Source organism: Mytilus edulis, chromosome 2 (assembly GCF_963676685.1).
Source record: "Mytilus edulis chromosome 2, xbMytEdul2.2, whole genome shotgun sequence".
Taxonomy (NCBI): domain Eukaryota; kingdom Metazoa; phylum Mollusca; class Bivalvia; order Mytilida; family Mytilidae; genus Mytilus; species Mytilus edulis.
This window is the reverse complement of record NC_092345.1, coordinates 77198839-77270927: the sequence shown is the minus strand read 5'-3', so window position 1 is coordinate 77270927 and position 72089 is coordinate 77198839. Positions and strand designations below refer to the sequence as shown.

The 72089-nt window shown below is 31.5% G+C and overlaps 1 protein-coding gene across 1 annotated transcript; it reads right to left on the bottom strand.

The window, feature by feature from the left end:
- Positions 1 to 28954: 28954 nt before the first annotated feature.
- Positions 28955 to 63708, bottom strand: LOC139513015 (MAM and LDL-receptor class A domain-containing protein 1-like). Its single transcript, XM_071301076.1, has 18 exons — positions 63588 to 63708; positions 62047 to 62105; positions 60240 to 60404; positions 57171 to 57245; positions 56698 to 56772; positions 54525 to 54606; positions 52293 to 52378; positions 49349 to 49478; positions 44514 to 44698; positions 42466 to 42562; positions 42076 to 42161; positions 39812 to 39941; positions 37853 to 38037; positions 35855 to 35951; positions 35465 to 35550; positions 33201 to 33330; positions 31244 to 31428; positions 28955 to 29335 (listed from the first exon to the last, which is right to left on the bottom strand). Exons 1-18 carry the CDS (start codon positions 63655 to 63657, stop codon positions 29246 to 29248), a joined length of 2013 nt encoding a protein of 670 aa, XP_071157177.1. The 5' UTR covers positions 63658 to 63708; the 3' UTR covers positions 28955 to 29245.
- Positions 63709 to 72089: the final 8381 nt, after the last annotated feature.

Here is a 72089-nt window from a genome sequence, read left to right as displayed (position 1 = left end):
GGTCATATATGAAACATGCAGACAGACATGTACACCATACACGAAATACCATAGCGCTATAGCATACAGGTATATATCCAAAAGGCTAGACAACATAAAACGAGCATTGTCGAATGATGCATGATAATGAGTTCGATGTTTTTTTAAACCTTGCAGAAGTCGAAAATGTACACCTCACACTCATAACAACAGACACAGTTATCATAAAGCTTAACGAATCCGCGATACGGACTTGACCACAAAAATGAATCTTCCTCCAATGAAATAAGGCAATGTCAGGGTCAGGTGAATCCTGTCTGACGAACATGTAGTTTATAGGATTCAATATACAAAATGTGGGTATCCTATAACTCGTGATAAGTGAGTACTTCCCATGACAATAAAAAGCTTCATCCTACAATCATCCAACTATTTTACATTTCATTTTCTGAAAATATTAATACTTTGAAAAGCTTAAATCTATTGAGGATGTTGACCTATATAGCTTTTCTCAATACCAATAACAAATATTAATTATGATATAATTGAAGAATAATTTGAACGTCTTCGTAGCATCAGATCTTTCACGATCCTTTTAACGATCTTCAAAAATGCGGTACGTGATCTTTCACGATCCGAAAAATCAATTTTTGTGTAAATAGTTCTTTATTTACCAAGTTTCAGATTATGTTTATACAAAATAACAATGAGAACCATTTGATTAATTCAAATAGAATGCCCTTATCGTATTAAAGTAGATTTTCTGGTCGAATTTGTGAAAAAAACCATGTTTGTTTACATTTTTTATGTCATTGAAATGTTGAAAAGCAATCTGCCTTTTGTTGTTTTGTAATAACTATGTACTTTTAAAACTGGATATTCTGACATACTGATCATTATGTTGAACCATTTTGACAGACAGTTTTATTTTGTCGTAAATTTGTCTGTTTAATTAATTAAATTAGAATATGTATTGACCTTTCATATGTCTTCTCGATTAAATGTCTTTCACGATCCGTTACCAGAACTTTCACGATCGTCTCTCAATACTTGACCGCCGTTAGATATTCTTTCACGATCATTTCTCTCGTGAAACCGAATGACACCCGTGATAAAGTTATTCCAAACAAAATTTATAAAGTTTTAAATTTGTTTTGTAATTTAGCTCCTTTGTATCTATGTAGTTTCACGGGGAAATAACTCTTAACTATAAACCTTTCGTACCGACGGTTACTTGCAACGGTTGCTTGAAAGCATAATCGAGTGCACACACTATTGTTTTCTACGAATACAAGAAGAAACCACATGAAATTAGTCCCAAATTACAGCTAAAAATTCTCTAAACAGTTCTGCATATGATTCCTAAAACATTTGTTGATATAAAGTGTATACATCAATAATTTTCAAAAGTTAAATGACGGCTCCCACTTCGTACTACGGATGGTACGGTAGCAAATCTGGAAACCTCTGATACCCTGTTACCTATTCGTTACCTATTCGTTACCTATTCACTTATAATACGTTTGTTGTACGTTGCACCTTTTAGAAAAGGATTTTCAATTGTGTTCATGTCTCTGGTGGTAACAATGTGTTCTTAGAGATGAAATGACACTATTAGCGCGCATGTACCCGTTCCACCGCTCGGTTAATACCCTGTTACCTATTCGTTACCTTTTCGTTATTTATTCGCTTTTAATACGTTTGTTGTACGTTGCACCTTTTAGAAAAGGATTTTCAATTAAGTCCATGTCTCTGGTGGTAACAATGTCTTCTTAGAGATGAAATGACTCTATTAGCGTGCATGTACCCGTTCCAGCGCTTGGTTAATACCCTGTTACCTATTCGTTACCTATTCACTTATAATACGTTTGTTGTACGTTGCACCTTTCAGAAAAGGATTTTCAATTGTTTTCATGTCTCTGCTGGTAATAATGTGTTCTTTTAAAGAGCAACGCATAACACACGTTTTATTTTTTAATTTAAATATATTTATTTATAGTGGATTGGGAAACAAGTTTTGCAACTTATATTTACCCCTTTCCACTTTTCGGGTGCGAGTGCCGCCTCTAATTACACATTGTTACCTCCAGAGACATGAACACAAGTGGAAATCCTTTTCTAAAAGGTGCAACGTACAACAAACGTATTATAAGTGAATAGGTAACGAATAGGTAACAGGGTATTAACCGAGCGCTGGAACGGGTACATGCACGCTAATAGTGTCATTTCATCTCTAATTACACATTGTTACCACCAGAGACATGAACACAAGTAAAAATCCTTTTCTTAAAAGTGCAACGTACAACAAACGTATATAAAGCGAATAAGTAACGAATAGGTAACGAATAGGTAACAGGGTATTAACCGAGCGCTGGAATGGGTACATATGCGCTAATAGGGTCATTTCATCTCTAAGAACACACTGTTACCACCAGAGACATGGACACAATTGAAAATCCTTTTCTAAAAGGTGCAACGTACAACAAACGTATTCTAAGTGAATAGGTAACGAATAGGTAACGAATAGGTAACAGGGTATTAACCGAGCGCTGGAACGGGTACATGCGCGCTAATAGTGTCATTTCATCTCTAATAACACATTGTTACCACCAGAGACATGGACACAATTCAAAATTCTTTTCTAAAAGGTGCAACGTACAACAAACGTATTATAAGTGAATAGGTAACGAATAGGTAACAGGGTAATAACAGAGCGCTGGAACGGGTACATGCACGCTAATAGGGTCATTTCATCTCTAATTACACATTGTTACCACCAGAGACATGAACACAAGTGAAAATCCTTTTCTAAAAGCTGCAACGTAAGTAGTTATAAACTGCCTGTTCCAGAACAAAAGAATTTTTTCAAGAACAAAAGAATCCACCCAAATCCACCCTATATTTAAACTGCCTGTTCCAGAACAAAAGAATTTTTTCCAGAACAAAAGAATCCACCCAAATCCACCCTTTTTCCCAGAACAAAAGAATCCATCATATTTTCCAGAACAAAATAATCCACCCTATTTTTCAAGAACAAAAAAAATCCACCCTAAATTTTCCAAAACAAAAGAATCCACCCTATATATTCCAAAAAAAATGGAACCTTTTAGACTTTCTGGTGAATATGATAACAATATTCTTCTAGACATTAGCCAGCTGCTCAATAACAAACCAAAAATCAAAGGAGTGACTCTAACAATGGACCAATGGAAATATTTACAATCTATAAGACAATATATCAATAGAGCCACTGAAGTAGCAATACCTCAATAGTTAAATTGTTGACACATTGCATTCATAGTTTGTGTAGGTAAATATATCATTGAGTTTTTGGTTTTTTTTTTATTATTATTATATGTTAAAAGTTATAAAAAAATGTAAGTAACATCCACTTTTCATAAGAAATATTACCTAACATTAAATGAATGCCAACAGACATTTATCTATCATCATTGCAGGTACTACTGTTACAACAACCTTTGTTCAAATTATATTCTTCTAAGAGATAATAGTATTTATTTGCCGACTATTATAATATTAATCTCCTTTGCCTTTTACTGGAAGCAATCACTCTTTTATTTATCAATAACTAACACTTTCAAATAGGATCAAAGTGTAAGGATTATAATAAACCAACACTAACCAACTACATTACTGAACAGGAAGCTCTCAAAACAATTTAACACCTTTATGCATTGTCAATAACAAACAACAAAAGTCAAATTTTTATTTTAACAACATAAAATCATATTTACATAACAACTTATTGTAGCACCATATATTACATCTTTTTAAAACACTTCATGCAAATATGAATAAAGTTAACATTTTCTTGTTGCACATTACAAAACAGTTGAAAAAAATCAACAGCAATGGGTTTTTCATAATTTTTAACATAAATATTCAACACCATGTTCTTCCTGCATATTGTTAGATTAAGAAAAAATTTCAACATTTGAGAAAGATAAATTTGTAAATAAAACTTTACTTGAATGTACTACATACATAACATATAATATGTTAAATAAAACATAAACTGGATTGAGACTGTAAAACATCTCGTCTAGTGACGAAACTATAGATTGAAGTAGTACTGTACTACAAGTCTGAGATGATATGATATTACTATAATATAAATGTATAAATGGAATGATTTGAAACATTATAACCTCATTTTATTTAAAGAAATGCACATATTAAAATTTATCACCTGAGATATATAGTTTTAACATAAAATTCAAACATTAAAAAGATAATTTAAACATAATGAAAAAAAGAAAAGAAATGAGAACATATGATAATAGAAAGAAAAAAAACATATAAACATAATATACATATTATTGAATCATCTTTAAAAAGTTTCTCTTACTTTCAGCTGTATGGAGTTTCTAATCATAGCCATAAATTTTAGTGTAAAAATACTATCATGTATTTTCTTCTTTGAAATTCATCAAAATCAGACCTAAATATTAACAGGTTTTTATCATCTTAAAAAATTCAAATACATGTTTATTGACATACCTATGGAAATAATTCATACTATCATTATCTAATACATTTTGGTTAAATTTAATCTTTAATGTTCTTCACTGTAATATATCCAACAACAAAAAATAATAATAATAACAATATCTTTAAACATTTATACAAAATTCTATAATTTATACTCTTTTTTTTCTCTCTCTCTCTCTAATTAAATAAAATTTCTAATTTAACTATGTAAATTAATTATGAGAAAAACGTTTATACTTGAAAAAAACCTGTTATTATCTTTCACACCTATTTTAATCTTTTAGCCTAGAGCTTGTTTTTTTAACCAGCCCTTTTTACACATTTAAATCTAAATAAACAAATCAAGATATGATTTTTACCATATAGAGAGCAACATTTCATGTATATACCCATTCACTTTAAAACAATATTTTACATGGAATTTACAGAGGCAATAAGAGAATCTGTGATTGGAGAGTTGAATCACTATCCATACTTATTAAATTTTGTTGTATGTCTTTTAGTAGATTTTCAAGTTTTTGAAGATACACTTCATAGGATTATGATGTGTGGGCAGTTCCAAATGTAGACTATTTGTAGGTTGTTGACGTTGCACTTTTATAAGTATACTTCTACGGATGAAATAAATCCCAAAATCAATAACAGAGCAAACTAAAGACACTGAAATCAAACAAATTGTTATTCCCCAATAATTTTATTTAAGAACTAATTTACCTCAGGGTTATACAATTTTTGTATTCTTATCCATTGAAAATAAATTAGAAAAAAAAATTAAAAATGGATAATGGACGTAATTCAAAATTAAAACTGATTTTTATTTATTCAATATATTTATTTCCTTATTATTTTCATTTTGAAACAAATGAAAACGAATAGTTGATGTAACAAAAAATTAAAACCATGATTTTTATTTATTTATTTATTTTTTCTTATATTTTTTAATTTATTTATTTTATTATTTTATTTATTTTTTATTTATTTTATTTATTTTATTTATTTTATTTATTTTATTTATTTTATTTATTTTATTTTATTTATTTTATTTATTCTAGTTATTTTAATAAATTATTTTTTATTAATTTATTTCATTTATTTTTTATTTTATTTTAGTTTTTTTTAATTTATTTTTATGTATCTATCTACTTTTATTTTTATTTTTATTTATTTATTTTATTTAAATATTTATTTTATTGTTTATTTATAAATTAATTTATTCTATTTATATTTATTTTTATTTTGTTTTTACTATTTTATTATTTATCGAATTATTAATTTATTAATTTTTATTTTTTTCTATCTTTATTTATTTGAATTTATTTATTTAATTTTATTTAATTTAATTTAATTTTGTTTTATTTTATTTATTTATTTTATTTCATCTATTTTATTTTATTTTATGTTTTTTCATTTTATTTTCATTTTATTTCTTTTATTTCTTTTTCTTTTATTTCTCTTATTTCTTTTCTTGTTATTTTCATTTTTAAGTATCATTTTACTACCCAAACTTTTTCAACATAAGATATTAGTATTCATTTTACCTTTCTGGGATAAGAAAATCCTTAGTTTTTCGAAAAATTCAAAGTTTTGAAACAGGAAATTTATAAAAATGACCATATATTTGATATTCAGTTCAACACCGAAGTGCTGTCACTGGGCTGGTGAAAGTTTAAACATATTTTGTTTACTTAAAGTAAAATGGATTGGACACAAGTAAGCCATACTTTTGAAGTTCGCTCCGAATGGCAATAATTTACAATACAATATTAATATGAGCATGCAATATCAAAATAAACAATATTTTACGAGTTAATCAATTGGTTATACCCTCGGGGACGAAACGTCCACCAGCAGTGGCATCGACCCATGGTACCAGGGAACGGTTTCACGAAGCTATCCTAAGACACGTCATAATATATATCTTAAAAATATGTCTTATGATCCTCTTATGACTATCCTAGGACATGGTTTATGATCCTCTTATGACTAATCTAGGACATATCTCAGACCTCGTCTCGAAGCTGTCTTAGGATGATCCTAGCAAAGACATCCTAAAACTATCGCTAGTTCTTTAAATTTCAAATATAACGTTGATTTACAGAAAAATCAAATAAATGTAGTATGACTTTACCACAAATTACTAAACATTTGCTAAACGTATTGACTAATCTAATGAAATAATTTGCAAAAATAATATAAAAAAGTAACTTATTTAGAAATTAGCTATAAATATAATACCCGAAAAATACATATATGAAATTTTCATAGAAAATGAAGAAAACAGGAATATAAAATGATGACCTTTTTCTGGTACAAGTGAGTTGAATTCAATTTCCACTGTATTGGTTATAAAATGATAAAGGATAAAATCGTGCATTCTTGATATCATTACATCGAATTTTCATTGTTGACAAATCATGATAATCTCCATCAATCTATGAAGATTACGTTATAAGCAGCAAAAAGAGAATAGATAATAAGTTAATAACAAGATAGATTGCAAAATTAATATAAAAATGAGTGTAATTTATATAAATAAAAGGTATGACTATCCTAAGACCATCATAAGACACCTCTCGTGTTGTCCTAACCTTATGACCAACTTTAAGAGACATCCTAATTTAGGACCACTTTGTGAAACCTTGTAGTCTCTTAGGACTAAGATATATCGTAAGACCATCCAAAGACATGTCTTAGTCCTAAGACAGCTTCATGGAATTGGGTCCAGGATTACGTCAGACTAAAAGATCATTAATTTTAGGGAAGAAATTTTTATCAAAAAAGAAAACTAGGAAAATAAGAAAGTTCCCGTATACGCAATTATTATCTTTTTGAGTAATATTACCAATATGTTTTTAATTTAAATATAAAAAGAAATACAAAAAAAGTTTTCTATGATGTATTTTTCTTTCTCTCTGTTTAAAATTCGTTTGTATGCAAAACAAAACCATAATCTCATTGATCCGATTGTTTCTGTTTTACATTGCAAGTATTGCAGAAGGTGCTCTATGTACATATACATATGTATATATATAAGTATGTCTGAACCAGTGACGACTCTACAATAGATTTTATCCATTGAATAAGTAGCAGTGATGGTGATATAAGGCTGAAAATACATTCTGTATGTATAATTCGTCTAAATAACAGCCCAATAAGGTTAGATCTGTAAATTTGCTTGCACTGTGCCCGACGCGCTAGACCACTCGACCAACTAAGTTGAAACACATTAACATGAAATCCAAATGTTTTTTTTTTACATTCCAAGTATTCAAGAAGGTGCTTTGTGGTGAATATACGTTTTTATATACATAAATATGTTTATGATAGGAATCAATCATACAAACAAAAGTAGTTCATATCAGAGAAGAAAGCAATACAATCAAAGCACAAATTGTTTTCACTGTTAAAAATACATTTTCGTCCAACAAAGCAAGATTTCATCTACGAGAAATAAAAATGTTTTGCTTAAATATACGATGCATGTATATACATTTTCTTTTATAAATAGTTTTGTTGAAATAAAGAATTATGGTAAAAACGATTTCTCACAAAATAGTTCATAAGTTCACGTGTATTCTTGTTTTTCTGTTTTGCTTATGTGATATGTCTTTATGCTTTTTTGTGCTTCTTTGTTACATATTTGTTTGTTTTTATAGTGATTAAGATTATAACACAATGTTGACAGCTGTACCCCTATTTTGACATTTTTACCTATAAGGTCTGTTTGTTTTGTTCATACATCATTGTCAATATAATGGAATTTTATGGGACTGTCATACAAGTGAGGGGTTTATCTAGCTATAAACCAGGTTGAATTGACCATTTTCTACATAAGAACATGCCCGTACCATGTCAAGAATATGACAGTTGTGATTCATTCGTTTGATATGTTTGCGCTTTTGATTTTACAGTCTGATTAGGAAATTTTAGTTTTGAATTTATTTCGAAGTTTAGTATTTTTGTGATTTTACTTTTTTGTATAAGTTTTTTTTTAGATTGAAGATGTGTGAACAACCTGGGTATTGCATTATCAGTTGTCAAATCAAATACCGTACTATGATACTAAAGGTGTTATTAGACATTTTTTTGCCAATAATTTTCTGTTTAAAAGTTTTCTTTTTTTCTAACTTTTATCTACCAATACCTCATTTCTTTTTATAATGGTTACTGTTTATTTTGATCTTTAAGCTTGCGTGACCATAATAGAAATTTTATGTGTCATTTGATATCTTGTGGAGAGTTGTCTCATTGGCAATTATATCACATCTTCTTTTTATATGGACACGTGAAATGTTGCTATAACTTATTGTTTGTTAAAGTGGTCATAAACTTTTTTCTAAATCATCTCTTCTAAATCCCCTGGTCAGATTCAATTTCTACTAAAGTTGGACTAAAATATCCTTAGAATATCTGAAGATTAGAAAAATATGTGAATTTTGTTATCCTGTCTATGAAAATAATAATAACTGAACATTTTATTTTGCTCAAATTTTATAGTAAACATTTTCTTCGATGATTTTGTTTTCTCTGTTAAACATTTATTTTCGTTCAACAAAGCCAGATCTCATTTACAAAAACATCTAAATGTTTTACATTTAACATCGAAGTATTTAAGAACGTTCTTTAATTTATGATGCATGTACGTATATATTTTTATAAATGTTTATGTTGAATTAAGAATTATGGTAAAAACATTCCTAAAAAATAGTTCATAAGTTAATATAAAAGAAATGAGAGGAATTTGAAGTGATTGGTATTTTATTTTTCGAGTAATGTTTTACTTTCCATTCCTTTGATCAGGGACTTTCCATTTTGAATTCATTTATGATTAAAGTATTTTGTGATGAATTTTTATTCACTATTAAATATTCATTGTCATGTAAGAATCTTGGAGGCTTTTTCAATCTTTTTAATATTACTGAGTTTAAGATATATATATTATACTTTATTTTATAAATGGTTTTCCTTGTAAAACAAAATAGCAGTCTTTATAATTTTTTGTTTAAAAGTTTTTTTTTTTCTTTCTTTAATCATCCAAAACTTCATTTCTTTTTATAATGGTCACTGTTAACTTTGATCTTTTAACTTGCCTACCCATACTAGACACGTGCGTTATTGTTAAACTTGTTATTTGTTAAAGTTGTCATACACGTTTTTAAATCATCTTTTCAAGATCCTTAGAATTTCAGAAGGATAAGAAAATGGGTTATTTATTTTTCTGTCTGTGAAAATAAACAATAACTGAACATTTTATTTTGCCTATATCTTGGGTAATATAGTTTAGAAACCAAGTAAAATATAATATCTTAAAGATTTCTAATTAAAAGAGTTGGAAGATATTGGCATTCTTAAATTATGCAGAAAAGATTTAGAGCTTGACATATTAAATAGATATCTAAAACATAACATACGAAATACAATTTATCCTAAGAAATGCTTAATTTCAAAATTCATTGGTTTTTAACACTGGTTCAAAATTGCAATCAAAAGAATGATTATTGTCCCTTTTTTAAATAATGGCGTTAACAATATTTATATTTACTCAACTATGAGTAAAGACATTTATTTCTTAGGTAAATAAGTTTTGAAATGTTCTAAACATAAGCTACCGTGCATTGACCACATACTCAATGTATCAATAGAAAACAGAGAGGAAAAGATAATCATTTGATGTGTATATATTCTTTTAAGTTATTCCCAATTCAATTAATCTAAATGAGATTTTATCAGGTAATGGAAAATACAAACAAAATAGATTAAATAAAAACAAAAAAACTGTACACATCGTAGGAAAAATACACAAATTAACAGATAAAATAATTAAAACACCCTATCTTGTGTGCATCTCCTGTCAAATCAGTATTTGTTGCATCTATGTATATATGGTAATTTTTGGAAGAAAAACACAAAGTTTTGTAAAAAAAAAAAACACCCCCAAAAATGTTAGACCATAACCCCAAGCACAATTCTAATCTTCCTTTTGAGTAATGAATTTTCTAGCACAATTTCATAGAGATCCATTCACTTAAAACTAAAGATATTGTCTGGAAACCAAATGTGTCTTCTTGAAAACATGCAACTACGACATAATTAAGCATTACTTGAAAGCAAATTTTTGACATGCTCGTATTTCCCATTTCCATTCTCAATTTTATTTTGCTGTCATATAATAAAAACTTGAACAGTAAGCTAACAAAAAAAATGTATGCAAGAAATGACATCAAACTGAGACTCTGAATTAGTGCATGAAATTGATGTAGAACCCATAAACTGAAGATGATCAGGAATACGAATGTTTTTTTTTTTTTTGTTCGAGTCAGATTTTTTTCACCGAAGCCCTTCAGCGTTATCAATCAGAATTATTTACTCAAAATGTAACACTAGTATTTAGGTTTATCATAACAAATTGGCAAATACGACTGTATTTTCACCTACAAAAAACTACTGTGTACAGACTTACCTGTGCGGTTTGGGAAGTTTTAAATGTTTTTTGTCCTCAGTCTCTGCTTGAACAGATTTTTTTTTCATCAATTTGGGGATTGATTTTTTTTTTATTAAAAAGAAAAATCTCATACCCCTTCCTGCCTTTTGTAGGTCACTGATCATTTCCTAAACATTTTCCGTCTATAACTTAGTATTTTATTTTAGACAATAGCTATTAGTTACTGTAGACTAGGACATTCGTCCTGAACATGCATGACATATTTGCCACTGGACGTTAAGCCACCAACAACCAATCAATATACAGGACATTGTCTTTGTATAAAGCTGGCATTTAAGGTAGCGCTTTCCTCATATTAATGTAATAGGGTTCTTGGACGAACAAAAGTTTTCGTCTAGATGTTAACGATAGTTATTTATACGACATGACACATAACCCTGCAAGTACACAAATAACAAAACATGAATACATGATAGACAGTACGGTGTACAAAGGGGTATAACTCTAATTCATATGACAGAAAGTACATGTATAAAATACGATAAACTAGCTCTTTTCTATAGGAATACAACCAATACTATTAAAGTGTATATATTATAAATATATGAATTCATTAGAACATACTCACCCCTTCTCGTCCAATGAAAAGTCAGTTTTTTGCCCTCTAATTTTCATAGTACATGGTTTTCCATGCACTATGAAAAGCTATACATGTACATGAATGACTTTTCATTGTCAGTTAATTATGAAAGTGAACTCTTAATAGCTGCACTAACGAAGTGTACAATCCCCTAAGGCATTTTCCGTGGGAAAATAGCCTACTGATTAAAGATAACAGAGCAAAGATTAAAATAAAAACATTTTGAATTTTGCAAAATTTCATGCATTTTCTTATGGTACACATATATAGAATACACACAAAAAAATTGGTAAGGATAAATAAAATGATATTTATTTAATTTATATACCTTACATTTGAAGGAATTATTTTCTTTTTTTTTCCTATCTTTATTCTCATAAAGAACATCAGAACAGAGATAAAAACAATAACTATTTACAATATATACAAAACAAGGAGAGAGGTTACAGAAGTCACTAGCCAGGAGGACAAACACAAGTATTAATATTTTTTATAAATAAACAAAGTTTCTTCAGGACTGGTTTTCGTGTACTCGACATAAGTTCCAAAAATTTAAATGTATTATGTCGTTGTACAACATAGGAGGATAAATACTCTGTACATTTTTGATCGAAAAAAGTACATTCCAATATATAGTGATATTCGTCACCAATTTGTCGATTTTTACATAGATGGCAAACACGGTTTTCTCTCAGTAAATTTTGCCACCTTCCTGTTTCAATCTGCAATTTGTGATTGGTCGTTCGAAATCGACAAAGAACAACGGCATCTTTAAAGTTCAAAATAATAAAATATTCCTCAAATTCCCAGTTTTTCTTAAAATTTTTGTAGTTAATAGCTTTTGACGAATTTTGAATTAGCGAATTTCAATTCTGAAGAAACTGGCCTAACAGTCTTTGCTTTATAACAGTTTTTAACCAATCTTTATCTATAAAATTTTGTGTTTCCCATATATATGAGAAACCACAATCTTGAAATATTTTTTTGACAAAAAGAATCCATTTAGTCTGCATGTTAAAATGAACATTCATATGGCGAGAAAGTTGATACAATATACAGGAAAATTAAACTTTGCTTGTTTGCCGGATATCAAATTTGACCAAAATAATACTGCTCGAATTTTTATATCTATGTCAACCGGATGGCGACCTAGTTCCCCGTAAACCATATAGTTTGGTGTTGAGGATTTCAGATTTAAAAGTAATTTACAGAATTTAAATGTATCTTTTCTAATACCTCATTATTACTAAAACCCCATACTTCAGACCCATACAACAATATGGGCTTGACAATTTTGTCAAAAAGATCTAGCTGACATTTTATGGAAAGCTGATACATCCTTCCCATTTTCAGGACTTCGTACATGGCTTTTAAGGCCTTATCGGATAAATGTTTTTTTGTCATATTAAAATTCCCCGTTTTAGTAAAAATAATTCCCAAATAGTTACACTGCTAATTTACTATCTCAATGTTAGTGTTATTGTAAGAAAATCTGAGATTTTTTGGCAAGCGTCCAAAAACAAACACTAAAGCTTTGGTTTTGTCAACGTTTACTTTCAATTTCCAAACCTTACAATAATCATGAAGGCATTGAGTTGAGTCTGCAGGTCCTGTGCTGTTTCGGCCAGCAATACCGTATCATCTGCGTACAAAATTATAAAAAAACTTTAAGTATATTTCCAATTCTCTTTCCAGATCTTCTGAAATAGTTTGAAGTCCTGTGATATTTTTATTGACTAAGAAATTTTCTAAGTCATTAAAAAATAATGAAAATAGGAAAGGTGATAAGTTTTCCCCTTGTCGTACGCCATTATCACAAGCAAAGTATTCCGAATTACAATAATTATATGATATACGAGATTTAATATCACTGTACATATTCAATATTACATTATACATCTTACCATTTATATTATTCAATAGCATTTTATAAAACAAACCATCTCGCCATACAGTATCAAATGCCTTCTCAAAATCTACAAAGCACAATATAACTTCTTCTTCTTACATTTCAACAATTCAAAAAAAGAATACTATAAGGTAAATATATTATCTGTAGTAGAATACTTTTGACGAAAATCACTCTGGTTTTCTTGTATGATAATAAATTCATCTGAAAAATCATTTAATCTTTTATTTAGTATTCCAGTAAATAATTTTCCCAAGCAACTAACAATAGTGATTGGTCTATATAGTTCTTTGGATCTTTAGAGTCGCCTTTATTTTTGTATACAGGTTTAATAGTGCCAATAAGCCAACTTTGTGGAATTAAGCCTTTGTCGAATATAATATTAAAAAGTTTCTCATAAATACAAATAAACTGGGTAGATGTGGATTTTATGTATTCATTTATAATTTCGTCTTTTCCACAAGTTTTGTCATTCTTCAGTTTCTTAATGCACCGAAGAATTTCATCTTGCGAAAAAGGCGAATTTATATTTTCATTTAGCTGCTCACTTTGCATGGGATCAGTGTCGGGAAAACGCACAGTTTGATCATCTTCCGATGCAGCGTTCAAGTTTTTGAAAAAATCGTGTAATTTTCCTATATCAATATCGGGTTGCTTTTTCTTCTTTCCTTTGTTTAAAATTTTCAAAAATTCTTTCGGATTGTTGCCACGCAAATTTTGAATTTTGTTTGAAAGATCATTTCTAAACTTTCTGTTTTTGTTATCCATAACCTTTTTATAAACTTTTTCGGCATTTAACATGTCCAAATGGTTTTGGCAACTATTTTTAGACTTACATCGTCTCTTTAATTTTCTATAATTTTGGCGCGCAAATTTACATTCCACATCAAACCATGGTTAACTTTATTTTTATTTCCACTTTCACCTTTATTTTTATTCCGTTTTACGGAAGAGATACCAAAAGTAGCTTGCCCACACCTGACAAAAATGTTACATAAATCACCTATAAATGTATTAATTACATTTTTATTAACATCATTCAAATCAGTATTGCAAAGTTTGTATTCTAATTCCACAATTTTTTCAACATCAATATTATTTTGAAAATCTTTTATCTTTTCAGAGTCCCATCTATTTATTTTCTTAACAGTGTTATCATGACTATTACATTCAACATTTTCTGCATGGTCATTTACCACATTTTTATTACAATAAAAAGTGACAGAAATAGGATTATGAACATCTGACAATAATTTACTTGAATCTAAAACCTCAAAGTCCTTAAATGATTTTAGAAGTCCAGGACTGCTGATACAATAATAAACGACACTGGCATTACGACAAAAAAAATCGCCCTATATTTTGATCCCTTCCCATTCTCCCATTTAGTATGAAAACGCCGTTACCTTAACAAAAATTCAACAGCATATTTCCATATCTATTTTTTCCTTTATCCATATTTACACGTTTAATAGGGAAAGACAGATCTTTAAGAGCATTAACGGGATTTTCGATAAAATCAGATAAATCATTATCACCATGTTCATTTTCATCAATAATTACAAAATCATCATCACAACCTGTTCTGGCATTAAAGTCGCCTAAAAGGCATATATAATTTGAATAATTTGAAAAGCTTAAGTATTCTTGTTCAATCTGATTTAACGCTTCATCTGATGAATACTTGGTATATTCCGGAGGAATGTAAACAACACCAAAAACAACGGGTTTGTCTAAATTAAAAACTTTCCCGTTTACTTGAAACCACAGAACGTATTTACAATCTGTTTCTTTAATTTCTATCATGTTCTTTAAATTTTCTGTATAACCAACTATAATACCCCCTGATCGTCTGCTAGTCACCGTTTTCTGTTTTTCATTTTAAAGTGAAAACCAGGAAAATTTATGACATCAATATCGTCCGTTTTCGTCTCAACAAAACATACGATATCGTGCTTTTTAATTATATTTTCAAATTCTGGATATTGCATTCTGGACTTTATGCCACAACAGTATAAACATAAAATATTAACATCATGAATGACATGATTACTGTTAAAGGTACTATTTAACCTCGGTGAACGACCACTAGCACGGGTGTCATTCGGTTTATCGAGAGAAATGATCGTGAAAGAATATCTAACGGCGGTCAAGTATTGAGAGACGATCGTGAAAGTTTTGGTAACGGATCGTGAAAAACATTTAATGTACATTCTAGTTCAGAATCTTTGAAAAAATCGCTTAATTTTCAAAACGCGGAACAAATCCGAACAAAAAAATATGTCTGTCAAAATGGTTTAACTTCCTCAACATAACTGTGAAAGAAGATAAAGAAAATATGAAGTACTTTTTGAAAAAACACAAAAGGCGCAATGCGTGTCTATGAAATTAATTAGAAATTACACGCTTTTTGTACCTATAATGGTCATATTTCAGAATATCATGATATATTTGAAATTTAATCTTTGGTGTATCTGATAGTACAGTAAAATTAAAGTATGTTCTTCCATTAAAAGCCTTAATTTGTTTATGAAAACCTTGAATTTGTTTAATTTCCATCAAACTTGATCGTGAAAGATCAGGCAACGTATTATTTCGATCGTGAAAGACAATGCGTGACCAGACTTAATACTAGTAATCAGAAATCAGTACTTCTTTTACCATTTGATAAATCTGCAAGTGGTTGAAGCCTGTAACTATTTTGATAAGGATGAACATTAAAGCTATTATCTTTTTTTCTATTCAACACTTTACCTCGAAAGGTAAAAAAAAATAAGTGGGAAAGATTCAGCTCTGTGAATCGGTCTAGTGCACTTCAGGCAGACCGACACTAGTTAGCCAATAAAATGGATATGCAACGTTTAAACCAAAATGTTATCCATCAAACAAAAAATCATAGCAAAAACAGCACATTTCATGTGTAATTTTGGATTGAACGATAACCAACATTTTGTGCAACAGAACTTTTATAAACAACGCAGATAAGGATTGATTTAACTATATAGTACATACTATAGAATACCAAAGCCCAAATGCTGTAATGTCTTGTTTGCTTTACTTATGATAGTATATTTGTTGAACGTCTATAATATCAAGGGTTTTACTAGAAGTGTTAAATGCGCTTAAGATTGTCAATGTTTCATAAAAAAGGTCAAGGTCCAATGAACCATGCCATACAGATCTCTACAAATATCCCGTACACCAAATAAATGTGTTTCCGATCCTTACAGTGCCTTAGAAACTGACAAATGTAAAAGTTATGCTTGGCCAATTAATTCGGAACATAAGGTCAAAAGTATATGAACCCTGACCGACAGCCAGACATAGACATCTTACTATCATTTAATAAATCAAACACAATTGAAGTCATCATGGTCATATAAGAAACATGCAGACAGACATGTACACCATACACGACACACCTTAATTTTCGCTATAGCGTACAGGTATATATTCAAAAAGCCCAACAACATAAAACAAACATTGCCGAATGATGCATGATAATGAGTTCAATGTTAGTTGAAACCTTGCACACAAGTCGAAAATATACACCTTACAATCATAACAACAGACAGTTATCATAAAGCTTAACAGTCGGAAACCAGGTTGAAATAGAACAAAAGAATCGAAGCTCTTTATTAGAGAAGGCGATAAAAGTTTACTGTATTGTTTACTATAGTGACAAGTTTTTTAAAAGTTAATAGAAACAAACAAAATTGCAATTTTCTTCTCAATAACGAGGTGTTTTATTTTAAAAACACCATTTGCATAAGTTTTCAATTTATTTAGTACATAGTTAAGCAGAACAATTAGATATCAAGTCGACGACATGGGTATCTTTCAAGTTGGATGAAGAAAATGCATAACCTCCGATTTTTTTGAAAAAATTACCACGGACGGAAAACATATCAATCTATTAGTTCAGTAATTTTCGTGTCTGCCCTTCCATTGTGTGACTGAAGAAAAAATTCCAAAAAATAGGTAACAATTGTATCGAAAAGAGAAAATCGAGTGCACCTTTTTATGTTAGGGCGTGTTTGAGTTGAGTATTTTGTCTTGATATCGTACAAAGTAAGAATATTTCATACATCATCTCGCTTCAGATTCTATCATTTTTATATATTAAAGCTACAGGTTGACTTTATAACACAAAAAAATAACAGTACTAAAAGATGAAATATATGGGTCAAGTGAAATACATATCTAATGAGTCACAAAAACAGAGAAGGTGTGTTCGAATAGCTATTTTTATACTGAAAGTACTTGACGACAGTCTTACATATCTTGACTTACATCTAGAAATTGACAATGAGGGTCGGTTGAAAACAAAACTTTACGACAAAAGAGATGATTTCAGCTTTCCAATTGTGAACTTTCCATTTCTAAGTAGCAACATTCCAGCAGCACCTGCATACGGGGTATATATCTCCCAATTGATACGATATTCCCGCGCTTGCATTTCCTATCATGATTTTCTTGATAGAGGGTTGTTGCTCACAAGGAAGCTATTAAACCAAGAGTTCCAAATGGTGAAGTTGAAATCATCCCTTCGTAAATTTTACGGACGCCATCACGAGGTGGTTGACCGTTATGGAATAACCGTATCACAAATGATATCGGATATGTTCCTTACGTCGTAACTACAATCCCCTTCCCTTTCCTGCATGTGACCTACCGTAATTCGGTATTTACCGGATTTGTTATCACGTAAGCAACACGACGGGTGCCGCATGTGGAGCAGGATCTGCTTACCCTTCCGGAGCACCTGAGATCACCCCTAGTTTTTGGTGGGGTTCGTGTTGTTTATTCTTTAGTTTTCTATGTTGTGTCATGTGTACTATTGTTTTTCTGTTTGTCTTTTTCATTTTTAGCCATGGCGTTGTCAGTTTGTTTTAGATTTATGAGTTTGACTGTCCCTTTGGTATCTTTCGTCCCTCTTTTCTTACAAGTTGGATAATGAAAATGCATATCTTCGAAAAATTCTAATTTTTTGTGTGTGATAACTAGGGTTTATAGTCTTCATACACTAAAAAAATCTAGTCTGCCCTTCCACGAAATATTTAATTAGAATTTTTTTAAATGTTTATGAATTTTCGAAAATTCCACCTGACAACCGATCAGACAATAGTTTTAAGTTGAATCAATGCAGACAAGATCATTTACTGATGCTCTTTAGCTAGTTGATACATTTTTCTTTTTGAATATAACTGACATATAAGGATCGTATTGGTGCAATGTGGATAAATTGATCGGTTTCCAATAGCAAAATTGGTAGCACGTCATCCCTACAATGGCTTCCATTTCTACGATTGTGAATATGAACTGGCGTAATGGGGAGATAATTTTGATCCTGACTGTTAACGAATCCTCGATACAGACTTGACCACTAAAATGAATCTTCATCCATGAAATGAGGCAAATTCAGGGTCAGGTGAATCCTGTCTGACGGACATTTAGTTTATAGGATCCAATATACAAAATATGGGTATCCTATAACTCATGATAAGTGAGTACTTCACATGACAATAAAAAAACTTCATCCTACAATCATCCAACTATTTTACAAACAACATGTTCACAAATGCCCAAATAATAATTTTAATGTATTTGCGCGTCTGGCGTTCCAAATTATAATCCTAGTACCTTTGATAACTATTTACACCACTGGGGCGATGCCATTGCTGGTGGGCGTTTCGTCCCCGAGGGTATCACCTGCCCAGTATTCAACACTTCGAATTTTGAATTTTTCGAAAAACTAAGGATTACCATAGTCGTATTTGGTACAACTTTTGGAATTTTGGATCCTCCATGCCCTTCAACTTTCTACTTGTTTGGCTTAACAAATATTTTGATATTGAAGATTTTGACCTATCTAGCCTTTCTCAATACCAATAACAAATATCAATTATCATATAATGGAAGAATAATTTGAACGTCTTCGTAGCATCAGATCTTTCACGATCCTTTTCACGATCTTCAAAAATGCGGTACGTGATCTTTCACGATCCAAAAAATCAATTTTGTGTAAATAATTCTTTATTTACCAAGTTTCAGATTATATTTATACAAAATAACTATGACAACCGTTTAATTTATTTAAATACAATACCCTTATTCTGATAAACGTAGTTTATCTAGTCGAATTTGTGAAAAAATCGTGTTTGTTTACATTTTTTATGTCATTGAAATGTCGAGAAGCAATCTGCCTTTTGTCGTTTTGTAATAACTATGCACTTTTGAAACTGGATATTCTGACATACTGATCATAATGTTGAACCATTTTGACAGACAATTTTATTTTGTCGTAAATGTGTCTGTGTAATTAATTAAATTAGAATATTTACTAACGTTTCATATGACTTCTCGATTAAATGTCTTTCACGATCCGTTACCAGAACTTTCACGATCGTCTCTCAATACTTGACCGCCGTTAGATATTCTTTCACGACCATTTCTCTCGATAAACCGAATGACACCCGTGACTAGTGTCATAGGCCTAGGAATATGAACTATTTAAATCTCTGTCGTATAAATCATCATTTAAAAAATCTGAATAGAAATTAGCAATGATTTCTGAAAATAAATTGTATATTTCAACTATGTGGTACATGTTTTTATCTTTCTTCCATTCGGCTTCAAAGCTAATGCTTTTATTAAATAAACTACTGGTCTGGTCCCATACAGTTGTTGTCGCTTTATTGATGTACCTTCTCTATTCTATTTAGATGATAGGTTACTTTGCAAGTTTAAAAATACTAATTTAAAGAAAAAATCACGGCATGCCGAATTGGTAAAAAGTCTGTACATTTTTTGTCAGGTTCTTGTTAGATTGGGCTATTTTTTAAACTTGGCGAAGTGTTGGTTTATACCAACCAGGTGTTTAAAATTCTTGGGAATGTTTTGTGACTAAGCTAAACTGGCCTTTATCTTGCCGGAGCAGAAAAAAAGAATCATTTAGAATTTTAAGTGAATCTATCCTTGATGACAATGACGTAGACATTAAAACCCTTCAACGTTTTACAGGAAAATGTATTTCATTTTTTCTTGCTGTCCCTCTGCCAGATTGTTTTCAAGGGAAATCAATAGGGTCATTTTGCTTCTAGAAATAGTAATAATATTAGCATTTACAAAGAGCTAAAAGGACAGTTAAAATATTGGCGTTTTTGGATAATTGGAAGAGAGAACTGCCTCTTGGATATAAGAAACCTATTTAAAATTTGTTTTATCAACTGACTCGTCGCTTTTTAAGTGGGGTGCCTTTATGATTCCCAAAGAGGTAACGGTAGAGTTTGGTGACTTTTGGAAAAAGAACAATACATGTAGCTCTCATATCCACGTTAAGGAGGCAAATGCCCTACTACACTCCCTCTGTTCTGTTAAAGAGAAAATTCTCGACTCTTGAGTGGACGCGTTTTGTGATAATCTTGCGGAAATTAATGCTACGAGTATTAATCAAGGAGGTAGAAATCCCTCGTTGGATGCAGTTTTGCGGAAGATATTCACTCTTTCAAAAACAGTTAACATGGACCTACGTCTTGTGTATGTTAGTTCTAGTAGAAACCCTGCTGACAGTGATGCCAGGAAGTTTAGATTATCAGATGCTATGTTATCTCCTATGAAATGGAACTTTGTTGAACAGAGGTTTGGTTATAAATTAACTGTTAACAAAACTTTGAATTTTTGGAAAAACTAAGGCTTTACTACCTCAGGAATAGATTACCTTAGCTGAGTTTGGTAAAACCTTTAGGAACTTTTGGTCCTCAATGTTCTTCAACTTTGTACTCGATTGGCCTTTAAAACATTTTTTTATTCGAGCGTCACTCATGAGTCTTTCTTAGACGAAACGCGCGTCTGGTGTAAATATAAAATTTTGATCCTGGTATCTATGATGAGTTTATTTGGTCCCCACACTTCAGATTTGATGGCATTATACTCAAATGCTATGAATGATAATAATGGTAATCCGTTAAAACATTTTTCTCCACAGTTCTTTCATATGGTGTTAATATTTTTCTTGAATTTGGAAACAAAAACTTAGGTGTCTCCCCCCTTTTTTTGCCGTTCTGAAGTTTTGTGTTCAGATCAGGGTTACGATTTGCACATTTGTGGATCCTGAGTTGTTTCAAAGACCAGTGTGATGGCCTTTTTTCTGTGAACATATGTCAGTATGGAATGTTTTAGCTGAACGAAATGAACATAAAGCCCTGTTATACCCATATCATCTGCTAAAGGGTTTAAGTTGGACACTAATAGTTAACCATTGCGTTTAATTGTCGCACGACTTCATTTTTAGTTTTACCTTTTTGTAGAGTGGTGTACCGATAGTGACTGCCAGCAGAACAGTGTTTAGTGTATGGTTATGAAAATGATGGTTGGTATCAAATTTGCCAGTCATGTGGACAAAACCCCGTTTTGATTGAAAGTTTGGAAAAAATCACGAGTAATTGTTGAGTGGAAAGGCGTTTGAGATATTTAGACAGTTTAGTTGGAAGAACTAATTATATTAAGAGAAAACTTTCGCTGGAAAAAGAAATTGAGAAGTTTTTATTTGGAGGTGAACCTGTGAAGTGTCTTAAATTCGCTTCCCCTTTAGATGTAAAGCGATGTATGGTCATGAAGGATTCAAGGGGCAAAACTCAGGTACATGGCTTATCGTGTGAATTTCTTGGTAACATTCATTCATGTCAGTGTCCGTAAATGTTAGCAGCGGGAACTGCTCAGTCTATGCTAGGACAATTAAAAGATATATAATATTTGAATCTAATGGTCGGGGTTCTGAGTGGAATGAAATAACTAAAATTGGTAATCAATCCTGTGTAATCGAAATGTAGACAAATATTTGCATGCTAATCAGTTTGAGCAGTCAAAATTTCATGTTGTACAAAAACAGGCAAAACCTCTGTTTTTAGACATACTCCGATCAATTAGTGCTCATATTGATGATTTGTTGTTGGATCATGTTTTGAAATCCTCTAAAGATTCATATTTCTTAGAGATCAAGCTTTCTTCAAAGTTCAATATTTTTCAGAAGACGGAGCGAAAGACTTTAAGTACCCGGCCACGTCCACTTGTATGTTTGTCCATCTGATGAGTTAAGCCTTTTTCAACTGATTTTTATAGTTCGTTCTTATGTTGTACTGTTATACCACTGTACCAGGTTAGGGGGAGGGTTGGGATCCCGCTAACATGTTTAACCCCGTCACATTATTTATGTATGTGCCTGTGCCAAGGCAGGAGCCTGTAATTCAGTGGTTGTCGTTTGTTTATGTGTTACCTATTTGTTTTTCGTTCCTTTTTTTACAGAAATAAGGCCGTTAGTTTTCTCGTATGAATTGTTTTACATTGTCTTATCGGGGCCTTTTATAGCTGACTATGCGGTATGGGCTTTGCTCATTTTTGAAGGCAGTACGGTGACCTATAGTTGTTTATGTGTGTGTCATCTTGGTCTTTTGTTGATAGATGTCTCATTGGCAATCATACCACATCTTCTTTTTTTTTATATTTGGCTTTCACAAGAGGTTAAGTTATTACCACAAGGGGATGTTTTTCTTTTTTCACACAAAGTTATCAAAACACTTGGAAAAGAGAAAGGGGATTAATTTTCCATCTTAGAATTTGATGATACTTTGATTTGTCCAGTTAAAGGTAAGATATGTTGAACACGACGGGTGCCACATGTGGATCAGGATCTGCTTATCCTTCCGGAGCACCCGAGATCACCCCTAGTTTTTGGTGGGGTTCGTGTTGTTTATTCTTTAGTTTTCTATGTTGTGGCATGTGTACTATTGTTTGTTTGTGTCATTTTCATGTTTAGCCATGGCGTTGTCCGTTTATTTTAGATTGATGAGTTTGACTGTCCCTTTGGTATCTTTCGCCCCCTTTGAAGGTGTCAGGGCTCTTGGAGTTACGGTTTAGTTATTCATTCCGTACTTTGAGTAAAAATCGAAAATATTTTACTGACAATCCTGTATCTTCGAATGCAATGTATAATCGCTTGAGGAAATATTTAAAGACATTCGATATTTACTAAGGTGAGACCCCTCATGGAATTCGGGGAGCTTGTGTTATTACTTTAGATTTGACAGGGGGTCTACAAGTGACGTCATGTAGCATATAGGTTGGTCTTCTTAATCCTCTTAACAAAAATTTGGTAGATTGTCAAGTGTAGTAGTACATTGTAAGAGGGTCAGTCAGTGCCATCGTGGCTAATTTAAGGGTTTCTGAATCTAAATTTGTAGATCTATATTCGAGTTGTATTGTGAGGTCAATCAACTTTCCAGTGCTTTTCAGCAACAATTTGAAGTGTTTAGAGTAAAAGTTTGTTACTTGTGATGCATGCTTAATTATTTTTTGTATTTTTGAGAATTATGTATTACTACTATATATGTATATTGAATATGATTTGCTTGTATTTTTGAGGGATATTATGTATTACTATTAGTATGAAGGAATGTAAAAATAGAGAATTTCTTAAATTAGACTTTCCTCTATTTTCGAGGGATATTATGTATTACTATTTGGTACATGCATGTTGAAATTGAATTTTGTAAGGACTGTTTTGAATATACTTTTCTTTAATAAATATTACTTTTCAGAATCTGTTTTACGTAGTTTGTTTTGAAAACAAGATAATTAAGTTTAGAGGGAGACTTGTGGTTTCTATTCTATTTAGATATGCGATTTGCTTATATCGACAACATTTTGATCTTGGCAATAAAACCACATCTGATTTAAATGGACAACACATTACACATGTCATTCTAAACACGTTCTTATGTTTTTGATACATGTAGTTGATGTATTGAATTTTCAAGGGTATTTCCCTGATTATGGGAAACAACAGATCAAGGGCTAAGACACCAAAACATTTCTTAGTCACCCGATGTAATACATACAAAAAAAACCATCTAGAGCTCATGCACCACTTGATCGTTCTTGAGGTATGCAAAAACTACCACATAACAGATAGTTCGCTCTGGGTGTCTTCAAACATAAGAGCAGTTCAACTGAAGATATTAACACTTTAATTTAAGTCATAGGTTGCATACGTTTGCTGAAAATTCATGACATGGAACGTGCACATGAAAGTCTCAAAACAACATAAGAAGTGCGCGGAAGAGTTATCAGTTGGCACAATCTGCTTTAAATAGTTTTCTGCATGAGATGCGTACATTTAAAATTTCTTAACTTTTTGATGTTTGCTTTTATCAGCTTAATTGGCGATATTTCAAGTTTGTCATGGTTTCCGAATATTTTGTGGTTTCTGAAATAACTATTATTTTGCATGGTTTTCAAAACTACCATTTGTTTAAGAATTTTGACTTCTTTATTTATACAAGACAATTTTTTTAAGTTTGGGTGAGTATTGGGAATGTTAAAGGTTAGAATTTGGAATTATAAGAGTGTTTTCGTTATACTAGCTTATAGTATTGAGGTCTGCCGTGAAACTCAATTTCCACCCAATACTCAAATACGTTTGGTCATATCGAGCAAGGGCTTACCTATGATTTTACTATAACATAAGTGAGTCCCGCGAAATTTGACCAATACAATCAGTTTGGCCGCTGCTATCAGAGCAAAGCGCGACTTGCACATGCTCTGTGCATGATGTCGATACAAAGGTTGACATTCGCATGATCTGTGTATAATGATGGTACTGTATAGTACATGTATCTCGAAATGGCTAAGTTCAAACCCAATGTTCACCCAATACTCATATAAATTTGGTCATATCGAGCAAGGGCTCACCTATGATATAACTAGAACTATTGCAGTCGATTTCGTATTGGGTTTACCACCATTTAATATTTTTTCAGCAAGAACAATTTAAAAGTGCAATTGGATATGTTTATTATAATATGGTGTTAACATATCCCAGTCGATACGTTATGATGGTTCATTTTCACACTATGTGGACTTCATATAGAGGAGCGTGTTCCTTACGCAGAAACTGCTCTTACAGAAATATGAGGAGGGAAGATAGCAAATAACACTGGAAGATTAAAAATGACACTCCATAAATTTTATGGACACTGTCACGAATTGGTATATCTTTACGATGTGTCTGTGTCTAAAATAACTGACTTTTTTCCACGTTGTATCTGCTAATACCGAACCTGACTTTTTACCGAATATTACTGTTTTTCCGAGTGTGATTTATATTTTTTTACGAATACAAATACATAGTAATTGAATTAATTTAAATATACCTCTCATACCAATCAAGTTTACATATAAGTCTTGATTAACAAACAAAGGTACTAAATTTTTACGGCTTGTGATGAGTTCATTATTTTAAATTCTTGTAAGTGTTGATCCGTGTACAAACACCGTTAAACATTTCTCTGATCAGTTGCGTAGGGTTCACCACAGGTCACTTTGACTTTGTTCTTGTTTGGAAATATGATCTGATCAACAATTTCAAGCAAAATACTGTTTGACTTTCTATTTTTGTTACAAGTAGTGAGCATGAAAACATTCCCTTGGAAGGAAAGGACTTTGCTGGTACTACTATAACAAATAGTATCCTCAGGATAAACATATTTATGTTGTTAATTGATCTTATTTAGTATTACGAAGGGGATATTTCAACGGAACTAAAATGAGTGGAAATGTGGAGAGAAATATCTGAAGATGTATAACAGGCAAACGAGTATCCGAGTACTAAAACTGTACTCGAGTACTCGACCTTCCGAGCGAGTACCCGAGTACTCGAGTACTCGTTGCCATCCCTAGTATTTATTGTTTATGCGTTTATCTGTTCTTAACACTCTTGCGTTGTGTTTTTATTCAGTATTCCTGTCATGTAGTAGTGTATCTTTATCAAATATTGATTAACATTTCTATATAAGCGAGATTTTTGGAACCATCAAACTAAATGGTATCCACAATTTGTTCTCAAATTGTCCTGTACCAAGTCAGGAATATTGCAGTTCTTTTTTATGTATGTTTGCGTTTGTTTTTGTTGCATTTCAGTGTTTTCGTTGTGTTTCCCTCGGTTGGAGTTTTTATCCAAGATTTGTTCTCTCTCAATCGACTTATGACTTTGAACAGGATATACTACTATTATAAGAGTTTAAAAATGACACTCGGAAAATTTTATTGACACTACACGAATTTGTTGATCTATACGATGTGTCAGTGTTTAAACTAACTAACGACGTTTTTACCACGTCTTAGATTATGGTTTACCATCTGGTCTAAAAGAGGGACGAAAGATACCAAAGGGACAGCCAAACTCATAAATCTAAAACAAACTGACAACGCCACGTCTAAAAATGAATAAGACAAACAGAAAAACAATAATGTGCAAAGTACCGAGCGTGACCTTTTCCCAAATATGACTGTTTTGCAGAGTGTGAATTCAAATCGCATTGCAATTAGACGTGTCTCAGTATTTATCCATCCAACATTCATCTTTTTAGCTATGATGTGTCTAGTTTTTCGATCTAGTTCCATTTAATCGTATGAATTTCAAGATTATACATTCGTCACAAACATATGTCATGTGTTTGTAGAGTCAGGTGCTGTCAGTAATGGAAGCTGTTCGTTGTTTTTCTTCGGTTTACATGATATTATTGTACTATTTTATTTATTGTTTATGCGTTTCTCTGTGCTTGGCACTCTTGCATTTGTTTGTATAGTATTCCTGTCATGTACGTTTATAGTATTTCTATCCCATTGAACTAGAGATAAAGGATACACCATATATAGTTAAGTCGGCCTCATATCTTGACTTACATCTAGAAATTGACAATGAGGGTCGATTGAAAACAGAACTTTTCGACAAAAGAGATGATTTCAGCTTTCCAATTGTGAACTTTCCATTTCTAAGTAGCAACATTCAAGCAGCACCTGCATACGGGTTATATATCTCCCAATTGATATGATATTCCCGTGCTTGCATTTTCTATCATGATTTTCTTGATAGAGGGTTGTTGCTTACAAGGAAGCTATTAAATCAAGAGTTCCAAATGGTGAAGTTGTAATCATCTCTTCGTAAATTTTACGGACACCATCACGAGTTGGTTGACCGTTATGGAATAACCGTTTCACAAATGATTTCGAATATGTATGTTCCTTACGTCGTAACTACAATCCCCTTCCCCTTCCATAAATGTGACCTACCACCTGAGAGCACCCATGGATATTGGTGGGGTTCGTGTTGTTTATTCGTTAGTTTTCTATGTTGTGTCATGTGTTCTATTATTTGTCTGTTTGTCCTTTTCATTTTTAGCCACGGCGTTGTCAGTTTATTTTCGATTTATGAGTTTGACTGTCCCTCTGGTATCTTTCATCTCTCTTTTATAGTAGTGTCTATTTATCAAATATTGTTTACATTTCCATATAAGCAAGAGGTTTTTCTAACCATCTAACTAAATTGTATCCACATTTTTTCTCAAAATGTCCTGTACCAAGTTAGAAATATGGCAGTTGTTGTCAAATAGTCCCTTTTTATGTATGTTGGCGTTTGTTTTTGTTGCACTTCATTGTTTCTGATGTGATTCCCTCAGTTTGAGTTTTAACCCATATTTGTTCTTTCTCAATCGATTGATGACTTTTGAACGTGATATACTACTTTATTTATAAAGAGTAAAGTTGAAAAATGATACTTCGACAACTTTATGGACACCACACGAATTTGTTGATCTATACGATGTGTCAGTGTTTATTCTAACTAACGACAGTTTTACCACGTCTTATATTATGGTTTACCATCTAGTCTTATGTGCAAAGTACCGAACGTGACCTTTTTCCTGAAATTGACTGTTAGCAGAGTGTGAATTCGCATCGAATTGCTATTCGACGTGTCTCAGTATCTATACATCCAATATTCATGTTTTATCTAAGCTGTGTCTTTTATATGACTTACTGAAGTAGACTATTTACCTGGTTTGTAATATTACGAACAACACGATGGGTACCACATGTGTAGCAGGATCTGCTAACACTTCCGGAGCAGCTGATATCACCCCGAGTTATGGTGGGGTTCGTGTTGCTTAGTCTTTAGTTTTCTATGTCTTGTGTACTATTATTTGTCTTTTTGTCTTTTTTTCTTTTTAGCCATGGAATTGTCAGTTTATTTTTTTCATCTATGAGCTTGAATATCCGTCTGGTTTTGAATAAGTTATCGGTACACGGAATGCATCACATAACTTTTTGCAATTGATTGCTGTTACTATTAAATCCCGTGTCAATCACAGTTAAAAGTTCTGACACAACGTGATAGCCTTACTATGTAGCAGATTACCCACTTGTCTAGTTATGGACTTCTGGAAATAACAATTACGCTACCAAATTAACCACACCAGATACCAGATTTTGACATTTAACGTCTTCAAGGATGTTTAAAAGAGGGACGAAAAACACTCTTGTGATATGATATGTTTAAAGTCGCTGAGCCACAGTGAAATGTTCACTGTGTAGCAAATTGTGGTATGTTACAATAAGATTATTTTACACAAAGAAAACATTTGTTGAATGCAAATTGTTTTTTTATTAGTTTTTAATACACTTAATAAGATATTCGTTTCTAAAATATAGATGCACGAAGAAAACTGTCATTTAAAACTGAAAACACTGTTTGTTGCGACTAATGGTTTTTAGTACACTTAATGCGATAGAAAAAAAAGAAGAAAAAAAAACAGAATTAAAAGGAGAATTTCGAGCAATATAAACTGGACTATTAGGTACATTTCTAGAACAGATAGTGATTATAATAGCGTGAATTTTCAGTTCACACACTATCGAGAAGTGTTACAAGCTAATCACATGAACCGGTACACAATGTTATATCATCAATTGCAATATCACCGTTATTACCAGCTTTTCCCTTCGTAGCCTCGATATCAAACTGAAAAGAAATATCCATGTAGAAAATATTATTTCGAGAATTTTGTTTAGGTTTACAAGTATTTAAAAATAATTGTCAATCACACTTTATATTCTTTTGAATAAGTTGAAATACATTTTATGTTATCTATTTTTTTTTCGCACAAATAATTCATTCACGTGTTTTTAATGTTTCAGTTAGTCGCTAAATGAAATTAATATTTTACATTCTGATTAGTTTAAAATGTATGTGCGTACTTTATTTGGAAAATTATAGAATTATGACAAATTCACAATTTAAAATTGTTTTAATTGACACAAATTTAACATTGAAGAGTCCAATTGTATGTATCCTACGATAGAATAGTTTAGTAATGTTTGTTCCAATACATGGCTACATCAAGAGAGTAACCATATTTTACCAAGTAAAGAATATAATAGTTACTCTTAATTTCGTTTGATGAGTAGCTGTTTGAGCTTTTGACAAGTGCGTTTCCGTTTTAATGTTTCCTTGGAGTTAGGTATTTTTTTTTTATTTATCTCTTGATGTTTTGTTATTCATACACTTAATTTTGTTGAATGCGTCAAGGATAAATCGTGTTACACAAAATGTCGTCTTTCATAAATTCACTCTATTATAAAGGGCAAACGTGACATCAACGAAAGTATATAGAAAGTTTATATTTATGTACAAATAAAACTTTTAAGGGCCATAACTCCTTTAACAACTGAAGTAAAAATGGACCTTCACTTTGTTACCAGCTACAACATATCCAAATTCGAAATTCATTGGTGTGATCACTCTGAAGCTTAGTATGGAAATTGCCATGTTCTAATTAATCAAAGACCATATTATACACATTCGGACAAACAAACGTGGAAATCATTAACCATGTTAACATAGAACTTGACATTCATTGTAGTATACGAAACAATATATAACAGCGCATTTAAGAGCAATGTGTGAAATGTTAGAAATTTATCACATGAAAAATCTTGCAGCTGCTTGTCCGTCTGTTCAGCAAACGTATTCCCTACTTAGAACCCGATTCTTCGGTCAGGAGGGATTTCTATGTCAGAAGCCTTAGAAATAATTTTCAGGCCTGAACTGGCTTTGAAATAATGTCATTGACGATATTTATGTTTTATGGCAGTGTAATATAAAGATGTTTTGAATTTTGAGCTTTATCAACACTTTGTAAACTATATCCTGGTTGAGATTCTTCTTCCACCTCACGTGGTGAGCAAGGATTACAGATTAAATATATAGAACAGAAGAGGAACTACTTCATCATTTTAATTTTTCTCGTTTAAGTGTCCTATGCTTATTTTGTATTTTCTCTTAGATATTCGATACTTTGAAACTCGAACTCTTTTTTTAATTTCTCAAATATTCTTTCATTTCGCTCAAATAAGATACAAAAGGAACAAACCAATCAATATCAAATAACAACAAACAACGGCAGTGCCAAAAGTAACAATCATTATGATACCAAATGATATGCAATATATATAGAGCCTTACTACTAAGAACCGACTAGGTGATTGTGCATTTATTTGGGACAAACATTGGATTGAGATGAAGTTCTAATATTTTTACTACTTTTTCTATAATATACTGATGGAGTTATTGAAAATTGCTAGTTGATTTATATTAGAATCAGAATAATCACTTTGGGAAAAATGTTTCTAGCATATATTGTCCCAATATTTTCTAACACTGACAGTCCAATCAAAATGAATCAGTTTCTCCCTCTAACATTTGATTCTTGAAAGCAATGTTCGATGTCCAGTGTCAACGATAACGGTTTATTCAGGGTCAGTGAATAAAATGATAAGCCCACACAAACGGACAAATTAATGTGTATTTAAAGTTTACGCTGGTAGGAAAAATTTGAAGGAAGAACTGATATTCTGATTATATACTTACAACAATGCCTGACGTTATATTACCAGTAATATCCACACTAGCTTTTATCCATTGATTTTCTTGATTTCCTGACCGAGTCCAACGTTTGGACCAATAGCCCGAGTTTCTTGTTTGTGAGTATACTGTTAGATTTCCGATATGATGGCCATACATGTGATAATAAAATCTGAGGCAATACGAAGAGGCTGAAATAAACACAATAATTATGCGACAAGTGAGATATGTAATTCATTATCAAAACAATTGAAATATGAAGTTTATACAAATGAACAGGGAAATTAAAGAACCCTTTGAGAATAACTGACATATCCTACGCCCATAAATTGTCACTGGGAAAACAAATTATCACCATATTCTTCAGTCCAAAGATACACAACTTAAAGGTTCAACTGGTACAAATTTCTTGTGAATATGCTCATCTGCATATTATGTGCTGATTGACTATAACGTTTCAATTTGTTGTTTAAAAGTTTTAAATAACTAGTCATTTATATAGGTATGCATTATACTTGACAAAAAAAATCAGAATGAACTGTTGCAAAAAAACATAACTGTCCTAATTGTGGCTGTTGGTAATATTAAAGTATATATTAAAACTGAAAACATGTAAAATGTGTAAGAAACAATGATTAGACTTATCTTCCTTGAAACAAAGAACACAAAGCAAAATAAAAATAAAAAACAAACTCCCAAATTATATAGCATAATATTGATAAATAAAAATATCAATAGTGTTACTAAATAGTGTCATTGCTGTTACCAGCATGCACGAGTTTGTGTGAAACATTGGTATAGGTAATACATTAAAGTATTAAAACATTGTTAAAATAAGTGTTGTATTTTATAAATAATATGATATATCAGTTGTTAAACATAAACAAAAACCCACACAAAACTAGCTTATTGTCATGATATATTTAATGGTGGTACTAAACTGGTCAATGATATTACTTTATCAAAGTAGTCTCACCATTGACAGTAACACTAATGACGTACAGGTGTATTTTTGATTATGATAAGTGCTCTATTGACCTATTTTATATGTTGTTCATTGTTCATGTTTCTACAACCAATATCTTTAAATAAATCAAAGTTTAGGAAATCTTTCGGAAAATGATTTTTTATAAGGATACACCATGAACACTAATTTCATTTATGATATAGCTGAATTACTTATAGAGATTTTTAACTTATTTCCAACATAGATTTTTTGGTCGTCTATATAACATGCTTACAGGTAAAATTGCCAAGGGAGAAACAATGAAACATACTAAAATCAATTTATTTTCTGGTTCACCAGTGGCTTCTTTTTGTTGAAAGGTTTTATTATAATAGATATAAAAAGATGAGGTATGAATGTCAATGAGACAACTCTCTTTCAAGTAACAATTTGTAAAATTAAACCATTTTAGGTCAAAGTACGGTTTTCAACACGGAGCATTAGTTCACACCGAACAGCAAGCTATAAAGGGACTCCAAAATGACATGTAAAATCACAGAACAGATAGCAGATGACGATCATGCTGTTACAATAGATAAGCAACATTAGGGTCAAAGGGGAAAAATCGAAAAAATTCCGACTGCATCGGAAATAAAGAGATAGAGTATCTGATAATTTTAAATCGACAGCTGTATATAAATGATATTGAGAATGGAAATAGGGAATATGTCAAAGTGACAACAACACGACCGAAACGCAGATAATGGACGTAGGTCACCAATTGTCTTCAACACAGCGAAAAAATCATATCGCTCCGATACAATCCATTATCTTGCATATTATAAGAGCATAAACCTGAGGCAAGAGGATGCATTATCTTGTCTTCACACGACACAAAAGACAACATAAAAGCTAGTTATAAGAAAACAATAGTACAGTTGAATACTAATAACAAAAATACTTACGTAATTTAATGTAAAGTTTTAACATATATAAGTGAATGTTTTTAATACTTACAGAACAGGTCAGTATTCGATGAGCTCAATAAGGCCACAAAGTCCTCTCCTTGACCATCTACCTCAATATAGGCATATTGGTTACCACTGTGTGCAGCCGAAGGACCAGTGTTTGTGGTAGATGTTGATCCCTGTATTGCAATGACATTTATAATATGAAAAATAAAGTTGTGTTTGTTGTCATGTTTTACAGTTCCCTCTTTGATGTGTCGTCACACGATTATTTGTTCAACACAATGATACATTTCAGCGACTGATATAATACAATAGTTTGTTCGTCATAAGATCAAAAAATCATTGATTACTATACCACAATACTTAGTTCGTAACAAGAAAACATGTTAGTGCTTACTATATCTCAATACTTGTGTTCGACACAAGAAGGTATTTCAGTGATTGCTTTATAGCAATACTTTCTGTATTGTCTGATTTCGATACCAACTTGTTAGCACAATTCGAAATTACGTCTCATATTGCGAATTTAGTTGTGTTTTCAATGTATGCAATTAGCTGTACAAGACAATAAGTTGTCTTAAAATAGAATATTAAGCTATAGCTGGCAATGGGATTGAGACAGAGAGGATGTGCATGAGAAAAAAATCATGATTGCTAATTTTTTAATATGAATTTGAAAATGTTTTAACGATTTCTTTTTTTTATAACATATAATCAAACTTACCAACTTTTTTTAATATCAACTCAAATTTACACATTTAGAATTTTTAGTTCAAATGTATAGTTTTTTTTAGTTTGTTGTTTCGTTGGATTGTTACCTCATCGCCATGATTAACACCGTATATTTTCGACTGTTCGTATTAACCGTATTCTGCGAAAGTACGTTATTTCTTTTAAAATAAAAAAAACATACCAAAAGAGGGATTTTTTTCATACCAACAAGATAAGTCTAATTGAATCTTTTTTATGTAGAATTCTTATAACTTTTTATATCATGTTAGACAATAATATCATAAGCCGATGATGTTATTGTATCATTTTTAATTAATCCCTGGATTTATATTTTCGAACAATATCCAATTTCAGTAAAAATTAGTAGTTGTTGCACATAAATGACACAACGACAATCACAAATCTAATCAAAATATCAAAACTTTGTGATATGATTAAGGAATAACTGTAATATTTCTTTCTGTCTATGAAGAAATAACATAACTAGAGGCTCGTAAGATCCTTTGTCGCTCACCTTGGTATATGTGCATATTAAAAAATTACACAAATGGATTCATGACAAAATTGTGTTGTGGTGATGGTGATGTGTTTGTAGATTTTACTTTACTCACCATTCTTGCCACTTTCAGTTTTCTCTATCTAAACTTGGCCTTTCTGTTACAGAGGACAATAATTTGTAAAAATTTACCAAAAAATATTAAATTAATGAAAATTGTTAAAAATTGACTATAAAGGGCAATAACTCCTTCAGGGATCAACTGACCATTTTGGTCATGTTGAATTATTTGTAGATCTTACTTTGCATAACATTATTGCTGTTTACAGTTTATCTCTATCTATAATAGTATTCAAGATAATAACCAATAACGGCAAAATTTCTTTAAAATTACCAATTTAGGGGCAGTAACCCAACAACTAGTTGTCCGATTCATATGCAAATTTCAGGGCAGATAGATATTGACTTGATAACAATTTTGCCCCATGTCAGATTTGCTCTAAATGCTTTCGTTTCAGAGTTATAAGCCAAAATCTACTTTTTACACCTATGTTCAATCTTTAGCCATGGCGGTCATCTTGGATGGTTGGCTGGGTCACCGGACATATTTTTAAACTAGATACCCCAATGATGATTGTGGCCAAGTTTGGTTTAATTTGGCCCAGTAGTTTCAGAGGAGAAATTTTTGTAAAAGTTAACGTCGACGGACGACGACGACGGACGCCGGACGCAAAGTGATGAGAAAAGCTCACTTGGCCTTTTGGGCCAGTTGAGCTAAAAATATGATGCACACTGAATAACCCGCGTAGCATGTTAATTAAGGTGTGCACCACAGTTTTTATGTTAGTTCAAATAGACAAATAAAATGGAAAGTCATTTCTTATAATTTAATTCTTAATTCCATTTCAAACCAGAGTAAACAATGAAAAATCGTTGATGACGTCATGGTCACATGAACAAATTATTACTAGGAGTTGATAAACAAAACAACACCAGCCAATCGGAAGACGCATTACATAAATAATTAAATTATATGTAGAGAAATATTCATTTTTCATTATTTGCTTCTAAACAAAACTTACGGATTTTTCTAAAGTCCAGTTGAAGTCGTCGCCATTAGTATTTTCCAATGCACATGTTTGTCCTTGTTCAAATCCGCATTCAATGACTGAAGATAATAAAGTCAGACATAAAGTCTATATCTTTTTATGTGAAACCCCTCCCCTCCCCAGTATTTGATCAACTGTTTGACACCGAATGCTTATCTCAATCAACAAATTACATTTTGACCCGCGTTTTTATTATTTCCTTCTTTTGAAATATTGAGTTCAGAGTCAATTTTTATGAATAGAAAGCAAATAAGATCAACTTGTTGCTACGATTCCTTTTTCTTTTAAATCGAACTAGCCATAATAACCTTGCAAAGGTTCATGTATTCCAAATAACTATGTATTAGCTGAATATAAATATACCTTTGGAACATGTACAAGAACCGGTACACAATGTTATATCATCAATTGCAATATCACCGTTATTACCAGCTTTTCCTTTCGAAGCCTCGATATCAATCTGAAAAGAACATATTAATGTAGAAAATATTATTTTGTTATGGTTTACAAGTATTTAAAAATAATTGTCATTCACACTTTATATTTTTTTTAATAAGTTGAAATACATTTTATGTTATCTAATTTTTTTTTCGCACAAATAATTCATTCACGTGTTTTGAATGTTTCAGTTAGTCGCTAAATGTAATTAATATTTTACATTCTGATTAGTATGAAATGTAATTGCGTACTTTATTTTAAAATTTATAGAATTATGACAAATTCACAATTTAACATTGTTTTAATTGACACAAATTTAACATTGAAGAGTCCAATTGTATGTATCCTACGTTAAAATCGTTTAGTAATGTTTGTTCCAATACATGGCTACATCAAGAGAGTAACCATATTTTACCAAGTAAAGAATATAATAGTTACTCTTAATTTCGTTTGATGAGTAGCTGTTTGAGCTTTTGACAAGTGCGTTTCCGTTTTAATGTTTCCTTGGAGTTAGGTATTTTTTTTTTATTTATCTCTTGATGTTTTGTTATTCATACACTTAATTTTGTTGAATGCGTCAAGGATAAATCGTGTTACACAAAATGTCGTCTTTCATACATTCACTCTATTATAAAGGGCAAACGTGACATCAACGAAAGTATATAGAAAGTTTATATTTATGTACAAATAAAACTTTTAAGGGCCATAACTCCTTTAACAACTGAAGTAAAAATGGACCTTCACTTTGTTACCAGCTACAACATATCCAAATTCGAAATTCATTGGTGTGATCACTCTGAAGCTTAGTATGGAAATTGCCATGTTCTAATCAATCAAAGACCATATTATACACATTCGGACAAACAAACGTGGAAATCATTAACCATGTTAACATAGAACTTGACATTCATTGTAGTATACGAAACAATATATAACAGCGCATTTAAGAGCAATGTGTGAAATGTTAGAAATTTATCACATGAAAAATCTTGCAGCTGCTTGTCCGTCTGTTCAGCAAACGTATTCCCTACTTAGAACCCGATTCTTCGGTCAGGAGGGATTTCTATGTCAGAAGCCTTAGAAATAATTTTCAGGCCTGAACTGGCTTTGAAATAATGTCATTGACGATATTTATGTTTTATGGCAGTGTAATATAAAGATGTTTTGAATTTTGAGCTTTATCAACACTTTGTAAACTATATCCTGGTTGAGATTCTTCTTCCACCTCACGTGGTGAGCAAGGATTACAGATTAAATATATAGAACAGAAGAGGAACTACTTCATCATTTTAATTTTTCTCGTTTAAGTGTCCTATGCTTATTTTGTATTTTCTCTTAGATATTCGATACTTTGAAACTCGAACTCTTTTTTTAATTTCTCAAATATTCTTTCATTTCGCTCAAATAAGATACAAAAGGAACAAACCAATCAATATCAAATAACAACAAACAACGGCAGTGCCAAAAGTAACAATCATTATGATACCAAATGATATGCAATATATATAGAGCCTTACTACTAAGAACCGACTAGGTGATTGTGCATTTATTTGGGACAAACATTGGATTGAGATGAAGTTCTAATATTTTTACTACTTTTTCTATAATATACTGATGGAGTTATTGAAAATTGCTAGTTGATTTATATTAGAATCAGAATAATCACTTTGGGAAAAATGTTTCTAGCATATATTGTCCCAATATTTTCTAACACTGACAGTCCAATCAAAATGAATCAGTTTCTCCCTCTAACATTTGATTCTTGAAAGCAATGTTCGATGTCCAGTGTCAACGATAACGGTTTATTCAGGGTCAGTGAATAAAATGATAAGCCCACACAAACGGACAAATTAATGTGTATTTAAAGTTTACGCTGGTAGGAAAAATTTGAAGGAAGAACTGATATTCTGATTATATACTTACAACAATGCCTGACGTTATATTACCAGTAATATCCACACTAGCTTTTATCCATTGATTTTCTTGATTTCCTGACCGAGTCCAACGTTTGGACCAATAGCCCGAGTTTCTTGTTTGTGAGTATACTGTTAGATTTCCGATATGATGGCCATACATGTGATAATAAAATCTGAGGCAATACGAAGAGGCTGAAATAAACACAATAATTATGCGACAAGTGAGATATGTAATTCATTATCAAAACAATTGAAATATGAAGTTTATACAAATGAACAGGGAAATTAAAGAACCCTTTGAGAATAACTGACATATCCTACGCCCATAAATTGTCACTGGGAAAACAAATTATCACCATATTCTTCAGTCCAAAGATACACAACTTTTAAAGGTTCAACTGGTACAAATTTCTTGTGAATATGCTCATCTGCATATTATGTGCTGATTGACTATAACGTTTCAATTTGTTGTTTAAAAGTTTTAAATAACTAGTCATTTATATAGGTATGCATTATACTTGACAAAAAAAATCAGAATGAACTGTTGCAAAAAAACATAACTGTCCTAATTGTTGCTGTTGGTAATATTAAAGTATATATTAAAACTGAAAACATGTAAAATGTGTAAGAAACAATGATTAGACTTATCTTCCTTGAAACAAAGAACACAAAGCAAAATAAAAATAAAAAACAAACTCCCAAATTATATAGCATAATATTGATAAATAAAAATATCAATAGTGTTACTAAATAGTGTCATTGCTGTTACCAGCATGCACGAGTTTGTGTGAAACATTGGTATAGGTAATACATTAAAGTATTAAAACATTGTTAAAATAAGTGTTGTATTTTATAAATAATATGATATATCAGTTGTTAAACATAAACAAAAACCCACACAAAACTAGCTTATTGTCATGATATATTTAATGGTGGTACTAAACTGGTCAATGATATTACTTTATCAAAGTAGTCTCACCATTGACAGTAACACTAATGACGTACAGGTGTATTTTTGATTATGATAAGTGCTCTATTGACCTATTTTATATGTTGTTCATTGTTCATGTTTCTACAACCAATATCTTTAAATAAATCAAAGTTTAGGAAATCTTTCGGAAAATGATTTTTTATAAGGATACACCATGAACACTAATTTCATTTATGATATAGCTGAATTACTTATAGAGATTTTTAACTTATTTCCAACATAGATTTTTTGGTCGTCTATATAACATGCTTACAGGTAAAATTGCCAAGGGAGAAACAATGAAACATACTAAAATCAATTTATTTTCTGGTTCACCAGTGGCTTCTTTTTGTTGAAAGGTTTTATTATAATAGATATAAAAAGATGAGGTATGAATGTCAATGAGACAACTCTCTTTCAAGTAACAATTTGTAAAATTAAACCATTTTAGGTCAAAGTACGGTTTTCAACACGGAGCATTAGTTCACACCGAACAGCAAGCTATAAAGGGACTCCAAAATGACATGTAAAATCACAGAACAGATAGCAGATGACGATCATGCTGTTACAATAGATAAGCAACATTAGGGTCAAAGGGGAAAAATCGAAAAAATTCCGACTGCATCGGAAATAAAGAGATAGAGTATCTGATAATTTTAAATCGACAGCTGTATATAAATGATATTGAGAATGGAAATAGGGAATATGTCAAAGTGACAACAACACGACCGAAACGCAGATAATGGACGTAGGTCACCAATTGTCTTCAACACAGCGAAAAAATCATATCGCTCCGATACAATCCATTATCTTGCATATTATAAGAGCATAAACCTGAGGCAAGAGGATGCATTATCTTGTCTTCACACGACACAAAAGACAACATAAAAGCTAGTTATAAGAAAACAATAGTACAGTTGAATACTAATAACAAAAATACTTACGTAATTTAATGTAAAGTTTTAACATATATAAGTGAACGTTTTTAATACTTACAGAACAGGTCAGTATTCGATGAGCTCAATAAGGCCACAAAGTCCTCTCCTTGACCATCTACCTCAATATAGGCATATTGGTTACCACTGTGTGCAGCCGAAGGACCAGTGTTTGTGGTAGATGTTGATCCCTGTATTGCAATGACATTTATAATATGAAAAATAAAGTTGTGTTTGTTGTCATGTTTTACAGTTCCCTCTTTGATGTGTCGTCACACGATTATTTGTTCAACACAATGATACATTTCAGCGACTGATATAATACAATAGTTTGTTCGTCATAAGATCAAAAAATCATTGATTACTATACCACAATACTTAGTTCGTAACAAGAAAACATGTTAGTGCTTACTATATCTCAATACTTGTGTTCGACACAAGAAGGTATTTCAGTGATTGCTTTATAGCAATACTTTCTGTATTGTCTGATTTCGATACCAACTTGTTAGCACAATTCGAAATTACGTCTCATATTGCGAATTTAGTTGTGTTTTCAATGTATGCCATTAGCTGTACAAGACAATAAGTTGTCTTAAAATAGAATATTAAGCTATAGCTGGCAATGGGATTGAGACAGAGAGGATGTGCATGAGAAAAAAATCATGATTGCTAATTTTTTAATATGAATTTGAAAATGTTTTAACGATTTCTTTTTTTTATAACATATAATCAAACTTACCAACTTTTTTTAATATCAACTCAAATTTACACATTTAGAATTTTTAGTTCAAATGTATAGTTTTTTTTAGTTTGTTGTTTCGTTGGATTGTTACCTCATCGCCATGATTAACACCGTATATTTTCGACTGTTCGTATTAACCGTATTCTGCGAAAGTACGTTATTTCTTTTAAAATAAAAAAAACATACCAAAAGAGGGATTTTTTTCATACCAACAAGATAAGTCTAATTGAATCTTTTTTATGTAGAATTCTTATAACTTTTTATATCATGTTAGACAATAATATCATAAGCCGATGATGTTATTGTATCATTTTTAATTAATCCCTGGATTTATATTTTCGAACAATATCCAATTTCAGTAAAAATTAGTAGTTGTTGCACATAAATGACACAACGACAATCACAAATCTAATCAAAATATCAAAACTTTGTGATATGATTAAGGAATAACTGTAATATTTCTTTCTGTCTATGAAGAAATAACATAACTAGAGGCTCGTAAGATCCTTTGTCGCTCACCTTGGTATATGTGCATATTAAAAAATTACACAAATGGATTCATGACAAAATTGTGTTGTGGTGATGGTGATGTGTTTGTAGATTTTACTTTACTCACCATTCTTGCCACTTTCAGTTTTCTCTATCTAAACTTGGCCTTTCTGTTACAGAGGACAATAATTTGTAAAAATTTACCAAAAAATATTAAATTAATGAAAATTGTTAAAAATTGACTATAAAGGGCAATAACTCCTTCAGGGATCAACTGACCATTTTGGTCATGTTGAATTATTTGTAGATCTTACTTTGCATAACATTATTGCTGTTTACAGTTTATCTCTATCTATAATAGTATTCAAGATAATAACCAATAACGGCAAAATTTCTTTAAAATTACCAATTTAGGGGCAGTAACCCAACAACTAGTTGTCCGATTCATATGCAAATTTCAGGGCAGATAGATATTGACTTGATAACAATTTTGCCCCATGTCAGATTTGCTCTAAATGCTTTCGTTTCAGAGTTATAAGCCAAAATCTACTTTTTACACCTATGTTCAATCTTTAGCCATGGCGGTCATCTTGGATGGTTGGCTGGGTCACCGGACACATTTTTAAACTAGATACCCCAATGATGATTGTGGCCAAGTTTGGTTTAATTTGGCCCAGTAGTTTCAGAGGAGAAATTTTTGTAAAAGTTAACGTCGACGGACGACGACGACGGACGCCGGACGCAAAGTGATGAGAAAAGCTCACTTGGCCTTTTGGGCCAGTTGAGCTAAAAATATGATGCACACTGAATAACCCGCGTAGCATGTTAATTAAGGTGTGCACCACAGTTTTTATGTTAGTTCAAATAGACAAATAAAATGGAAAGTCATTTCTTATAATTTAATTCTTAATTCCATTTCAAACCAGAGTAAACAATGAAAAATCGTTGATGACGTCATGGTCACATGAACAAATTATTACTAGGAGTTGATAAACAAAACAACACCAGCCAATCGGAAGACGCATTACATAAATAATTAAATTATATGTAGAGAAATATTCATTTTTCATTATTTGCTTCTAAACAAAACTTACGGATTTTTCTAAAGTCCAGTTGAAGTCGTCGCCATTAGTATTTTCCAATGCACATGTTTGTCCTTGTTCAAATCCGCATTCAATGACTGAAGATAATAAAGTCAGACATAAAGTCTATATCTTTTTATGTGAAACCCCTTCCCTCCCCAGTATTTGATCAACTGTTTGACACCGAATGCTTATCTCAATCAACAAATTACATTTTGACCCGCGTTTTTATTATTTCCTTCTTTTGAAATATTGAGTTCAGAGTCAATTTTTATGAATAGAAAGCAAATAAGATCAACTTGTTGCTACGATTCCTTTTTCTTTTAAATCGAACTAGCCATAATAACCTTGCAAAGGTTCATGTATTCCAAATAACTATATATTAGCTGAATATAAATATACCTTTGGAACATGTACAAGAACCGGTACACAATGTTATATCATCAATTGCAATATCACCGTTATTACCAGCTTTTCCTTTCGAAGCCTCGATATCAATCTGAAAAGAACATATTAATGAAGAAAATATTATTTTGTTATGGTTTACAAGTATTTAAAAATAATTGTCATTCACACTTTATATTTTTTTTAATAAGTTGAAATACATTTTATGTTATCTAATTTTTTTTTCGCACAAATAATTCATTCACGTGTTTTGAATGTTTCAGTTAGTCGCTAAATGTAATTAATATTTTACATTCTGATTAGTATGAAATGTAATTGCGTACTTTATTTTAAAATTTATAGAATTATGACAAATTCACAATTTAACATTGTTTTAATTGACACAAATTTAACATTGAAGAGTCCAATTGTATGTATCCTACGTTAAAATCGTTTAGTAATGTTTGTTCCAATACATGGCTACATCAAGAGAGTAACCATATTTTACCAAGTAAAGAATATAAAAGTTACTCTTAATTTCGTTTGATGAGTAACTGTTTGAGCTTTTGACAAGAGAGTTTCCGTTTTGATGTTTCCTTGGAGTTTGTATTTTTTTTTTTATTTATCTCTTGATGTTTTGCTATGCATACACTTAATTTTGTTGAATGCGTCAAGGATAAATCGTGTTACAGAAAATGTCGTCTTTCATACATTCACTCTATTATAAAGGACGGGCGTGTCATCAACGAAAGTGTATAGACAGTTTATATCATTGGTGTCACTATTAAAACTTTTAAGGGCCGTAACTCCTTAACAACTGAAGTAAAAATGATCAACCCCGTAAATGACCTTCACTTTGTTACCAGCTACAACATATCCAAATTCGAAATTCATTGGTATGATAACTCTGAAGCTAATGCATGGAAATTGCCATGTTCTAATCAATCAAAGAACAGATAATACAAATTCTGATAACCAAACGTGGAAATCTACAACATAGAACTTAAAATTCATTGTGGTATACGAAACAACATATAACAGCTCATTTAAGATCAATGTGTGAACGGTTAGAAAGTCATCACATGAAAAATCTTGCAGCTGCTTGTCAGTCTGTTCAGCAAACGTATTCCCTACTTAGAATCCGAATCGTCGGTCAATAGGGATTTCTATGTCAGAAGCCTTAGAAATAAATTTTAAGCCCGAACTGACTTTAAAATATTGCCATTGACGAGTTTTATATTTTATGACAGTGTATTATAAAGATGTTTTGAATTTTGTGCGTCATCAACTCTTTGTAAACTATATTCTGGTTGAGATTCTACTTCCACCTCCCGTGGTGAGCAAGTTTTACAGATTAAATATATAGAACAGAAGAGATACTCCTTCATCATTTTTATTTGTTTCTCTCGTTTAAAATGTCCTATGCTTATTTTTTATTTTCTCTTAGATATTCGATACTTTGACACTCGAATTCTTTTTTTAATTTCTCAAATATTCTTTCATTTCGCTCAAATGTCCATTGCTGCAAATAAGATACAGAAGGAACAAACCAATTAATATCAAATAACAACAAACAACGGCAGTGCCACAAGTTACAATCATTATGATGCCATCGATATGCAATATATATAGAGCCTCACTACTAAGAACCCCACTGGGTGATTGTGCATTAATTTGGGACAAACATTCGATTGAGATGAAGTTCTAATATTTTTAGTACATTTTCTATAATATGATGATGGAGTTATTTACAATTGCTAGTTTATTTATATTACAATCAGAATAATCACTTTGGGAAAAATATTTCTAGCATTTATAGTCCCAATATTTTCTAACACTGACAGTCCAATCAAAATGAATCAGTTTTTCCCTCTAACATTTGATTCTTGATAGCAATGTTCGAAGTCCAGTGTCAACATAAACGTTTTATTCAAGGTCATTGCATAAAATAATAAGCCCAAACAATCTCAATGAAACTTTACAAACGGACAAATGAATGTGTATTTAAAGTTTACTCTGGTGGGAAAAAATTACAGGAAGAACTGATATTCTGGTTATATACTTACAACAATGCCTGACGTTATATTACCAGTAATATCTACACTAGCTTGTTTCCATTGATTTCCTTGATTTCCGGACCGAGTCCAAGGCTTGGACCAATAGCTCGAGTTGCTTGTTTGTGAGTACACTGTTAGATTTCCGATATCTTGACCATACATGTGATAATAAAATCTGAGGCAATACGAAGAGGCTGAAATAATCACAATAATCATTCGACAAGTGAGATATGTAATTCATTATCAAAACAATTGAAATATGAAGTTTATACAAATGAACAGAGAAATTAAAGAACCCTTTGAGAATAACTGACATATCCTACGCCCATACATTGTCACTGGGAAAACAAAATCTCACCATATTCTTAAGTCCGAAGACACTCAAATTCTAAAAGGTTCAAATGGTTCTAATTTCTTGTGAATATGCTCATCTGCATATAATGTGCTGATTGACTACAACGTTTCAATTTGTTGTTTAAAAGTTTTAAAAAACTAGTCATTTCTATAGGTATGCATTATATTTAACAAAAAAAATCAGAATGAATTGTTGCAAAAATCATAACTGTCCTAATTATGGCTGTTGGTAATAACATGTAAAATGTGTAAGACAAAATGATAAGACAATGGCTTATCTTTCCTATACGGCATAAACAAATGTCAATTGTTAATAAAACATAAAAATTATTGCATTTTTATATAGTAAAACCTCTGACTCTTCAGTAATTACAATGGCACAAAGTATTACCATTGACAACACAGTTCAATTATGATTTAATTAAAGTACTAACATGAAACAAAGAACACCAAGCAACATAAAAATAAAAAAACAAAGTCCAAAATTATATAACATAATATTAATAAATAATAAAAATATCAATAGTGTTACTAAATAGTGTCATTGCTGTTACCAGCATGCACGAGTTTGTGTGAAACATTGGTATAGGTAATACGTTAAAGTGTTAAAAGAAATATTGTTTTATAAATAATATGATATATCAGTTGTTTAACATATAAAAAAACATACAACACTAGCATATTGTCATGATGTATTCAATGGTGGTACTAAACTGGTCAATGATATTACTTCATCAAAGTAGTCTCACCATTGACAGTAACACTAATGACGTACAGGTGTATTTTTAATAATGATAAGTGCTCTATTGACCTATTTTACATGTTGTTAAGTGTGCATGTTTCTACAATAAAATTGAGAATGGAAATGGGGAATGTGCCAAAGAGATAATAACCCGACCATAGAAAAAAAAACAACAGCAGAAGGTCACCAACAGGTCTTCAATGTAGCGAGAAATTCCCGCACCCGGAGGCGTCCTTCAACTGGCCCCTAAACAAATATATACTAGTTCAGTGATAATGAACGCCATACTAATTTTCAAATTGTACACAAAAAACTAAAATTAAAATAATACAAGGCCAGAGTTTTCTGACTTGGGACAGGCGCAAACATGCGGCGGGGTTAAATATGTTTGTGAGATCTCAACCCTCCCCCTATACCTCTAGCCAATGTAGAAAAGTAAACGCATAAAAATACGCACATTAAAATTCAGTTCAAAAGAAGTCCGAGTCTGATGTCAGAAGATGTAACCAAAGAAAATAACCAAAATGACAATAATACATAAATAACAACAGTCTACTAGCAGTTAACTGACATGCCAGCTCCAGACTTCAATTAAACTGACTGAAAGATTATGATTTCATCATATGAACATCAGGCACAATCCTTCCCGTTAGGGGTTTAGTATCATACCATCATAACATATATGAGAAGAACATAACCCGTGTCATGCCAACAACTGCTTTTTGAATAAATGTGTTTAGTTCCGATGCAAAGACCCTATAAGTGAATCAATATTAACGCCAAAATATGCAATCTTTAATGACCTGACAACAGTATCGTAACTATATCCCTTCTTAATAAGTCTATTCAAAGGTTTTGTTAGTTTTTGAGGTGAATACTGACACCTTTGTGCTTTATAAAGAATATTTCCATAAAAAATTGGATGTGAAATACCTGAACGTATAAGAAGTCTGCATGTTGAGCTATATTTACGAATGATGTCCTTATACCGATGATAAAATTTAATAAATGTTTTGACTAGTTTGTGATATCGAAAACCCTAGTGTAATAATTTTTCAGTAATACATAAATTTCTCTCGTTAACATCTAAAACATTGTTACATACACGAGCGAATCGTACAAGTTGAGATATATAAACACCGTAAGATGGTGACAAGGGAAAATCACCATCTAAAATGGATAATTAACGATAGGAAATGAAAAATCATCTCTTTTATCATAAATTTTAGTATTCAGCTTTCCGTTAGTGATATAGATATCAAGATTGAGGAAAGAGCAGTGGTCATTGTTAGTATTAGCTTTATTTAAAGTAAGTTCAACAGGATAAATTTCTTTAATATACATACTGAAGTCGTCATTATTGAGAGCCAACATATCATCCAAATATCTAAAAGTATTATTAAATTTGTTTATCAGATGTTGTTTCGATGGGTCTTTGCTTATTTTTGTCATAAATTGTAACTCATAGCAATACCAAAACAGGTCCGCAATAAGTGGTGCACAGTAAGTCCCCATTGGAATTCCGATAATCTGACGATATACGGAATCCCCAAAGCGAACAAAAATGTTATTTTTTTTCGTAAATCACAGTTTAGGAAATCTTTCGGAACATAATTTTTCATAAGGAGACACCGTGGACACTAATTTTATTGATGATATATCTTAATCACTTATAAAGATTTTTCACTTATTTCCAACATTGTTGTTTTGGTCGTCTATATTTCATGCTTACAGGTAAAATTGCCAGGGGAGAAACTATTGTACATTATAAAATCAATTTGTTTTCTTGTTCACCAGTAGCTTATTTTTGTTGAAACGTTTTATTATAATAGACAAAAGAGAATGAGGTATGAATGCCAATGAGACAACTCTCTTTCAAATCCCAATTTGTAAAAGTAAACCATTATAGGTCAAAGTACGGTCTTCAACACGGAGCCTTAGCTCACACCGAACAGCAAGCTATAAAGGGGCTCCAAAATGACGTGTAAAATCACAGAACAGATAGCAGATGACGATCATGCTGTTCCAAAGATAAGCTATATCAGGGTCAAAGTTGAAAAATCGAAAAAATTCCAACTGCACCGAAAATAAAAAGATAGGGTACCTTATAATTTTAAATCGACAGCTTAATTTATATAAATGATATTGAGAATGAAAATTGGGAATATGTTAAAGTGACAACAACACGACCGAAGAGCAAATAATGGACGTAGGTCATCAATGGGTCTTCAACACAGCTAAAAAATCCTATCGCTCCTATACACTCCATTATCTTCCATATTATTGGAGCATAAACCTGAAGCACGAGGATGCATTATATTGTCTTCACACGACACTAAAGACAACATGAAAGCTAGTTACAAGAAAACAATAGTGCAGTTGAATACTAATAACAAAAATACTTACGTAATTTAATGTAAAAAGTAAAATCACAAAAATACTGAACTTAAAGGAAAATCAATTCGGGAAGTCCATAATCACATGGCAAAATCAAATAACAAAACACATCAAAAACGAATGGACAAGATCTGTCATATCCCTGACTTGGTAACAGGCATTTTCAAATGTAGAAAATGGTGGATTAAACCTGGTTTTATAGTCTTGTCAAAGTCCGTTATATTTACAATGAAGCGTGAACTAAACAGACACAATAAATAAAATAGTCAAAATATTGGTACAGCAGTCATCATCGTGTAACAATTATCAAAGGAACAATTTAACTGAACACAAAAACATCTATCTACAAAAACATTCATTGATTTGCATTTCTGACGTCAGAAAATGTTATACGTCACATATATTTTTCGTTCAATGTACATACAAACAATTTTAAATTTTCGCATAGCCAATGTTAGGAAATTTCAGAAATAGACCGAGATTTAAAATAGTGCATTTATTTGGGACAAACATTTGATTGGGATGAAGTTCTAATATTTTTAGTACATTTTTCTATAATATACTGATGGAGTTATTGAAAATTGCTAGTTTATTTACATAATAATCAGAATAATCACTTTGGGAAAATTATTTCTAGCATATATAGTCCCAATATTTTCTAACACTGACATTCCAATCAAAATGAATCAGTTTCTCCCTCTAGCATTTGATTCTTGATAGCAATGTTCGAAGTCAAGTGTCAACGATAACGTTTTATTCAAGGTCAGTGCTTAAAATAATAAGTCCACACAATCTCAGTGAAACTTTACAAACGGACAAATGAATGTGTATTTAAAGTTTACTCTGGTAGGAAAAATTTGAAGGAATAACTGATATTCTGATTATATACTTACAACAATGCCTGACAGTATATTACCAGTAATATCCACACTAGCTTTTATCCATTGATTTCCTTGATTTCCGGACCGAGTTCAAAGATTATATAGAATTTATAAGAATCCACAAATACTTAATTCCACAACTTGATTGAATGATTTTGACGTTTTTGGTTCAACGTATTTAGTAATTCATAATAGAAATTTCGATTTTAAAGTACAGAGTCACGTTGTAAGAACCAAAAAAAATACAAAACGTCGCATATATAAAACACACCAGCAAAAAATGAAAGACAATACAAACACTTTGACGGGATGTATAAGTACCGAGCCACGTTAAATGGATATCACATAAAACAATCCAACAGTAAAAGTAATATTAATAATAGAGCGAGGACAAATGCAAAAACAATAAAACACGTTGTTAAGATATAGTAAGGTTTTAACATATATAAGTGAATGTCTTTAATACTTACAGAACAGGTCAGTATTCTTTGAGCTCAAAATGGCCACAAAGCCCTGTCCTTGACCATTTACCTCAATATAGGCATATTGGGTACCATTGTGTGCAGCCGAAGGACCAGTGTTTGTGGTAGATGTTGATCCCTGTATTGCAATGCCATTTATAATATGAAAAATAAAATTGTGTTTGTTTGTTGTCATGTTTTACAGTCCCCTCTTTGATGTGTCGTCACACGATTATTTGTACAACACAATAAAACATTTCAGCGACTGATATAATACTAAACTCTGTTCGTCATAAGAAAACATTTTATTGATTACTATACCACACTGCTTTGTTCGAAAAGAAAATATTTTAGCGAGTACTATACCACAATACTTTGTTCGTCATATGAAAACATTTCATTGATTACTATACCACAATTCTTTGTTCGAAAAGAAAATATTTTAGTGAGTACCATACCACAATACTTTGTTCGTCATAAGAAAACATTTCATTGATTACTATACCACAATTTTTTGTTCGAAAAGAAAATATTTTAGTGAGTACTATACCACAATACTTTGTTCGTTACAAGAAACCATTAAATTGATTGTTATAACAAAATTCTTGTGTTCGACACAAGAAGGTATTTCAGTGATGGCTTAATAGAAATACTTTCTGTATTATCTGATTTCGATACCAACTTATTAGCACTTTTCGATATTACGTCTCATATTGAGAGTTTAGTTGTGCTTTCAATGTATGCCATAAGCTGTACACGACAATACGTTGTCTTATAAAAGAATATTAAGCTATAACTGACAATTGGATTGAGACAGAGAGTACGTGCATGAGACAAAAAACATGATTGTTAATTTTTTGAATATTAATTTGAACTTGCTGAAAAATGTTTTAACGATTTCTTTTTTTAACATCATAATCAAACTTACCAACTTTTTTAATATCAACTCAAATTTACACATTTAACAATTTTAGTTCAAATTTATATTTTTTTATTTGTTTGTTGTTTCGTTGGATTGCTGCCTCGTCGTCATGACTAACACCGTATATTTTCGACTATTCTTATTAACCGTTATCTGAGAAAGGACGTTATTTCTTTAAAAAAAAAATAAACTAGATGTGTCAAAGCGACACGAATGGCCCCGTCTCAAAAAGTAGGAAAATCTGCATTTTCAATAACACATGTGGACACACACATGATGGTGGTCTCACATATCAAAAATCAGCTCGAAATCTGGAGGCGTAAAGAAAAAAAGTCCGTATAACTGTGATTTTCAAAAATTTAACATAGTCCAAAGCCTGTAATTTTCGGCATAAGTTAGCGGAGTGGAATAAAACTTAAACTTGATCTGTAACTCATCATGAGTAACTCACATATAAAAAAATTAGCCCAATATCTGAAAGCGTTTAGAAAAAAGTCTGTTTACCTGTGATTTTCAACAATTTAACAATGTCCGTAGCCCGTAATTTCGGCAAAAATTAGCTGAGCGTAACAAAACTTAAACTTCATTTGTAACACATCTTGGTTAACTCACATGCAATAAAATCATCCTAATATCTGAAAGCGTTTAGAAAAAATCCGTATAACTATGATTTTCAACAATTTAAGAAAGTCCTTAGCCCGTAATTTCGGCAAAAAGTAGCCGAGCGTAACAAAACTTAAACTTGGTCTGTAACACATCTTGGTTAACTCATATGCCAAAAGTCATTCCAACATCTGAAAGCGTTTAACAAAAAAAGTCCGTTTAACCGTGATTTTCAACAATTTGACAAGTCAAGGCTATGGCCCATTATTTCGGCAAAAATTAGCGGAGCGGAACGAAACTTAAACTTGATCTGTAACTCATCATGGTTAACTCACAAACCAAAAATCATCCCAATATCTGAAGTCGTTTAGAAAAAAACTCCGTATATTGGTTTGTTGCGGAATGACGGAATGACGGAATTACGGAATTTCGGAATTATAAGGGTAAAACTATATGGCACCGACAACCGGGGCCATACAAAATACTTACCAAAAGATAAGTCTCATTGAAACTCTTTTATGTAGGATTCTTATCACTTTTTATAACATGTTGGACAAGAATAATATAAGCCGATGATGTTATTGTATTACATTTAATTAGTCCCTGAATTTGTATTTTCTAAAATGAGCCGCCGTGTTGTAGTGGTTAGTGCATCGGACTACTAACACAAAGGTTCATGGTTCGATTTCCGTCTGGGATGAAAGTTTCATGGACTGACTTTTAGGCACTCCCTTGACACCATTTGCGAGTATGTTTCTTGAGGAAACGATGATAGTCCGTCGGAGGGGAACGATAAATGGCTGACCCGTGTTAATAGAGAGCCATATCTCTTGCACGTTAAAGACACCCTTGTAGATTTCGAAAAAAAGCAGGCTAATGCCGCTACAGGGCAGCACTCGCACCCGCAAAGTGGAAAGGGATTAATATAAGTTGCAAAACTTGTTTCCCAATCCACTATAATTAAATATGTTTAAACCAAAAAATAAACTAAGAATGTCCAATTTCAGTAAAAATTAGCAGTTGTTGTACATTAATGACACAATGACGATCACAAATCTAATAGCAGAACGATGTGATATAATAAAGGAATAACTGTAATATATCTTTCTGTCTATGAAAAAATAACATAAAAACTGTGGTGCACACTGAATAACCCGCGTAGCATGTTAATTAAGGTGTGCACCACGATTTTTATGTTATTCGAATAGACAAATAAAATGTTAAAGCTATTTCTTATACTTTAATTCTTAATTCCATTTTAAACCAGAGTAAACCATGAAAAAAAGTTGATGACGTTATGGTCACATGACTAAATTATGTCAATGAGTTGATAAACAAAAAAACGTCAGCCAATCAGAAGACGCAGTACATCAAAAATCAAATTATATGTAGAGAAATATTCATTATTTGCTTCTAAACAAAACTTACGGATTTTTCTAAAGTCCAGTTGAAATCGTCGCCATTAGTATTTTGGAATGCACATGTTTGTCCTTGTTCAAATCCACATTCAATAACTGAAGAGAAAAAAGGCAGACATACAGTCTGTCTATATTTTTTTTCGTGAAACCCCACCCCTTCCCAGTATTTGATCTACTATATGACACCGAATGCTTAGCTCAATCAACAAGATACTTTTTGACCCGTGCTTTTAATATTTCCTTCTTTTTAAATATTGAGTTCAGAGTCAATTATTATGAATAGAAAGCAGATGAGATCAACTCGTTGTTACAATTCCTTTTTTTTTAAATCGAGCTAGTCATAATCTCCCAGCAAAGATTCATGTATTCTAGTTAACTTAGTATTAGCTGAATATAAAATACTCCGAAAAAGAAAAAAACTACAACTATATTACGAGTTATTCGATTGCAACACGGTCTTACCAAGCTTCTACTGTGATTATAGCAAATTTTTATCGCGATTATACTACGTTCATACCGCGATCTGACAACGTTCTAAGCAATAACGTCAACATCATGGTCCATTTCAATACTGTTCCATTCCTTCTATTTCGAATTAATACGTAGATTTCTCGGAAACAGTACAACCATGCCACCAAAATTTAATAGAACACTTGGGCGTGGTGTTAGGTGTAGATGTAGATACAGAAATACCACTGATAGTAACGAATACTGATATAGCAGAGTAGTCGGACCGACCAATCATGCCTAAATTACAAAATATTGCTGATTCATCAAGCTCAAATAACGATCTTTTAGTGAACGATAGCGGAGATGACACAGATGTGTCAAGCATGGTTGAGCCGTTACAGAAAATGGACAAGAGATCCTTGTTACATACAGACACACAAAATATGGAAAGCTTTACTATTTTATGTGAAATTGACAACAAGTATGATGGTCATAGTATGAACGTAGTCAAGATGTTAAAAGATGATGACGACGAGGACGTCATGTGCGTGCTAGAACCGTGAACAGCGTGGTGTAAACGTGGTATAGTTGTAGTCAAAGCGTAGTTGGGTCATGGTGAGAACATGATGGTCGTAGTGAGGTAGTTATAACGTCGCTGTGAAATCGTAAAGCAATATCTCCGAATATAAACACGCGTTCGCTACGCTCTCGCTGCGAGGATACAGACATCTTTATGATCTTACCATGACCTTAGTGTGCTATCACTACGATTCTTCTCCCCCCTAATTCCACCACGACCGCACCACGACTGTTTTGAACATGTTCAAAATTTGCATTGCCACACTCATCACGATCTTGAAGACATCAACACGACCGTGATACGACCTTACTACGATCTACACGATCGTCCTACAATCGTCAAATTTGCATTTATTTCACAGATTGTAGTACGATCGTGGCCTAGTGGGACTATGGTATAAGACACAATCGATAAATTTACATTAACAGCCCACAAATCTGGAACCATGAGTTCTGCTTCTGGGTTAACATGGACTTTTTTTTGCATGGGTGTTTTTCGTCGACTTATAGTTTTTATTGTCAATAAATATCTTTTCCTTGCATTGTCATAATTAAAAAATTGGAAGAGGTGCCAAGAAGTTTCAAATGTTAATCTTTGGCGAGTAAAAGACTTGTAATTGTTAAGAAATGACAATTTCAGGGACTGAATTATCAGCTCTCCCTTGACACCATTTACAAGTATGATTTTGAGGACATGATGGTAGTTCATCCGAAGGGGACAATAAATGACTGACCCGTGTTAAAAGGTTAGAAGAAAACCAAAAATCTTGCACGGGAAAAACACCCTTGTAAATTTCGATAAAGAGCAGGCTGGTGCCACTGCAAGGCAGCACTCGCATCCGCAAAGTATAAAGGGATTAAGTTGTAAACCACTATAAACAAATATGTTGAAACTGATTCCTTAAATTGGATTTTATTGCAAACAATGTATAGATTTATAAATTATTTATCTGATAATCATGTGTACACCATGTATTTAAATTATGCAAGTATAGATGTCCAGATTTAACGGTGGACACGTTATTTGAATGTTTGAAAATGAGACTTGTTGACTGAGTTTGGTAGGAGACCAAAAGCTATACAAATGTCATCTTTTGTATGATATATTTCTTTCATTTTGTAATCAACAATACATGTATAATGAATACAATAAAATGTACCGTTAAAGACTTAAATTATTTATTTGCAATTGTCTAAAATCAAATAAACTTACTACACGTTGAATTGATCTCATAAGGAACAATTTCGTTCGGCCAAAACTGAATATTTGGGCCAAACTCTCTCTTAGATGGATCCTAAAAAAGGAACAAATATATACCAACATTAAAATTTTAAGAACTAATAGGACATATCATTACCGGTTCCTTTTAAATCATGTGAAAATTTCATTAACATTCATTACGAGATGAAAATATAGTGGCCAGGAAAAAACTTCAATTCTTGTATCTTTGAGTTTATGTATACCTGAATTAAACAATACTGGGTTATTTAATGTATTTGTTATTTTTATCTTTTAATTTTTAGTCTATTTTTGTTACTATCTATTTGACGTACTGGGTACTTTTGTACTTATTCATCCCTTCAATAAGTTGTTGTGTTATGGTATATGTTTGGGTTATTTTCTTCGTTTTTCCTCAAATGTGTCTTTCTCTAAGTCTTCGTCAATTCTTTGTTTTGTTTACGTATATATTTTTTATAGTGATTAAGATCATAACACAATGTTGACTGTTATGTTCTATTTTTTGCATTTTTACCTATTATGTCTGTTTGTTCACACATGGATGTAATTATATCTGAATTTGATTGCTAGCACATAGGTGAGAGGTTTACCTTGCTATAAAACCTTTTTTTACCAACAATAGAAATCTGCACCAAGTCATGAACATGTCAGTTGTAATCAATGCTTTTGATTTTTCCATTTTATTACGGGTTTTCCCCTTAGCACTTTCCTCAGAGTTCGTTATTTATCTTTTACCAAATGAAGTATTAAACAGATCATTGTATCGGTCATCAAAAAATCCTGCATCCAAGGCGGACTAAGCTAACCCAGTAGTCAGCACTTCGGTGTTGACATGAACATCAATTATTTGGTCAATTTTAAAAATTTACTGTTTACCAAACTTTGAATTTTTCAAAAAAAATAAGGATGTTCTTATACCAATTAAAGATAACCTTGGTCGTATTTTTGCACATTTTTTTTGAATTTTTGATCCTCAATGCTTTTCAACTTTTTACATGTTTGGCTGTATAACTATTTTGATGAGTGTCACTGATGAGTCTTATGTAGACAAAACGCGCGTCTTGCGTACTAAATTATAATCCTAGTACATTGAAAACTATTAAACAATTATGTAAACCAGTTTATCAATGTGGACGTCACACTTAACCTCGAAGGATATGAAGAACAACAATTTTAAATGATCGCATACATATAAAGGTCAAACTTAGGGCATGCGCTTAAATGTCGATCAACAATATAGAAAATTAAGGGAAATTGTCAAGGGGTGGATTAAAGTGGCAATGATTTATTTTTTATTTCATATTGTTATAAGATTTTGTCATTGGCAGCTCGAGGATGCTGACAACAATTGCAATATATAATATCTAATCACATGAACAAACTATGAATTGACGGGTCAAATACCTAATAATACGACAAGGTGTGCTTACTAAAAGGCGGTGATGGTAATCGTTTTGTCGGAATTGTCTATTCTAGTACTGTTTCAACAGTCAAAGTTGACCTCAGATTCATTCAATTGTGTTTAATGTATATTTGTATACCAGCCACCAAAAGAAACGGTACAAGGCAATGCTTTTTTTCATTTATAACGAAATTGGAAACAATACACCGAGCCTAATAACTACCCAATTTGTAAAATTTTTACAGAGTGTTATTTTCGATATTTTCGAACTTTTTGATTTTGTTAAGCATATGCATTTGATTTTTAAATGATTGTTTTATATTGTAAATTTCAACAGTTTTTCATATTCATTATATTTTATGATACTCGGTAATGGTTACTTAGTTCAAACTTGTGTATCGTTTCTTTAGTTGACTAGTATATATACATTTTCAAAATATAATAGGAAAGGAAGCGCGAGGGTTCGATTCTTATTAACACATTATGAAACGCGTCTATGCACGTTATAAAATTCTTGAACATCTCTTTGTCTTTTACGAAGATGACATTCTCTCCTTATCGTTCTTATTATCTTTTCTAGTGACAGCTCAAATGTTTTGTCCGTCATTATAAACTTGATATTGTTCTTTTATTATCATATCACTACATGTAGATATAACTTTTATATTTGTTATCAAGAATGGGGTGTTTAATTGACATAAAGATGTTGTCATAAGCTGAAACTATGTATAATAAACCACTTACAGAGGGAGGGGCTGGATGGTAATCAAAGTTGTCCGCAATGGCTCTCGTTTTATCCTTGAGATGACGTCCAATGGGCTAAAACAGAATAAAAAAATTGTCATAAATATGGTTATGGTTATAAAGAAACAACGCAGACATGCAAAAATATCATTATGTGATTACTGTGCTATTTTATCACGTTCGTCATTGCTTTCTTTTATAGCAAAACTATTTTGAAGATGACTTCAATTGTTTTAACGACGCGATAAAAAATATTTTAAAAAAATGGTGAGTGTAAGTATAATTTTTTAATCACACATTGTTGCTGATGTTCTTCTCAAAAGAACAATATCAAAATTTTATAAGAAAATAAAGAAAATGGGGATTGTGGAATACAATCAAATATATTCTACGGTCAACGCTTATATTTTCGAATGATAAAATGAGGAATACTTTGAACTGAATACATATATTATCTATGAAGTAAATTGTACCTGATGTACATTTCCATGGTCATCAATACTCATCCCATCTAATAAAAACGCCAAATCCGAATCAGGGTCAAGATCCTGTGAGAAAAATAAGAATAAAATCAATGTTTTTAAAGTGTAAATTGATCGTCTATTATTGTTTTACTGTGCCGACTTGTTCTGATGTCCGAAAGCCTATTCAGAAAATGGTTTGACCAGGGTACATCGCCGTATGCTTAAAAATAAAACATGAAAATTGTCGACCCAGACTTTTTATATCTAAAAAATACTGTGAGATCCTGATCTGACGAAAGCCTTTTTTTATTATAATTTTTTGATTGATCTTTAAAAAATATTTCTTTATAAGGACGCTCGGAATGTTTTGGCAAATTTTGTCGATTACGGCTTTAAATTATGAGTGCCACTCAACAGTCATATGCTTGCATTTTGCGTTACATGTATGACAATTTTGTTTACACTTTTATATTCAACGTGCATTTAGATTATTTTACTTTATCAGATTATTGTCTCAAGAGAGTACTCTGAAACTAGAGGCTCTAAAGAGCCTGTGTCGCTCACCTTAGTCTATGTGAATATTAAACAAAGGAAGCAGATGGATTCATGACAAAATTGTGTTTTGGTGATGATGATGTGTTTGTACATCTTACTTTACTGAACATTCCTGCTGCTTACAATTATCTCTATCTATAATAAACTTGGCTCAGTAGTTTCAGTGGAAAATGTTAGTAAAAATTTACAAATTTTATGAAAATTGTTAAAAATTGACTGTAAAGGACAATAACTCCTTAGGGGGTCAATTGACCATTTTGGTTAAGGTGACTTAAATTTAGGTCTTACTTTGCTGTACATTATTGCTGTTTATAGTTTATCTCTATCTATAAAAATATTCAAGATAATAACAAAAACAGCAAAATTTCCTTAAAGTTACCAATTCAGGGACAGCAACCCGACAACGGGTTGTCCGATTCATTTGACAATTCCAGGGCAGATAGATAGTGACATGATAAACAATTTTACCCCTTATCAGTTTTGCTCTAAATGCTTTGGTTTTTCAGTTATAAGCCAAAAACTGCATTTTACCCCTATGTTCTATTTTTAGCCATGGCGGCCAGCTTGGTTTACAGTTTATCTCTATCTATATTAATATTCAAGATAATAACCAAAAAAAGCAAAATTTCCTTAAAATTACCAATTCAGGGGCAGCAACCCAACAACAGGTTGTCCGATTCATCTGAAAATTTCAGGGCAGATTTTGACCTGATAAACAATTTTACCCCCCATGTCAGATTTGCTCTAAATGCTTTGGTTTTTGAGTTATAAGCGATATGTTCTATTTTTAGCCATGGCGGCCACCTTGTTGGTTTGCCGGGTCACCGGACACATTTTTACACTAGATACCCCAATTTTGATTGTGGCCAAGTTTGGTTTGATTTGGCCCAGTAGTTTCAGAGAAGATTTTTGTAAAAGTTAACATACGACGCCGGACGACGGACGCAAAGTGATGAGAAAAGCTCACATGGCCCTTCGGGACACGTGAGCTAAAAATGCATTTATATTACTTTGTTTGAGTCTACAATCATTCCACAGAAAACTGAGCATTTGACAACACGACCTCTCGCATGTTAAGACAATTCCTTCAGTTGCTTTTTATTTTTTATTTTTGTCTCTCCCAAATCGATTTACGATATTTTTAGTTACTCGAGCTAAAATCCATTAATGAATTGTTCACACATTATGGCTAACTTTATTGAATTATATGCTACTGCCATACAAGTGAAAGGTTGAGTTATCTATTAAACCCGGTTTTATTCACACATTTCTACAAAAAGGATATATTTCTACTAAATCAGGAATATGCTTTATTTTTGTTAAATGTATTTGAGATTTTTAATTTTTGTCATTTGTTCAGTTACTTTCCCAATTTGATTTTCCTTGAAGTTCGGTATAGTTTGTTATTTTACTTTTTATAAGATGTGCTGTGAAGTGGTTTGACAGAAATGACTTAACAACTTATCAAATGTATACGTTTAAACTTTCTTTTTCATCAGGTTATCAAACATCGCTGTTTGATGTCATTATAAGGATTGACATTTTTATTAAATCATATTGCCAGGTTCGCTTTTTACTTTGATATTTTACATTCTATTTTAGGTTCTTCATTTTGCTTCGTAGAGGCTTAAAATTATAACAGGTTATTACCATTAGAATATTATGGACATTGTATCTATTGATTTCAATACTTAAATCATCGTTTAGCTATTAGATTTTATTGAATGAGGTACTATTTTTAACAGATGAAAAAACGTTAATATAGGTCAATAATATATATATATATATATATATATAGATTACTAAAAAATCCAACATTTCCGGTATGAATAGTTTTAATTCACTAGTACTTTCATGTTTAAATAACAATCTTCAGGTGAAACTATACATGATTAACGTAACTATGTAACGGTAGGTATGTAACGTCATAGTTGTCGTTGAGTATATAAAGGGAGATAAATCGTATTACACTTAGTCTATATATAGAAGTATGGAGCGTCATTATTACACAATAGAAAATGCATAGTTTGCATTCAATCGTGATTTAAATTTTGAAATAAAATGTTTTTCCTTTACTTCTCGTGTAATGTCACAACCCATATTCATTTTATAAAATGGGAATATTTTAAAAAATCCCCCTCCACATTCGTCTAAATGTTTGCTTAGGGGGATTTTTCTGTATTCTGGCTGCCTTATATGTTGTCTATGAATGCGCACTCTTTCTGTTACACTGTTCCCTGTTTGGCCGATATAAATTTCCTGGCAACCATTACATTTAATGCAATAAATTAAGTTCTCGGATTTACAGGTAATGTCTTCGTTGGTAAAAAGTGATAGACCATTAGGTATGTCCATTTATCTTATATATATCATATATTTAAAATGAACAAATGTATGAAGATCTAATAACCCTTTAATTTTAAAACCTTTGATAGAATTAGTTCAACCTCCTCCTTTAAATAAATGTTTTAGGATATAAACTACTAATTATTTTTTTCTCAGAATAAAAGAGTAAAAACATACCGTTGGTTTATCAAATTTGTACCCCTCTTCGAGACCCTTTTTCTCCATGTTTGGTTCCTGTTCAAGTCTCTGTAAATTTTCGGTAAGTTGTCGATTGTTTCGAAAGGCATTATCATTTCTGATATAGGTGGCGTCGTTATCCTGTAATTGCCTGTGTTGACTTATCTGAAATAATCGTATTATACAATGCAATGTATGATATGTTGTCAAGGCCACACTTATCAAAGCATAAGTAAATGTCAAAATTGAAAAAAAGTTTTATACAGAGAAAAAATATAGCGAACTATGCGATGAACGGGTTTTTAATCTATTCTTCAAAATATCTGTAAGACACTTTTGTACTAAGTATACAAAAGTAAGTATTTTAAAACACATGAGAAAAAATAGCTGTGTTACGGATCAAAAACATACAATAATTATTAATTGACGTGAACAGGATTCAACGGATATTGACGGTGGAATATTAAATCATATTGGTAGCCAAATTTAACGTCTTTTTCGTTATACTAAATTAATAATGATTCGTGTTTTTTTTTCTACCGATCGCGAGACAACTTACAATGAATAACATATAGACAATGATGAATGTTTAGTGTAGGTCTTATAAATACTATCATAGCATACGTTTCTCTCAGTCACGGTAGCCTTTGAACAATAATATAGTTGTAAAAGTATGCATCAAATTAAAGAGGAAACGAAAATGTGATAAATCTATCTCAGAAAGTATCATTTCCTGCATACATGTATGACTTTAACACGCGAATACGCGTTATACAAATAGTAATGCATTTACTATTAAAGGAGGAGACCTATTTGTGTTGTTTCGCTTCTCTTCCAATAAGTCTTATTCATAGTCGCATTTGTCTTCCATTCTTATGATTATTCAGTTTAGGTTATTTTTGAAGAAAAACAAAAAAGACTTCCTGGTATTGTTTACGTCATCAGACCGACTCTTAAGTCATAGACAAGACTTCCGGTTTTATACTTTTAGAAATAATTTTAATAACTACTCGAGGATATGACAATTATTTTGCGTTATTCTGAATGTATATTTTGATTATACTCCTATAACATATATAGACTGTCTATATAATAAAGCAGTGATCGCCGTGGAGAAGAAACTTGAAATTGATAGTTCAAAGCACATACACTTTTTTTTTTATAATATGATTTTGATACCTTTTCTGAAATTCTATACATAAAATATTTTACAAAAAATCATCCTACTACATATTAGTTACATACTTTTAGTCAAGTCGATTTCGCGGGTGTTTTAGTTTTATAGATTAACGCACTATTTCGCGAGACTGACTAGCTTCTTAAGGTACGTAATATGTGATAAATGTAATCAAATATACCATAAATTGCAACATTTTCGTATAAGCCACCAATTTTACAAATGATGAAGCCAGTTCCGGGTCGGATCCAGGATTTTTGACAGGGCCATCAAAGTGAAGAAATACCACAGAGTGTAGCCATACTTTTAAACATTTTTGAAGAATAAAATCTCAAAATGATATCTTTTTCAATCAATGCGGGACATACACCCTCTGGTCCACTTGAACCTCAAGTTAGCTAGTTTTTCTATAGATATATTGCGTGAGGTTATTGACTATAACAGTTTAAAAATTTTAAACACATTTATAAGCATGTAAATTTCACACTGTCTCTTAGGCAATTTATAATCTAATTTGGTAAATACATCAGTTAATTTCAAACGAGATCAAGATAGTTTGGATGTTAATCGTTACTATTATAAGCCCTGCATTATTATCATAGCTAGTTTAAGAAATTTAAACAAACTTACCTCGCGGAATTGTCTTCCATGAATGTTATCCAGTTCATTAATGGTTTCTGCTACTTCATCTAGATGAAAACAAGCAGACAATTAACGAATTTTATAAATAAAGGTTAGTTTAATTCATAAATAGTTCTTATGAGTTTTTCTGAAGAAAAATAACCATCAAGTGGAAAATTACAAAAAATATATAAAAATGATTCTCCTTCCTCCCCGGACAATTTACTAGATACACCAAAAAAAATAAAAAGAATGAGTAAAAAGAAAATATAGCACAAGCACCCCGCAAAAATTAAAAAAAAAACAAACAAGAGCAATCTTTATATACAAAAGTTTTTTGAAATCAATTAGTTGTTGAACAAATAGAGTAACACGAAGAAGTAAAAATTGTTATTTAAAAATAACGAAATAGTCTTTAAATTGTATCTTCTCAGACAGAAGTAAACCAATATTGTATGTCATTTAATGACTCCTGCTTTTAATGTTGGTGTTTAATAGTTACCTTGTACAAGAGTTTTTATTTAGTTTGTAATATAAAAAGGGAACAGAACTCGAACAACATTATGCAATATAATCTAAGTGGTTTGTATTTCTTTAAAATATAGCTCACGGAAGCATAGCTTATATTTCTTATAAGTTTTCGCGAATGTAGCAGTGTTTGTTGATACTTTTATAGAATTTTGATTCAAATCAGGCTTTTAACTTGGGTATTAAATTTTGAATATTTATATATGTTTTGACATATAGCATTATAGCACCTTCAAAACTGGCATGAAAATATGGATATTAGTTTTGAATGTCCAGTGATGAATGTAGCAAATTTTTAATGTTGAACAATGTACAAGCATACAATGATTAATTGTCCAGATTTGTCTACACTTTTGAACTGTTTCGATTATATAAGCCCTCTATCGTATTTATTATAAGGTATACATTTCGAGGTTAATTTTACTTCAATAATCACTAAAGAAAACTTATATTGGTATAGCTGAATGTTAAAAGTTGTGTACTGTAAACCAATTTTAGAAATGTCAACTATAGAGTCACAATTATCTTATTGTTTTCAAAAACTAAATTTTACGGAATAAATATCTTATGTCGACAAGCTGACTCATTACAATAATTGTATTTTTTTGCACAACACTTGGTAAAACAATAGGTTTTTTTTACTGAATTTAAATGGAAGACGGCTTGCTAAGTTCCCAATAAAAGTCTGGGATTTTCATTTCATGATGAGATCAAGAAAGGTTAATAAATGACTGGAGTGGGCATAACAGTGGGCATGCAAAATACATTTCAAGTTTAATTGATTTAAGTCAGAAAAAAATACAATAGGTAATATGTAAAACAATTCAAACAAAAAACCAAAGGCCAGATTTATGATAAACAACAAACAGCTAAAAACTATAGCAGACAGCAATAATCGACAACCACTGCAAACTACAAGCTCCTAATATTATAGATTCCGTCGATAATGTTTTGTGATAGGTAAGAAAATGTAATTGAAATAGTTATTTTTATTTTATGTACATGTATTGTTGTACGCTTACCTTTCTTTATATGAACTGCTCCAGTCAAAACTGCAAAATGAACCAGAAGAATAGCGTGACTGAAATACATTTCTAGTCAATCTAGTTGTCTTGTCTCATTGACTAACAAAATAGATATAACTTTTAAATGGACTTAAACTCTTTAAATACTTGAGTTCCAATGAATATTGCTCAACATGAAACATCTTTCAATTGGTCATTATGATTACATTTTGAACGATTGGGTATTATTGGCTACGAACTATTCATAAACAATAAGAATAAGGAGGATCGTTGATGAATAAGTATATTTTGGTCGATTTGACATTTAAGTGATAATACTCAAGTATATACTTTTCGAGATTTTTATAATGATGAAACGAAGGGTATCCAAAGAATTGAACAGAGTTGGTTCAGATATTTCAATATTCTTTGTGCTTCTGGTATGTTTATATAATGCGATTGTAACTTTATCCAGTTGCATGTAACAGGGAGCATGACAAATATGGAAAATTTAAATATAAACTTCAGAAAACGCACGTCGACTGACGTAAATACACCAAACTGATATGCCTGTTATCTTTGATGATTTTTCATATATACTGTGTTGATGCCACTGCCTACAAAACACATAAATGGTCCGTGGACTTTTGCTTTTTGTTGTCTACAAAATCTACAATCCTTACTGTGGATTTTGTATAAATAGCACCTTTTTAACACTTTAAAATTAATTTCTGTATACTTAATGCATACAATTGTAAGTAGGGAGATGACATACCATTGATGTTATACACTGTATTGTAAATTTATATTTTAGGAAAAATCAGGTGCGATTCTTCTTATTTGCTTTGTTTTAAATTTTTGTCACAGAAAAATCGACTTTACACTTTTCAAACAATTACACTATTATTTTGAAATATTTACAGGAAACATTTCTATATCTCTGATTTGTGGCAACTAAGGTTAACACATGCATGTACTATTGGGAAGTATTTTGAGTTTTATTGTATTCAAAGCTAAGGTGTGATATTAACATTCATATAATACTTATTTAATATATTTATGTATATTTCATGTGCTAAATCATTATGAAAGTTAACGTTATCTTTTCCAATTACGCAATTTGTATGATAGGCATACATACATATGATAATATATGATTATCAATCAAATCGTCAATCGAATCAATTGTATACATATGTTAAAACCATCTATATTACTATTACTAAAACTGTGTGACTATCGAGATTACCGGCATTAATATTCCATAAATACAGTTTTTAAATTCATGTTTTAATAATTTAAGAACAGAAACTCATTTCACATTCAAAACTTATACATACAGTAACACCAGGTCTTAATCCGTCCAGAAGTGATATCAGTATGTCTGATGTTTTAAGTCAAATTATTTAAAATTTAGATACGAGAAAACTCACTGGTATCAGATCCTTATACGTATACATTCGTAAACAAAATAAACGCTTTGTAAATTTCGTGCTCCGGAACAGCTTTTCTGGATATAACTTTCACATGGGAAAATAACAGGACAACATTAATTCATGGGACTAGACTACATTAAATTTTGATTGCATTGATAACTAAAGTGATAGATTTTCTATTTCAAATATTGTTTCATCCATTAAGAATAGCGTTAGATTTATATTTTGATGATATTATAAAAAAAATCTGTTTTAGATTTGCCAATATCAATTGTTTCGGGATGTAGAAAATGAACACGGGTAGGAATGATTTCGATATTTATTAATCACATGTGTTCATACCTTTGCCTTTTTTTGCAATAGTATTAAAACATTTGATTTTCTACACTGAACACAAGTATTCCGGAATACAGACTAAAAGACAAATTCAAACATATGGTATTGTTTTGTCTAATCAAAAGAATGGCCAACGTCGATATAGGTATCTTGAATTAAGGAGGGATAAATCCTACTTTGTATTCAAACAAATGTTATTGAAGTTAAAACTGATATCATCAAGATGCTTGATTACTTGATTGACAAATTATTTGTTACGTTTAGAGAAAGTGCTTTTCAACAAATTATCCGCATTCCCATGGGAACAGACTATGTCCCTCTTTTTATCGATTTGTAATTTTTTTCTTATGAGGCAGACATCATATAGGAACTTAAGATAGCAGTTTTCCACAACTTTACTTTCACCTTTAAGATTGCATTCCTGTAAATATTGACAGTGCAATTTCCCATAGGAACTCCTTTAACGGCTAAAACTGTACCACTTTTACTATGAAGTTTTGAATAAAATGTTATCCTAGAATTGAATGTTCATATGCACTACAATCATTTTCAAGGGTTAAAATATAGAGCTGTGCGGCATATTTTCAACGTTTATATGCCCTGATCTTCTCACATTTTAAACTAACACTAATTGTCGACCCCTACCTTGAATAAAAGGTTACCACAGATTTCAATATCAACAAATTTTACATGTATAATTACTGGTAACATTCCCAAGTTATGTCTCTATGAGATGGAACACAAAGATCATAACTGGGAACCAGTATGTAAACAACATTAATTGTCTATGAATATTCTAAATCTCCCCAAAAGAGGCGTGGTTTGAGAAACAGCTGTATTTACAAAGTGCAACCTTTAAGAGGATGTTCTCTCACTAAATAATTCAAAATTTGGTGACCATGAGGGTCGTTAAAAAACAAAACATAATGACAAAAGAAATTATTTCAGCTTCCAAATGTAAACTTTCCATTTATATGTACCTACACGCCAGCAGCGCCTGCATAAGGAGTATATATCTCTCAATTGCAACGTTATTACCGGGTTTGAATTTCCTATTATGATCTTCGTTAAAGAGGATTGCTGCTCACAATGACGTTAATAAACCAAGTATTTCAAATGGTGCAACTGTTATCATCCCGACGTAAAATGTACGGACGCCATCGCGGTTGGTTGGCCGTATGGAATAGCCGTTAAGCAGATGATAGCAGATATGTTCCTTATTTCGTATTCATTTTTTCACGAATGTGACCTATCAAATACGACTTAGTTTCGGGTTTTATAATAATTTGAGCAACACGACGGGTGTCACATGTGGAGCAGGATCTGCATACAATTTTGGATCCCCTGATATCACCCGTGTTTTTTTAAGGAATTCGTGTTGCTTAGGCTTTATTTTTAGTTGTGTTTTGTGTATTATTATATGGCTGTTTGTCCTTTTTTGATGATATATGAGTTTAACTGTTCATCCGGTATCTTGTGTCCATATTTCAGTGCTAATAATACTGTTTTTTCACTCAAAACTGTTGATTTGTGATGTCCAATAAAGAATTAAAGATTATTTTTTTAAGATATTGAAGTAATGAAAGGGAGATTCTGACAACCGTCTTTCTACATTAAAAAAAAAAAGAGACAAGGATATCTTCAACAATAGATAAATGACTATAACATACGTAAATCTCTCAAATTTAGGGAAATTTGGTATTGAGTAGACACTATTTTCAAGCATGTAATAATAGTAGTGTAATGATCCAATAATAAAACGTTTCATCAACTTCACTATGAGTGAAAAACGTGATTAGTTTCCAGTACATAAAGTATAATCTAACAAACGACCTTAGCAATTATAGTTCACCTTATGACTTTAACATTTACCATAACCCATACCGTTATTGTGAGGTATAAAAGGTCTTGACATAATAATATGTGAAACAATTCAAAGTAACAACAAACGGCGAGATTAATGAAAAAACATGGAAAAAATTAGTGTGAGGTATAAAAGGTCCTGACATAATAATATGTGAAACAATTCAAAGTAACAACAAACGGCGAGATTAATGAAAAAACATTGAAAAAATTAGTGTGAGGTATAAAAGGTCCTGACATAATAATATGTGAAACAATTCAAAGTAACAACAAACGGCGAGTTTAATGAAAAAACATTGAAAAAATTAGTGTGAGGTATAAAAGGTCCTGACATAATAATATGTGAAACAATTCAAAGAAACACCAAACAGCGAGATTAATGAAAAAACATTGAAAAAATTAGTGTGAGGTATAAAAGGTCCTGACATAATAATATGTGAAACAATTCAAAGAAACAACAAACGTCGAGATAAATGAAAAAACATTGAAAAAATTAGTGTGAGGTATAAAAGGTCCTGACATAATAATATGTGAAACAATTCAAATAAACAACCAACGGCGAGTTTAATGTAAAAACATTGAACAACAAAACAGTATAACATACATTTACCAAACATAATTTCTAAATCACAGGCTCCTGATAATATACTTTTAAACTTATCCAAGTGAATCTGTACCTGGATCGTATTCTGTGTCTGTTTTAAAGTATTGAGTATCGCATTGCATTATTATCTATCGGTATGGTATTTATGGTATTGTATATACATAGTATGTCTTAAACACACTTTTGAACTTTCGGTCCTCAGTCCTGTTCAATTTTGTACTTGTTTTGGCATTCAAACTTTTGTTTCATGGGTGTCACTAGCTAGTCTTGTGTTGACAAAACGCATTTCTGGCGTATTTAATTTTAAACCTGGTGCCTTTTGTTAGCAATCATTCGTGTGTTTCTTTGTCCAATTTGTTCTCCTATTTATTTTTATTGTAGTCCTGTAATGTTATGTTGTCATTTTAATGGTATATTTAACATTGCCATTAAAGCAGGAGGTTTGGCATGCCACAAAACCAGGTTCAACCCACCATTTTGTTTTTTAAAAAATGTCCTGTACCAAGTCAGGAATATGGCCATTGTTATATTATAGTTCGTTTCAGTGTGAGTTACATTTTAGCGTTGAGTTTCTGTTGTGTCGTTTGTTTCTTTTTATATTTGAGTGTGAATTCACATTACTATAAGACGTTTTACGGTACTTTTCTATCCCAAATTCATGTATTTAGTTTTGATGTTATTTTAGTTATTCTCATCGGATTTTGTCTAATGCTTTGTTCGTTTCTGTGTGTGTTACATTTTAATGTTGTGTCGTTGTTCTCCTGTTATATTCAATGCGTTGCCACCAGTTTTAGTTTGTAACCCGGATTTGTTTGGGTTTTTTTTTCTATCGATTTACGAGATTTGACCAGCGGTATACTACTGTTACCTTTATTGAAACGTTATCCCGAATATATGGATCTAAATAAACTTTTCATAGTTACCAGAATTGTTGTACGTCAGACGCACGTTTTCAAAGGGTTATACTCCAATCAAAAAGATTAAAGACACAATAAAGTAGGAAGTTGAGCATTAAAGAAGAAAAACCTAACATGAGTTGCAAATTATAGTTAGATTAATATATTCCTTGGGTACAAATCCTCAGTATTTCACAGTTTTGAAAAGAGCTAACTCATCATAACGACCATATAAATGATAATGCATGTCAACACAGAAGTGCTGACTACTATGGTTGTGATACTCTCTGGATGACAAACACAACCAGTAGTTGCATGTAAAGAAGTGGTAGTAATTAAATTTATCATAGGTAACAGGATTTAAATTGTGTACACAAGACGCGCAGTTTGTCTACAAAGCAGTGACCTCTAAAAAGTATGTTTAAAAGGCCAAATAAAGTACGAAGAGCATTGAGCAATTAACGTTCCTAAAAGTTTTCCAAAAATAGCTTTCATATGATATTCTTATCCTTTGGTATAAATCCTCAGTATTTCTAACAATAAATTCGTAATTATGACCATATCAATGATCATGCAGTGTTGACTACTTGGCTGGTGACACTATCGGTGATAACAAAAAACTCTTTCAGTCGCATCTATCCATTGGTTATAAATAAACTCATAATATATACCAGGATTGTAAGGTTGTACGCGTTCCGTCTACAAAAGCCTAATCAATAACAGTTTAAAAAAATAGATAGTAAGGTGCATTGAGAACACAAAATTCCTTAACATTTTGACTTCACAAATACAGCTAAGGAAATCTATTCATGGGTCGGAACATCCTTGAGTTTTAAAAAATCCAAATACCACATACATCAAAATGGACGAAGGGACTTTCAGCGATTTTATCTTATGTCATTAGAACGTATGATATGCAGGCTTTTAAAATTCATGTAATGGCATCTTAAATCATATAATTTGAATACCACCTATTCTGTGTGATTCTCTCTTATTATCTTGTAAATTTTATATTTATATAATATATCAGAAAATGTGATCCGGTCCCTTAAGAGAGTGATAAAGATTACAACTAAATAGAAAAGTGAAATTTTGTAGCATAGAAAACATATCTTCGTTTTGGTTTAATCATGTATTGGTCTTCTTTAAGTGGCATTATTTTTACCCTGTCCTGTATTAATCTCTTACCTTTACTTTTATGTTGGTACAGAGGTGACACTTTTCAAGAAGTAAAACATATTCTATCTAAAAGTAAATATATCTATTGTATTTGCACCATAGTAATGTTTGGATTGGGTTGGGGCTTGGCGCTGGCAAACATATCTAAAACCATATCATTCTGTATGCGCCGATTCCAAATTATATAACAGCCTGTTATTAAGTGGTTGTCGTTTGTTTCTGTAAATCATATTTATTTTCCGTTTATAGTCTTGAAGGCCGCTCTTGTTTTTTTTTTTGTTTTTTTTTCACTTCAAATAATCTACCTTCGTCATTTCGGGGCCTTTAAAAGCTTACTTCTAGTATGAAGTATAAGTTTTACTCATTGTTGAAGTTCCTACGGTGATCTACAGTTATTGATAAAATTGACGGTATTAATTTTCTTGCACCAGATGCGCATTTCGACAATACATGTCTTTTCAGTGATGCTCGTGGCCAAATATTAAACTATACGTTATGTGGTCTGTGGTTTAGAGTTTTTTTCATAAGCATAGAAAACGATTGCTCTCTATCTATTTGCAGGATGATTTAGGGAAAAAAGTCCTTAAAAATCCCTCCTTTTTTCTGTTTCCCATATATCTTTAAAAGTTATTATGTACGTACACTTATAAATCGAACCACAATTGATTATATTATGTAATGACTTCGATATAACATGCATAACTGTGAATGAACTTTTGAATGTCGGTTAGGAATTTTAAATGAAAACATTACTAAAATGATGTTGCACTTTCTACCAGAATAGTGCATACACACCATTAATTATATCCTAAACGAAATTGAGGTAAAATATGAAATTCTCGTGTGAAGAAAACGATGAACAAAACCTGTCTGCCAAGACTATAGTGCATACACACAGACACTCTAGCTCGAAGGTAAAATTCTCAACACGCTTGTTTTGTCTTATACTTGTACTTTTTATTTTGACACTAAACCTGCATATAATTTCTAAACTAAAATTCATGAATGACGTCTTTCGTGAAAATCACTGTTAAGTCGTAATTTTACAATGTATCATTTGAAAGATAACCAGCTGTTATTTAAATATAAGTATAAGTTTATGTTAAGATCCTTTTTATGTATTATGTAAACATTATTATTGCAAAAATGATACCTAAAATCTCGATTTCGATCAGGATTTAATAGACAAGACGTTAACCTCACTTTCTTGTTTGTATGTCTGAACCACTGGATCAATAACACTACTAGTTAAGCTAGGTTCACACTGCCGATCAAACCAACTCGATCAATCCCGATCAAGACAAATTAAGCGATCGGGAGACTGGTCTGACTCAATCGACAAGAATGTTGGGGATGGTCTACCTTGGTCGTCATCGATCTGTCTTTCTACCCGAGAGTTTTTGACATGTACAAAAAATTCGAGTTAGGATCGGGAAGCCAGTCACTCGAAAAGAGATTGAGAATTTGTCGAGTAGTGGTCGAATTGATCGGGAAAGGATCGTGTAGAGATTGAGTGTGGTCGGAATACAAATAGTTTACCGGTCAGTACTCGATCATTAGCAGCTGATGACTAATTTAGCTTTCAACGTTAGTTTTTAAGAACATCCATAATACATTTTATCTGTAAAATAGGCTATTTTTGTTTGACTGTCCGTATTTTCCGTATGTCCAGAATTTTATTTAGTATAAAAATTAGAAGATTTGGTATAATTGCAAATGAGACAACTCTCCACATGAGACCAAATGACACAGAAATTAACAGCTATATGTCACCGTACAGTCGAATTTTTACAAACACTTTTTTCAGACGCATTTTGACGCAATTGTATAAAAACAAATTGAGACGAAAGAAAAATGAGTTTTATTTGAAATCGTGAAAGATATATATGTAAACAGTTTCAGAAAAGGTATCCTCCAGCAGATTGCAATTCCATTTTTGGCCAATTTTTGGGAAAAATAGTGAAATCTTTACCCCCTTTTTGCAATATTATTAGTAAAAACATGCAGGTTGTTGTCATGGAAACACCAAAATAAAAACAATATAATGAACCATTCAACTTCTGGGTATCACATCTGTGAAAATTACTGATAACATACATACATGCATACACATATGTGACATAAACAGTAGGCTTAATTTGTAAGAAAGCAAAAAAAGCAGTAAAACTCCCATAATAAATCAGCGTCCTACTTCACTTTCAGGACG

What these genes read in the sequence shown, in the direction of transcription:
- LOC139513015 (XM_071301076.1), bottom strand. Translation starts at nt 63,657, where the DNA reads ATGTATTTCAGTCACGCTATTCTTCTGGTTCATTTTGCAGTTTTGACT. An exon ending in ATATAACGTCAGGCATTGTT is followed by an intron (nt 35,952 to 37,852) that starts GTAAGTATATAA and finishes TGTTCTTTTCAG; the next exon opens with ATTGATATCGAGGCTTCGAA. An exon ending in ACTGGACTTTAGAAAAATCC is followed by an intron (nt 33,331 to 35,464) that starts GTAAGTTTTGTT and finishes ATTGCAATACAG; the next exon opens with GGATCAACATCTACCACAAA.